Source organism: Lactuca virosa, chromosome 8 (assembly GCF_052849685.1).
Source record: "Lactuca virosa cultivar CGN04683 chromosome 8, Lactuca_virosa_CGN04683_v6, whole genome shotgun sequence".
In the NCBI taxonomy this organism is placed as follows: Eukaryota; Viridiplantae; Streptophyta; class Magnoliopsida; order Asterales; family Asteraceae; genus Lactuca; species Lactuca virosa.
In genome coordinates this window covers 153,100,918-153,173,006 of record NC_136433.1, presented here as the reverse complement: position 1 = coordinate 153,173,006, position 72,089 = coordinate 153,100,918, and the positions used below count along the sequence as shown (strand labels likewise).

Here is a 72,089-nt window from a genome sequence, read left to right as displayed (position 1 = left end):
TGGGCAAAAACCCTTGGATATTTGTGGGTTTTGAAGGATTCATGCTTGATTGTCATTTATCTTATGTTTATGATTCTAGTTCATAATTCATATGCTTGTTTAATACTTCGATCATAAGCTTAGTACTTGAATGAGAAATTGTTGGTTTATTTATTTCATTTAGCATTGAATCATTGAATTTGCTTAGAACAAGGGCTTTATGATGGTAGAAATCATCTCTAGCTTATGAATCATGACTCCTTTATGGATGTGTAAGCATTAACACCCTTCAGGAATTGAGGATTCCTTTATTCTTAAGGCCAATTAACGTTCTTGGGTTTAATTGCTTCAATTGAATCCTTGATTTTGATTAAGAAGGTGTGTTGTGCGCTTCCCCAACCTCCATACTACCTTTGAGGAATCATGGCGTATCATGCTTCATGATTACTATAAACAATTTGGGATGAATGATAAGCTTGTATATTGAATGCTAATGATAAACACACAAATGTCCATTGTGTTGAATTGACTTGGTTGACCAATTTTCTCCAATATTTGAGCATCTCACCATCTTGCTTAATTTCAAGTATTTTAGTCTTCAAGTCTTTTAGTTTTCAAACAATCACACCCCCCCCCTCTTTTGGTTTAGTCGTAGTTAGTTTTATTACACTAGTTCTATTGGATTGCATTGGTAATTGAATATAACCATTTCCTAGAGGATCGATACCCCTTTTTACCATTATATTATGTTTTATTTGTAAGCAATGGGTGTAATTTGTTTGGTGGACTTGACACCCACCAATTGAACAAGAGAAGAATTCTAAGGGATTCTAGGGGAGACCGAAAATTTGAAGGCTCCTTAGGTTTCTAGATTATTCCATATAGATAATATGGATAATAAGGAAACTAGATAAAGACAATATTTGAAATAATATTATTTTTTTTAAAATTAGGGTTATGTCGGGTTATCTTATCAGCTACAAATAAGGGCCTTAGTCTTACAATTTTCGGCCACTTAATATCTTAGAAGGATTGCCGAAAATCATCTCCCCTCTCCTCTCTCCTCGAGTGTTCTAATTGATAGAGTTTGTTGACAAACCATCGGATGCACAAGATTTCTGGTGCTTGCTTTCTAAAGCTTGCTTTCTAAAGCTTGTTCAAGAAGGATTTGATTGATTATTTACAACAATAATCAAAAGGTATGTAAACCCTAATCCATTTGTCAATTTCGATTATAATAGGGTTTTCATAGTTTTCTTTGATGTTCATATATTATAGCTATCAATAGAGAAAACTTATATCCAAATAGGTTGTATGTGAACTTAAGGGTTAAGTTTTTTCCGCCACATGATTTTTAAATATAACCTATAAAACTCATCAACTTGTTCCCGATCAAAATATGTTTCCACGCCATGGTAGACATGCCACCACGATGTAACAAGGTTCAGAAAAATGGGCGCGACCAGACCAGTCTCCACGGCGTGGAAAATGCATAGAGACAGTTTGATGGGTTAAGCCCTCAATCCGTTAAGCCTTTAATTCCAACTTTCCATAATGCTTCTTAAGACCTTCATGGTTTAGAAAAATGCAAACTTTATGGACATGCATGACCTATGCATGTTGTTTATCTCACTAGGTCAAAATAGAGATAAAATGGCCTAAAAATCATGCAAGATTCTCCAAAACTCAAACAACTTCTAGATCCAAAAGATATGGTGACCAAAAGACCAAGATGAGCTATAAAGTTGCAAGTTTTATCTCATCTAACCAACCCAAACCAAAAAGTGAGCCAAAACATGAAGTAAAACCTAGATCTAAGAAGAGATGGTCAAAAAGGTGGAAACTTGAGGGCTTACATTGAGTCCAGAAGATGCACACAAATAGAAAAAACAAGTTGCTTGGAGATCTATGCACAAAACTCATTCTTCTTCCTTCCAAGATCACAAAAACACCAAAAGTGATGGAGGCTAGGGTTTGGCAAGGGTAATTTTGGAAGTTGATGGAGGATGAGGGTGGAGGAAACCCTAGCTATCACATCCCTTAAATAGCGCACAAAACCCGAAGATTAAGGTTTCCCAAAAATGAGTAGCCATGTTGTGGCAATTAGATGACCACGTTGTAGCTACCACTTAATTGAGAAACGTGATCTGGCAAAATGTCGCATCGTGGGGCAAGCCATGGCCAAATATAAATCATACCTGGAATCCGATTATTACAAAAATATTTTCAGAAAATAGAATTGAGTTTTCATTTTCAATTTTCAATGAAAATTTTAGAAAAAACACGTTTAGTTGGAATCGGTGGAGTTTTCATTTTCCATCTTAGAAATGTAGAAAACTTTAAGAAACTATAAAATTCACTTTTCTAATTTATATACAGTTTTGAAAACAGAAAATTTTTATTTTCTTGGAAAAATTTTGAAAACTAAACCAACCGAATGTGTTTTCAAAATTTTCATTTTCATTTGATTTTTTTTTTTTTTGAAAAACTAAAGAATTTTCCACAACCAAACGCACTTTTAGGAGCTTTTAACTTTTAGTTTTTAACAAAAATCTCTATTCAAACAATAAGTTTTGTTTGGAAGTATGACCGTTTATCTTTTACTTTAAATAAAAAACTTTAAATCTAAAAGTTGTTTCAAAGAAAAAATTATTGAGCTTTTTTAATCGATTTCCAAAATTATCCTTAAAAATATTTTTATATATTTATATTTACAGTTGTCATTTTATGTTATTTTAAACATTGTAAAAGTTTCTGACTATTTTTACGAAACATTCATATAACAAATAGAATGTACAACTTTTACCTATCAAACGTAAGCTTCCAACTACCATATAGTTTTGTAAACACATTCATAACTTTACTGAATTCGACTCTTCCATTCAACTCTCATGCTCAAAAACTTTAGAAGGCCGAATCTTCCGTGAACTTGCCGCTACTATCTCCTCTTCATTTTTCGTCGACTACAATTCATGTCCTCATTTTATTACTTGATAATTTTCTTGTGGGGGTAGTTACAAAATAAAATTTGAGAAGGAGGACCACCTTACTTTATGATGATTAAAGATATCTTGCACTTCAAGAGAGGGATGCGAGCATTCCCATTCATTTTGCTTTCTTATATTCGTATTATAATATTTTAACTATTAATTATTGAAGATCAAATGACACTAGTTAAGTTTGAACTGAATTTGAACATACGTGATAATCACTACAGTCATGATAAAAACAGGGGTGTTGTATAATATATAAAAAGATTGCCTTTTCAGATTTATTATAATTATAACTATTAATTTTGTAAACCAGATTTTTATGAAATCCTTTTTTTTTTTTTTGCAAAATTGTTTTATAAGTGGTTGGAATATAATTTCAAAAAAAAAATCTAATTATTAAAATTAAAGAAATTAAATATTCTCCTTCATTTTATTCCTATTTATCTTTGTATTCATATAAAATGGTAACAAGTGTCATATTCTCATAAAATTAATAATATTTTAAAACAGTTATCATCATTTCATATGGATACAAAGAAAAATAGGAAAAAAAGTAAAAACATATTTGACTTCTTTTAAAGTTAGACCACTCTTTCAAACTATCAAACAAACGCTCAACCACTTAAGTATTATATGTTATGTCAAAACTAAGACTTAAGTTCAATGGCAAAACATTAAAATGGTGTTTTCAATCCAATCACACGTTAAAATGATGGTTTTTAAAAGCCATGTATTTTAGCCTTTATATTTGGTGTCTAAAATTATCACACACTGAAATAATGTTTTTTAGAGGTTGGTTCGAATCAAATAAATATTTTTTTTGCCTCTAAAATTGTATTTTATGATTCCATTGGAGTTGGTCTAAATAATTCGTTTCAGCTATAACCACTTTGGTAATTAAAATATACAAGTTAACTAACGTTTTCTTTTTTGCAATTTATTGATTTTATACGTGCATTTTCTATAACGTTCCAAATAATATTTTATATAGAGACGGTCGTTAGATTTCATTGCCGTTCCTAATAAATTATAATAACATAATATAATAATTTATCGTACTCATATTTTAGACGTATTATCTTCAAATTTAAACAGATTAATTAATATAGATTGTTAATCAATAACAATAGGTAGAAAATACGATTTAACTGAGACGTTGGTCTATTTAAATCAGAACTAATAATTTATATTAGATAACTTAATTAAAATAAATGGTGTAGTAGTGAATTATAAAAATAAAATTCAGTGTGCACATTTTCCATTTTTAATCATTTTAGACGTTGGTGTTCCTTTTTCTTTCATTTTATCAATTAAAGAAGTGTGTTGTACGTTGCAACTTGAAACCAATCTCGGAAAAAGGATAGAAAAAGATGTTGCAACCAATTTCGTTACCAAACATCCAACTTCATTCACCTGGTCAACGTCCACTTTCTGGTTTGAAACGTTCTTTCCGACCTCAACAACTAAGACTCGGTCCTATCACTTTTCTATTTTATAATTGTTGATTTTAATATTCTTTTTCACTTTTAAAATTTCAACATAAAATGTAAATGAGATAGGGTGTTGGATCATTTGTGCCTCTCAAGTGAAAGGGACTATGTATGTTTTGGAAAATAACCTATTAATATTGTAATCAAAACTATTTTGTAATATTTTTATGTGTTGATACAATCATATAATATAATGTACCGAAACATTTTATATAATGGCATTACAAGTGCTAAATTAACTATGGATATGACATTGTCTATATGTTAAAAGACTAAATCTATGTGGTTCTATAACTTATTCGTAATATGTAATTGATAAATTAAACACACAATTATAAGATATACCTATGAGTGAAATCTCAATTGCTTCGTCTCCTCTAACTTAAATTATCTCTCGGTATGAACACCATTATATTATATATTATGTGTGTTATCCGTCAATCAGATTGATCAATAAGACACAATCACAAGAAGTGAAAAAAAATCATCAAATCATCATCTTCCAAGTCAATGAGATATCATCTTTTCTAAGTATGTGTTTTTCATTTTGTTTAAGATTTATCTTATAAATTCAACATGTAGCATTAGAACATGGTTTATTTTGCTTCCCTAAATCGATCTTTTGTTTTATAAAAATCATAGTGCTACAAATCTGTAAAGTGGATAATGATCTCTGTTTGTGCTTTGATCATAGTGATATTCCATGTTTAATGTGTTTTTTTTTAACATAAACGAACAAGAAAAAAAAAACAACATTATGCAACTCTTTGTCTCTTTTTGTGTAAGTTGTTATAAGAATACACGAAATGCATTTTTAATAACCAAACACTTTTGTTTGCTGAAATTAGTACTTTCTCCAAACGTATGAGAATGAAAAACGCAAAAATTAAATAAATAAATAAATAAATCAATTGTTCACTGGCCATAACGTGATCTATGGTTCCTTTAAATTAGGTTTTGGGCTTTTGGCAACTTTAGTTGGTTTTCACTTTTAACTTATCCCTTAGGCCTTAAACGTTTCTTTTTTAAATGGGCCACATTTGGATCTCACTTTTACTTGTTTAAAAAGATTGAGCTTAAAATAATATTTATCATCAACAAATATAAATTGATGTATAATTTTACGGATAAAAAAATGTTGATAGTCTTTTTATCCTTTTAATTTGAGAAATTAAATATCCTCCTACTTTTTGTACCTACATATCATCTACCCAATAAAATGGTGACACGTGTAACGTTTAATGCTTATTTAATGATATTTTAAGATACTAATATGATACATGTCATCATTTAAGTGGATAAGAGGATTGATAGGAACAAAATATAGGAGGATATTTAATTTCTTTTTTGATTTTGATAGAAATACAAATCAAGTCATATTGACTGTCATCAACTATAATAATGGGACATATCTGTGATATAAGTTGTATTAGTGTCTTATGAAAAAGCTATTGGTCCAACAGAAGATATTTTATATATATTGTCAAAAATAATTTTCTAACATAATGTATTTGGTATAATATTTTTCTATATTAAAAAACAACTAGCATTTGTCAAGCAAAATCTTTATTTTATACGGCATCATTATATGTGATGCATAAGATTTTAATTATTTTCAAATGACCAATAATTTGTTGTTGTTACTAATTTTACGGGCAATAAGGTGCCAATCATAATTTTTCATCATATTTATTCATTTTATATATTAGTATTTTAATGATACTATTGAAATTTTAATTGGCCCGTATCTTATCTTTTTGTTTTATAAATTACTAGTTGTGAGACTCATGTAGTACATGAGTTAATTTAAAAAAAAAATTATATATAAAAGTCAAAATATTTGAAAACTTTGAATTTATAAGAAAATAAAAAAAATAATGAATTATTATTATTGAATTTTTTTATCTTTTAAATTTAAACAAATAATTTAAATAAATAAACAAAAGAAACTAATGAGCTTTTATTTTGGAATTTTAAAATTAAAAGGTAATTTCATTAATGCAATTGATATTTATTTATTACTACATTTATTGTAATTATTACATTAAAAGATTATATGGAATTTAATAAAATAGAAAAAAACTCAAAAATGATATGTGGAAAAAAAATTAATTCAAAATAACCACAAAATGACATTTGGCAAATTGAATAAGAATGTGACATGTGGCAAAAAAAACTTTCATTTATTATAGTAGATTTGTTAATTTAGCCAACGATATTATAAATTGTCGTTATATTATATTTACTTATTAAATATCATCGGTGGTGTTGAGTTGGGAGAGGGGGCAAAGTGGACAGCTGTATAAGACCTAATTTTCTTATTGTATATTATATATATATATATATATTTATTTAAAAATAAAAAAAACTCATAATAACGATAAGGACTCTTTTTTTTTATTCTTGGGCATTTGAGAATATTTAAATCCTCAAAACCAGTCATGCCAAATCTATCTATCTATTATATAATGCATATTAAGCATTTCTTGAAATTTAAGAGGTATAATTTTCACTCCTAAATATACAATCAAGTTATGCCGGATAAACTACTAATCCCTTGTAAAAAAACAACCCATAATTATGGCTTTTAGGAGATGATTATGGAAATCAACTTCATTTCCTTTTTCCGTTTTCTCCCATATGTTCCGTCTTTGTTCTAAAATAAAATTTAAATTTTCAAACGTCACCCAAACTATTAATCTAATCAACCTATTTAAGAATCAGTTACCCTATAATCTTGTACAAGCCCTAATGCAGATAAACCAAACGACATATAACCTTTTCTAAACGTATGCATGTGTTTCCCTCACCAATAAAACCCTAAAGTCTGCCACCCACTCTTCATCCTTCTTCATTTGAAGATTCGTCTTCCCACATCTTCTAATACAAAAACCCTAATGCTACTAGAGTGCCTCTCTCTCTCTCTCTCTCTCTCTCACACACACACACACACATGCTGTTACCACCGAAATCAAACCCTAATTCCACTAGAGCACCACACACACACACTCTCTCTCTCTCTCTCTCTATCTATCTATCTATATATCTATCTTCTTTCACAACCGTTGTTACCACCAAAATCAACCCCCCGATGTGACTTTTCCTCAATGTTGATGCCACCATCGTGCCGGTCATAAGCCACCAAGTGCCTCCACCATCTTCGCCACCTTCGAACACCGAAGTTAGCTACCACGACGTCTTTCTCTCTCTCTCTCTCTCTCTCTCTCTCTATATATATATATATATATATATATATATATATATATATATATATATATATATATATATATATATATATATATATATATCTTTCTATCTCTCCAATCACCAAGTGCCTCCACAATCACCAACATGCCGACAAACATGAATCGAAATGCTAATTGAAGCTAACTGAACACCACATTAAACAATTATGTGAGTTATTGTTCAAGGAATCAAAATGTTAATTGAATGATAACTCACACAATGAATTTTAGCATATTATGTATAAGTTTTGTATTTCTATCCAAAGATGGTATGCAATATTTATCTAACATATTATAATATTGAGGACACCATGATATTCAGTTATTGTTCTATTCAAACTGAAACTGATAATTGAATAAGTTGTCTTTAAGACCTACTATTTTGGTGTTAATAGTAGGTATATTCATATGTTTTAATCATTGTTATCATGTTAAATCACATGATTGTCTTCTTTTTATACATTTTATTAAAAGAATTGAATCTCATTAAAAGGAATGACAATGCTCATGTTACTGAGAAATAAAGTCTAGTTATAGGTCTAAAAGTCAAGTGAAAGTATAAGTAAGTCCGACAATAAACTCGTTGGAAATTTTGTTATAAGAAACAACATAATCAACGAATTTTCCTAACTAAAAATAATGGCTTGCGGAAAATTATAACACCAACACTTTATGATTTATAAGTCCCTTAATCTTGATGTCCCTATAAATACATGATGGATTGATTTTGACTCCATGGTACATGCACCTATTTCATTACATGGGTTCTATATAATCTAAAAGTTTAATTGAAATCAAAGAGCAATCAAAGTTAGGAGTTATAAAGACTTAAACATAGAAGGACATAGCCTACCTTCATTATTTTTTTAGGAAGAAACATTGTTTAATTCTTAATTCTAGTCTTTATGTATTGAGTATAACTTGTAAATTATCATATGTATTTGATTTGGCACTACTGCTATTTGATATGGAACTACCGAAATTTGATATTGTACTACGAGTATTTGATATGGTAGTACCAACATTTGATATGGTATATAATATCTAGGACCACCATACTAAATTTTTTAATGCATATATTGGTTTTCATAAACAACTTATAGATTAAATTGTTGTTGTACCAGTGTTCCATATGCAGTATATCGACCAAGATTTTAAGGATCACTTGGAGAGATCAGTATACATGCTTGATTGTTGCAACATCTTCTTTTAGACTGAATCTCAATGGAGCTTTTCCCTCTTCAGCTATCAGAGCCTCTTCTACTGCTAGATCAGTTCCCACCAAAAATAAATCGATTTGCGACATTGTATTGAACATGTGCCACTTTGACTTGATCATTATCCACCAAATATAGTTTCACATAAGTTCAAAGTTGCTAAATAATATTTTGTAAATGCTTCACATCACCCTCATCAGCTATCTTTACTATGTACTTCAATATAGGATGTTGGAAAGACAAATTGATATTAGTTTTGTCTTCCAAACCAATCATCCGTTTGACCAAATTTAATAATTTTAGGAAATTTATATCTGACATAATTTCAACATCAATGTTTTTAACAAACGATATAACATATATACAATCCCTATTTTTTTTACTGTTATGAACCAGCGATACAAGAAATAGTAAAATACTAATCTAAAATATTTGAAGTCATATTTTTTACAAAATCATAAACGGTAAGATGGTAAACTTGCTAACAAAATCAGACAAACAAAGTTGTAAAAGTTTGTATAGCACCCGGTTTTCAAATCGGATCGATTTAGGGATTCGAGAAGTCAAAGGCATGGTTTTTGGGAAAAACTGATGTGCACAGATTATACCTATCTAGCTTTAAATTTATAAACCTAACTACTTATCTACTAATTCAGCTATAGGCAGTGTACCTAGTCAGTATATAGTATAGTAAAGTAAGTTGGGTATCGAACACAATGAATGGATTCAGTATACTAAAATAATTACTAAATATTAATCTAAAATCAAACAATAATAAAAAAGGTTTTTATCTGATTTTGCAACTTCAGATTAACTTTAAACTAACAAACACTTAATTAAGAACGAATGTTATCAAGATATTAAAAACACTTTCGTTTAGTTTCAAATCCATTTTTCCCTATGGTTAGTTCTTATTTATGGATTAATAAAGTTGGTTAATACAATAGATATTATTAGCAGTCTTGATTAGATTTCCTAATAATTTTATCAATTCATGAACTACTATGCAATGATTATACACAAGCAAATACATAATTGACTATTAAGAATTAGATTTATGGACTATTGTGAGTAACCAAGATTCAGGCCTTTTATACCCTTTTTGCTAGATCTAAGGTTGTATGCATGTTTATCCATGGCTATAAGAGTTAGAGTGTTTGGACCGCATAAAGTTAGCAACTTTATGGCTCCTTAGGGTCCCTTGGTGATTATATGTTATGGATCTGAGGTTTAGATGATGTTTGAGTTCATGCTTGAGATTTGATCTCCATTTTCCTTTTGATTGCCTTAGTTTAAGCTCAAGTCTTGTATTGGACATACAAGACCTTAAAGCATCGATTTTATGATCCATGGGGTGTTAGGAAGCCTCCTGGAAAAGATGGATTAGTGGCTTAATGGATTAAGAAGTTTATGGATCAAAATGGCATTCACACTGATCTCACAACATGCGGATATGCCTGTCACATCGCGAGGATCGTGAGTCCCGATTATTTTGTCATGTAGTGGCCCACGACATGAGCCATAGATGGTCACGTCGTGAGGGACTGTTGACTTTCGTTGACCGTTGACTTTTTTTGACCATTTTGACTTTGGGTCAAACTTGAAGGATTTGGGTTGTTGATTAAGATTCTTCCAAGATTTGATGATAGAGGGTTCGTAGGAGCAATCAGTGCAAGAGGGAAGTGTGTCGCAGTGTTATGGGTTCTCCGTTTCAGGTGAGTTTTTCCTCACTATCTGTGGGTCGAAGGCACCAATGACAACCCACTAGTTTTGGTTATCATTCAATAGAGGGATGCCTTAGGGACTGTATGTAGTCATGTGGGATAGCCTTAGAACATTTGATCTAGGCTTTCGTACCTGCTCCTTGTTTGGTTGTGGCTCTAGAGTAGGATCATCTGTTTGGGTGGCTATCTCACCTCTGATTACTTATGGTTATGCATTCCTTGGATTGCTGGTATTTATCCTTGTGTATAGGATGTTGTTGGGCCATACTGATCTGCTAGATTTATGTATATATCATTGTATGATAGGATGCAACAATAGTAGTATGATGGTTAAAGTACAGTAGGTTGGTTATCGTCTAGTGGAGTGTCATAGGGGTTTTATGTAGTCATGTAGGATAGCCTGAGAACTTTTGATCTAGGCTTTCTTTCATGTTCCTTGTTTGGTTGTGGCTCTAGAGTAGGATCATCTGTTCGGGTGGCTATCTCACCTATGATTACTTATGGTTACGCATTCCTTGGAGGTTAGCTGGTAGCGAACAAGTGTGCTATGAGAGGACTAGTAGGCGGTAGTGAGTTGTATAATTCATAATTGCATGTATTCTGTGGTTACTTGATCCTTGATTATTTATATGTCGACATATGGTGGTGGGATAGGTTAAGGCGGTCCTGCTATGTGATGTAGGCCAAGATACTAGTGTGGATCGGTTGTAAGCCGTAGGCGCGGAGGCTCAAGAAGAGCGGTTGGGTTGAGGCGGCAGGCCGACAAACCCTGGGTATTCCAGTCCCATGACTGATTTGGCCAGGGTATTCCAATATGAGGATTGTGGGTCTGTTATGCATGCTAGTACATTTGTTGTGTGGGGGTATTTTGGGTGAAACTCACTAAGCTTTGTGCTTACCCAGTTGTTTATGTTTTCAGGTTCCATCGATGATCATGGAAAGGCGAAGGCAGGAATTTACACCCTCAGAGCAACATTGAGGATTCCGCCTTTCTTATATTACTCTGATTTTTCGACAAATGTATTTTGGAATAAACGGTTTTTCTTAATAATGGATTTATAATTAGGAGGTTTTAACTTATTTAAAATAGAAATTTTTGGTTGTGAAAATGGGACGTTGCAAGTTGGTATCATAGCCCTGGTTTGAGCGAATTGAAGGAACACTTGTGTGAATTCAGACTCAAACTATGATCCAAGAGTTAGGGACATGTGCTCGGTCTCTTGTCATGTTCTTGTTTGATTGTTGGCTTGGGATCAGTAACGTGGGCCTTGACTTAAATTTGGTTTTACAGGAAGATGTGGTGTGTATAATCAGCCAAAGCCCAAACAGGAGAGTGGTTCCCAAAATACCTATACTTGTTATTTGTGCTGAATTTGAATTGTTGATATGTGAATTGTTAGAAAATCATCATACTGGATAAGCTAAGTTCTTTTAGGTGCTACTGGATAGAAGTGCCCGATTTCTGTGATGCCTTATAATATAGGGAATTTCTTGTTATATGTTATTTGATTGTGTGATTGTTATGTGTATGTTGTATAGATGAAACGTTCGGGATTAAATAGCCTTATAATGATTGACTTAACAGTATTTCGTGTTCCTTGTTTGGTTGTGGACTTGGGGTAGAGTCAATTATTCGACAGTTTATCCTGTAGTATGCCCTTGTCATCAGATTCTACAACTTCCTCTAGATCATCATCCTTATCCTCCTCTGAAGGATCCTCCTCCTCCGAGACGTCATTTGGGGCTATTGGATCGCCCTCGGGGAAGTATGGGTCTCCTGCTAACTGCAATGGGACCTCATGAAGATCCTCTGGATCGACAAGGTCCATCCAAGTTGGATGGTTGTCGGGAAAATCAGACATCTAGACAAAAGGGTTGTAAAATTTTAAGTGTGTTAGTGATGAGTTTTTAAATGTATAAAGGTTTTAAAGTTGCATAAGGTTGACATAAGGATTCTAAGGTACTAGGTATCCACAACGAATCTTGAGAACATTCTTCAATCTCTAAAACTCTCAACCATTGTAGTCTGTCAAACTCCTTGCTCAAGGTTGGTCGTGCACCAACCCAACCATAAATAACATAGGCGCACGTTCCAGGTTTATTTGGGGTATGGCTTATGTACGATGCTAACCTTAGTCGAGGGGTTCGACCTAAAGGGTTGAGTTGGTAGTTTTAGTTGAAGGTATGTTAGAATTTTATTAAGTGTTCTCATCGTGGGTCAGAGTATATATATAAATCTTATACATTATTGTTGGTGAGGTTTGCATTATTATTAGTTTTTTTTGTACTCCAAGACTATCAAGTACGGAGTAGGGCTAAACAAGAAGCACCGTAGGGCGGGATCATTTTAGCATATAGTTGTTCTGAAATCCAGCAACCCAAGTGGCCCTTTAAACCAGTTACCTATCTCGTAAATTGTCAAGAAGTAGGGTAATTAATAATAATACTTTTATTAGTAGCCTATTGCTATAGTTGTATTCCTTTTTCGAGGGTACGAGTTCTTTATAGCCAATTTAGCTCTGATACCAATCTGTCACACCCCCCGCAGAGGTGGCAGAACATGCTGGGTTGTGCGACTTTGTTCATGGATCACGGGTAACTGAATATATAGCACAAGTACAATAATGAACAAAACAACATTTGTATTCAGTCTTGATGTTTGAATACAAGGTTCTTACAAATAATAGTATAGTACATGAATCGCCTTAAACATGTAGGCAGATATAACAAAAACTAGTAAACTAGATTTCCTGAAATCCATGACCATTCCTTTTTCTGCAATGCTTGATTACTGATTTCCTGAGAATACATGTAGTTTTAAGGGTCAACACAAGGTTGGTGAGAGTTACAGGTTTTCTGCCAACAGCAGTAATGATACTTTTAAAAACATTCAAAAAGTATTTTCTTTGTAAGTAAAACCATACTGAAAACTGTGTCTGTAAATAGTCTTTGAATAAACTTTGAAAACCAAAAGGTTGCTTTGCATAAGTAAATCCATACTTAAATTTGTTTTGAGAGAAACCAAGTCCATGGTATCTAGAGATAGGGAGAGAGAGAGAAATAGAAAGAGATTCTAGTTAATGTTTATAGTGAGTCCAACAACCGAGTTATGTGATTGAATGTACCCATATACAATGCTTCATTGTACATCATAGTAACCATTGTAGATAATCATCACCCGCTTCAATTGATCGGTCGATTTTGTAGCTAACAATCGTAGGTGGGGATGCCAACCCCTTATAGATCTATACATATGTATCTCGCTCCGAGGATTAGTTGTAACATCTGCAATTTGAGGATCAACTTTTGCTATAAATCTTCTTTTGGAATTGGACACAGCGTGTCGAGATAAGAAAAGGCGCGGGTCTCATTAAGAGCAACACGGCATGTTGCCTCCTGGAACACAGCGTGTTGGTCGCTGGATATGAAACCCTAATTTTCAGGTTTTACTCCCTATTTAAAAGAATATGGAGGCTAGGGTTTGTTCACCCTCAACCCCCATCAGCCCCCAAGCCCTAAAGAAAACCCTAAGCATCTTTCCTTCTTAATTGTGAGCTAGTATGGTGTTTTTGGAGCCAAAGAAGGAAGAGGTTAGAAGAAGGAAGCAAGATCCAGCAAGCAAGCCCCTCATCTTTCAGCTTGGCATTCTTTTGGACCCTTGTAAGTGTCCAAGATCCGACTTTTATCATTCCAGGTTGCTAGATCTCGAGTTTTTCCCCTTTAGCTTCTTGTTCTTGAATATTGGAGTGAATAGATCTCATAAACTTTGCAACTTAATGAATATCCAGGTCAAGGTGACCATGTAGAGTGTTGGATCTAACTTATGGTTGAGTTTTGATGCCATGAATAGAGATTTGTTCATTATCCTCATTATTGACCTAATTTGGGTTCAAGACATGCATTGGACATGCATGTCTATAAAGCACCGACCTTTGGGATGGTTTTAGTGCTAGAACCTCTTCTGGAAAGTATTGGGTATCCGCTTTAAAGATTAAGTGCTTATTGGTTAAGTTCTTACATCTTCAAGCCTTGTAGATGGGTTTTGGACCCTTTAGAGTAAGCCCAGAGGATAAAGTTGGAAACTTTATCCTTTTTAGTATCATTTTGGTCCAGATCTGAGCTTTGGAGCTCTGGGAATCGAAGGAAGCAGCTTAATGAATTAAGTTGTTGGAACTTTGGCAAACACGGCGTGTTGGCTGGGTTTTTTCCCGACTGTTTGGATGCAGGGGGAACACGACGTGTTTGCAAGACAACAAGGCGTGTTGGAGTCAACATGGACTTTTGAATTTGACCAAGTTTGAACTCGAGGGGTATTTTGGTATTTCGGGATTTTGATGGTTATTGGTCACTTGGATGGATAGGTATTGGTTGGAGCTGAGATTCGGAGTCGGGACCTCATCAGCTATGGATCAGATCGAGAGGTGAGTCTTCCTCACTGTACTTTCGGGTCGAAGGCACCAAGGACGGCCCATTGGTTTGATAACCTGATATTGTTGATATGATGAGTATGGAATAGAATTGCATGCTAGTTTCGATATGCTAGCTTAGTAGATCTGCAGGACTAACTGTGATACAACCTGTTTATCAGTATATGATATTATCTGTTATATGTCGACATATTGAGTTGGTTGGGTTGAGGTTGTACTGCTCTGTAATGTAGCCAACAAACCCTGGAACATACCAGATATGAGCTGAGGGCCGGGTAGGGCATGCCAGACTCATACTGAGGGCTCAATAGCATTCCAGATACGAGCTGAGGACCGGTTGGTATGTCAAACTCGTACTGAAGGCTAAACATTTATGCCAGTTTAATGACTGATTGGGCTAGGGAGCAAGCCATACATAATGTATGGGCCCTGGGGGCAAGCCAGACATATTCTGTGGGCTCAGGAGCAAGCCAGATATGAGTTGTGGGCCCGTTAGGCAAGCCAGACTCATACTGTGGGCTCAGGGGTAATCCAGTATTCTATCTGTGGACCCATCGCATGTTGTTATTATATATGTGTTGTTTGATTGTGTGTTGGTACTTTGGGGAAACTCACTAAGCTTCGTGCTTACAGTTTTGGTTTATAGTTTCAGGTACTTTAGTGGACCGTGGCAAGGTGAAGGCGTGACTGTACACATCCTCGTGTTTTGAAAATTATGATTTCTGGGAAACTCTGATAATGGAAATGTTTTGAAAACAATGTTATAAACGTTTCTGATTTTAAATAATGTTTTGGAAACAATGGTTTTTGTAAACACCTCTTTAGTAAATGGGTCGTTTAGAAAGGTCAAAATTTGTTGAAATTTTTGGGATGTTACAAGTTGGTATCAGATCCGTGGTTTCAGTGAATTGGAGGAACACTCGTGTGAATCCAGTCTCAAACTACGGAAAAAGGTTTTTAAAACAATTTTCAAATGGTTTTCAAAATAATCAAGGAGGATGTGATGTGTACGATCAGCCGGAGCCAGTAAGTTGACCCCAAATTACCACACAGTTATTTGAGATTTTGTTGGGTTATGTTAGAACTGGATGCTAGTGATAGGCTAGGGATCTTTAGGAATTGCATGATAGAATTGTCTGATTATATGATGCCTTATCTCTTACAGAATCCCTGATTGATGGTTGTATGACTCTTTCGCGCGTGAACTGGCTATTGCGTGAATATGCTAAGTCGCATGCTACATGGTTTAAATGATCTTAGGATATGGGGTTTGGTCCTGTTGCGCAACTCTTGTCTGAGTCCAACCGTTGTGGGATTGAACCTTTTAGCCTAAGAATGTTTAAACTGTGGGGCGTGTGATTGTATTCATGCAATAGTCATCTGGCACCAATGGGGAGTCGCATGGCAGTTAATGGTATAGGGAGTCATGTGGGGTCAGCCGGCCAGTTGCATTATTGGATGAGGAGTCAGTGGTTTCCTTAGAGTGGGTGCAGTTCATGGCGGGTCAGCGTGAGGGGATGGCGAAGATGCATCCAAGATGTTGGGCGATAGAGATCGAGGATTTCGTATGAGGATTCGTCTGATTTTATTGTGTCTTAGTGCCAGTCGCCTTCACTGAACGAATGATGATTGCTTTGTGCTTTGTGGAACTCTTAAGTGATGGGAGTTAGCTACTAAGTGAATATGTCAAGTCACATGTGACAGAGGTTGGATAAACTCAGAGTAACGGATTTGACCCTATTGCGCAGCTCTTGTCTGAGTCCAACCGTTGTAGGGGTGAGTCTTTTACTCGCAGGATTATCTGAGCTTTATTTCATGTGATTGTATTCATGAATTAGTGACTGGCGTTATGGAGAGTTCTTCAGTAGCTGATAGCAGTGTGAGGTAGAAAACCTAGGAAAGCCTAGGGAATTTTCGGTGGGTTTTATTGAGTTGTTAAGCGATCATGTGGACTGTCAGTTTTAGAGGGTGACTTAGAGGATTCAGGATGATTCTCGAGGAAAGTATGGGTAGGTGTGGAAGGTAGTATTGGGCCCGTAATACTAAAAGCACAGGATTTATACTTGAACCGGGGAGAGTTTTGGAGAATCAAGGAAGCCTGTGGAACAAGGATTCTTGGGTATGTTCGGATCGTTAGAATGTTGTCTTTCGGTATGGCATTGAGCACTCAGGAAAAAGGGTTCAGATTTTGGTTCCGACTCAGGGGGTAGGTACTGAGTCGATCTTCGAATAGATGCGGAGTTTATCGCGTCAAAAGTTCCCCGTGGTAACTTAGAATGGGCTTTTGTCAATCTTTTGGCTTTGGTTACTCATGCGAGGATGGGTTTGGTATATGTTTCGGGCCCCAGTGGCGATATCGGTTTGGGTGGAGTGGTTCAGACCTAGACGGGTATGTTGGTTTGGAGGTCTCGAGGGTTTTGTCCGAGGCCGTGCATCGAGTCGCGAGACTCAAGAAGGAAACGATTGATATGAGCCACTTGGGGATCGCAGCTGGAAGTTGAGTAGGGGATTGACGGTTTGGTATGTCGCTATCTTTAGCAGCGATTTTTTCCTTTCAGTCTTCCGGGTTCGGAGGAGTGGTGACCAGGCTTGTGAATTTCAGTGTTGGAATGTGGACCCTGCTAGAAGTCTATTGGTCACAGTGTTGGTGACGTATGTCAGCGTGGGAGTGCGCAGGAGGATTAAGGTGGTATGGAAGCCTTGTGATGCGATCACAGGTTCGTGTTCTTTGTATATAGACGCGTCAGGTATCAGATTGGCAGTTGGAAATATAGGCAAGGATTGTATGTTTTGAATCATAAGTCGGTACTGGTTTATGCTCCTGTAAAGGATCCTTAATGTTAAGTGGTCATTATTGGGAAGTTTCGGAGGTCTTCAGCCGAAATTTAGGATTCTCTTGGATTTGTTTGATCTTTATCTGTAAGATTATCCTGCATGTGTTATTCTTTTCAGGGTCAGGAATGGTTGTACTTGATTGAGTTGGTTGAGTAATGGGTTAGTTTCAACACCAGTAGGTGGTAGTTCGAACCCTAAGTGGGGAAGAACCGGGTATTCTGCTTGGAGAATCATCGATATGTTCGAATTATGGTATTGGAAAGTGAATTATAGGGATTTGTGAAGCGAGTGTGTGGGATCTCGGTTTCGGATTTGGTTAAGGCAAGGGAATATAGTAGTTGGCGATCAGATGTATGGGTCAGGAGGTTCCTGGGTTCTCTCCCAATAGAAAGTGGATTGGTCAGGGAGCTCATTGCAGCTAGTGGCTTCTTTTTGAGATGTCAACGAATAGATAAGGAACCGTTGGGATCACTCAGGTCGAGTATAGGTGGCGGAAGGAAATTGTCAGCTGGGTGTATGGATTTCTAATTGTAGTCTAGCTTGGGCAGAGATTGATCAAGGAATCAGTTTCAGTTGGTGTGTTCATCCCCACAAGGGTTTTGATGATTTAAGGTCATGGGTTCTCGATTATTGATCGCATCATTTTTCATATAGAAAAGGTTTTGAAGGTTTTAGTGCGGCGGTCGAAGTTCTATGGGTATGTCGGCTTATCGGTAATTTAGTATGTTTCATGTTCCTTTGGTCTCTGAGTATGCTTACCCTCAAGGATGGTGTGGAGTTTTAGTTCATAGCAGGCTTGGGTTTGGTGACATTCAGGGTCACTTTAGAAGTCTTCTCGAGTTGTTTGCGTGTTGGAAGAATCTGTTCAGTCTCAAGCAAGTATGGGATCTTGTTTTGATTGGTCATGAGATTGTCTTTTGTTAATGATTGAGGTTCGTCATTCGAAAGAACTCTGGTATTTCTGCCCTTTTTGGATGAGGTTATGGGTTCCCTAAGAATGTGCATGGTGGTAATTCTTTGTGTGTATGAGGGTTGGGCAAGATAGCCTTGGGATTTTGGATCAAATTATTCGCGTGATTCTTTTGGGTGATAGCTTTTGAATTAGATCAAGGGTGCAGCCGTTGTCCTGTTCTCGGGTCGTGGGCGACCATGATTGCGTTAGGCTCTACATTGGTAGCAGCTAGTCTGTGAAAGGAATTGGGTGTGGTATGGTTGTGGCTTGTTGTGCGGTTAGCGCTGAAATGGACGTTGTTTAGGTCCCTGCAAGGCGGCAGAAAGAGGTTGAGAATCCTTTGGCCGTGGTGTGAGTTGCGAGTACCGGGCAAAAGATGCAATGTCGACAAGATCAACATTATGGCAGGAGCATTCTAGACATGGGCTGAGGGTCGGGTAAGGCATTCCAGACTCATGTTGTAGGCTCGATGGCAATCCAGACCTATGTTGAGGACCTTGTAAGGGTATTCCAGACATAGGTTGCAGGCCCAATGTTCATGATTGTTGCTTTCTCCTGATTATGGTAATTTTGGTATCGGGTGTTTGCTAGTTGGGGCTACACCTAAATGGTTAAGGATTGGAGGTAAATGAGGAATTCCTGGAATTCTCATCTTTGCTCATAGGAACAATGGTTGGAATGACGCTTCAGGGAGTCACAGGTTAATTCAAGGCGTTTGATGGACCTTATGGGTTTGGGATCAGTGGAAAATTCACGAATGAGGTATTGGATTCTGGATTTTGAGCTAAGTTGTCCTTTATCAGTTAACGTCAGCAGGAGCATGAAATCGTTCGTCGTCAGTATGTGAGTCTTGCTTTGAACGGGTTCGATTAATGAAAGGTCAACGCATGGCAGGGTCGACTTTTATCAGGAATCTGCTGGGTAGTTGAGAGTATATGCATTCGGGTATCTGTAAAATTGTTCAGGCTGGATAGGTTGTTCGGTTTAGGGTTCTGAAGTTGAGTCTGTGTGGGAGCAATTTTGATTGGTTATGTCTGTCTTGGAGTTCGACATCGGTAAGCATGGGTGGTCATCTGATCAAGGTAGCTTCCCTAGTCATTTTTGGGTTTTAGGGTGTTCAGTCAGGATCGTTTAATCCGGTAAAGGAGATAGTGAGGAATGATTTCGAGGAAGAAATCTACTTTAAGTGGGGGAGAGTTGTAACATCCGAAATTTGAGGATCAACTTTTAGTATAAATCTTCTTTTGGAATTGGACACGGCGTGTTGGAGGCACCAACACGGCGTGTCGAGATAAGAAAAGGTGCAGGTCTCATTAAGAGCAACACGACGTGTTGCCTCCTGGAACACGGCGTGTTGGTCGCTGGATATGAAACCCTAATTTTCGGGTTTTGCTCCCTATTTAAAGGAATGTGGAGGCTAGGGTTTGTTCACCCTCAGCCCCCATCAGCCCCCAAGCCCTGAAGAAAACCCTAAGCATCTTTCCCTCTCAATTGTGAGCTAGTATGGAGTTTTTGGAGCCAAAGAAGGAAGAGGTTGGAAGAAGGAAGCAAGATCCAGCAAGCAAGCCCCACATCTTTCAGCTTGGCATTCTTCTGGACCCTTGTAAGTTTCCAAGATCCGATTTTTATCATTCCATGTTTCTAGATCTCGAGTTTTTCCCCTTTAGCTTCTTGTTCTTCAATATTGGAGTGGATAGTTCTCATAAGGTTTGCAACTTTATGAATCTCCAGGTCAAGGTGACCTTGTAGAGTGTTGGATATGGCTTATGGTTGAGTTTTGATGCCATGAATAGAGATTTGTTCATTATCCTCATTATTGACCTAATTTGGGTTCAAGACATGCATTGGACATGCATGTCTATAAAGCATCGACCTTTGGGATGGTTTTAGTGCTAGAACCTCTTCTGGAAAGTATTGGGTATTAGCCTTAAAGATTAAGTGCTTATTGGTTAAGTCCTTACATCTTCAAGCCTTGTAGATGGGTTTTGGACCCTTTGGAGTAGTCCTAGAGGATAAAGTTGGAAACTTTATCCTTCTTAGTATCATTTTGGTCCAGATCTGAGCTTTGGAGCTCTGGGAATCGAAGGAAGCAGCTTAATGGATTAAGCTGCTGGAACTCTGGCAAACACGACGTGTTTGCAAGCCAACACGGCGTGTTGGCTGGGGTTTTTCCTGACTGTTTGACTTTTGACTTTGACCAAGTTTGACCTTGAGGGGTATTTTGGTATTTTGGGATTTTAATGGTTATTGGTCACTTGGATGGATAGGTATTTGTTGGAGCTGAGATTTGGAGGCGGGACCTCATCAGCTATGGATCAGATTGAGAGGTGAGTCTTCCTCACTGTACTTTCGGGTCGAAGGCACCAAGGCTGGCCCATTGGTTTGATAACCTAATATTATTGATATGTTGAGTAATTGCATGCTAGTTTCGATATGCTCGCTTGGTAGATCTATAGGACTACCTGTGATACAGCCTGTTTATCTGTGTATGTTATTATTTGTTATATGTCGACATATTGAGTGGGTTGGGTTGAGGTTGTAAAACTTCGTGCTGTAGCCAACAAACCCTAGAACATACCAAATATGAGCTGAGGGTCGGGTAGGGCATGCCAGACTCATACTGAGGGCTCAGTAGCATTCCAGATACAAGTTGAGGACCGGTTGGTATGCCAAACTCGTACTGAGGGCTAAACATTGTATGTCAGTCTAATGACTGATTGGGCTAGGGAACAAGCCGAGTTGTAGGCCCCGAGGGGAAGCCAGACTTATTCTGTGGGCTCAGGAGCAAGCCAGATATGAGTTGTGGGCCCGTTAGGCAAGCCAAACTCATACTGTGGGCTCAGGGGTAATCCAGTCTTTTAGTTGTGGACCCATCGTATGTTGTTATTATATGTGTTATTTGATTGTGTGTTGGTACTATAGGGAAACTCACTAAGCTTCGTGCATACAATTTTGGTTTATGGTTTCAGGTACTTCAGTGAACCGTGGCAAGGTGAAGGCGTGACCGTACACATCCTCATGTTTTGGAACTTATGATTTCTGGGAAACTCTGATAATGGAGATGTTTTGAAAACAATGTTGTAAACGATTCTGATTTTAAATAATGTTTGGAAACAATGGTTTTTGTAAACACCTCTTTAGTAAATGGGTCGTTTTGAAAGGTCAAAATTTTTTGAAATTTTTGGGATGTTACATTAATGGTTATAGTTGTGTGGGTATGCTAAGTGTTTAAACTTAGCTAATGAATTGTGTCTCACTATAATGTCCTTAACTAAGGTATGTGAATAGTTCTCAGCCCTAACTTATATGTGGATAAGTCACTAGGCATAATGATTTGCATAATGTTTATAAAAGTCGAGTATGTTTGGTATATACGTAAAAGTGTAATGTACTCACTTTTATAAAGATGTACGTTTCAAAGTAGTGATCATAAGTGCATATATATGTTCTAAATTATAATATTTGTAACTTATATACAAATGCATTTAAACATATATATAAACATGCATGAAATGAGTTTGATCTTTGAAATACTATAAAGGTAATATTGTTTATGACATGCTTTTTATGACATACAATAATCACATAAAATCATAATTTTTGTAGTAGATAGTATGTGATCTTTTGACTAGTTGTAACATATTAACAACTATAACAAATGTGTATATCAAAATTGAAAACTATTTTATGTGTACATAACATGTATTTGTCAAAATAACATTTCATAAACTAGATATAGTTTTCACATAAAATGATAACTTTGAATGTAGTATGTTTTTGCATAAACCAAGTATATGAGTGTTTAGTGCACGTTTTTCGATCACTAAATGAACTAAAAAGCTTATTTTTGTCCCCGGATTTTAGAATTTACATCATTCTTTGAGATTAAAAAGATAAATTTATGTTAATGAGTGTAATAGACTTAATATTTCCTAGTTGGTATTTTTGTTCCCATTCAGTTGGGTTTTTGACCTGTCTTGCATGGGTTCCTCATCTCTTATTCTATAGGATGATGGGACTTGGGCTTCTTCTTATGAAGTCCAAAGTTCTTAAAGGAATTGACGACTTTCATCACCACTTGTCATCACAAGTGCAACTCAAGTTTCTTGAGTTCCCCTCCACCTATTCTACAGGTTGGTGGGAGATGGTTTTCTTGCACGAAATCCATAATATAGCACCACACGCTTCTCATCTGAATTGACGGCTTTCATTACCACTTGTCATCACAAGTGCAACTCAAGTTTCTTGAGTTCCCCTCCACCTATTCTACAGGTTAGTGGGAGATGGTTTTCTTGCACGAAATCCAATATATAGCACATCGTGCTTTGCATCAGAATTGGCGGTATTTATTTTACTTGTTATAGCAGTGCAACCTGTGTCTCATGGGTTCCCCACCGCCTAGTCTATGGGTCTTGGTGGGAGTTGGACTTCCTCTTATGAAGTTCAAAATTTTATAAGGAATTGACGGATTTTATCTTGTATATACAAGATTGCCTAAGATTCTTAGGTCCCCACCACTTATTCCACGAGTCTTGGTGGGAGTTGGACTCATATTATAATGTCCAAATGGTTTCGGTAAGAAATTGACGGATTCGAAAGTAGAAAAATTCATCACGAGCAAATAAAGGCGAATAAAAGATGTTTGACAGATTGACCATGTCTCAGTGTTTTCATCATATCTGGCTCCTTGGGACTCCGATTTAGGCAATTCAAGATGTTCCGGAAACTAGACACAATTATCTACAAGTTTCATGTTTTGAGTTTTCTCAAATTCGGTCGTTTTCCAGTTCATAATCGACGTGGAAGTTGGGGTTAGTTTTCTGAAAGAGTTCTAATTCGAAAATAAGGTGCATCGTTGAGGACTAAAGTTGTACAATGGAAGTTGGGGTTAGCCGTAAGACAGCGCCGATCAGAGATATTTGCATGCGGATGACAGTAGTGACTCCACTGTTGGAACAGATCCGGGAGGCCCAGCAGGAGGCTATGAAGGAGGAACATCGGAAGAGTGAGCGTATAGTAGGGCAGGTTTCCTCCTTCGACTATGATAGCCGAGGGTTATTGACTCTTCACCGTTGGGTGTGGGTCCCCTATCATGGAGGCGTGCGCCAGACATTGATGGAGGAGGCACACAAATCCAGGTTTTTTATCCATCCCGGAGCGACGAAGATGTATAGAGATCTTCGTCTTGACTATTGGTGGCCCTGCATGAAGCGGGATGTAGCATGGTATGTGGAGCGGTGCTTGACCTGCAGGAAGGTCAAGGCCGAGCACCAGAGGCCACACGGCAAGATGCAGCCGTTGGATATTCCCCTGTGGAAGTGGGAAGATATTACCATGGATTCCATCACCAAACTTACCAGGACAGCGCGGGGAGTGGATTCCATATGGGTCATCGTGGATCGGTTGACCAAGAGTGCCCATTTCATACCGATCCAGGAGAGTATCTCGGCCGAGAAGTTGGCCGACATCTACATTCGAGAGGTGGTGGCTCGACACGGAGTGCCAGTCTCCGTGATTTCTGACAGGGATGTACGGTTCACTTCCAGGTTCTGGAAGAAATTCCATGATGAGTTGGGTACTCGTCTGCACTTTAGCACTGCATTTCATCCGCAGACAGATGGTCAGAGCGAGCGGACCATCCAGAATCTGGAGGATATGCTACGGGCGTGTGTGTTAGATTTCGGTGGTAGTTGGGATGCTTACCTCCCATTGGCTGAGTTCTCGTACAACAACAGCTACCACGCGAGTATTCACCGTCCTCCCTTCGAGATGTTATACGGGAGGAAGTGCAGGACCCCGATATGTTAGGGTGAGGTTGGCCAGAGGGTCATGGGGAGCACCGAAGTGGTGCTCAAGACGACAGAGAGGATTCAGCAGGTTCGGAGCAGACTTCAGACTGCTCAGAGTCGGCAGAAAAGTTATGCCGACAAGCGCCGATCAGACTTGGAGTTTCAGGTCGGGGATATGGTTCTCCTGAAGGTGTCGCCATGGAACGGCGTCATCCGATTCAGGAAGCGGGGCAAGTTGGATCCCAGGTATATTGGACCCTTCCGGGTTATAGCCCGGATGGGCAAGGTGGCATATAGGTTGGACCTGCCAGCCGAACTCAGTCAGATTCATAGCACCTTTCACGTCTCCCAGTTACGGAAATGTTTGGTGGACGATTCGGCAGTGGTACCATTAGAGGATATTCAGGTCGATGACAGCCTGAATTACATCGAGCGGCCTGTAGCGATTCTCGACCGGAAGTCGAAGGATCTGAGGAACAAGAGGGTCGAGCTGGTAAAGGTGCAATGGCAGCATTACCCAGAGCTTTTCCAGAAACGAGCAGCAGACTTCGAGGACGAAGTCTAAAATAAGTGGGGGAGATTTGTAGCACCTGGTTCCTGGTATGTATTTTATTTAAGTATTTTGCATTTTTGGCCTGGGACTCGGCGAGTTGAAGGACCAACTCGTCGAGTAGAAACGGATTTGATTCGGGATTTAAATGACGGACTCGTCGAGTCGGCTTCAGACTCGACGAGTAGGCTCTGACTGGACAAAACCCTAATCTAAGGGTTTGCACCCTATTTAAACATCTCATTCAGCCACCCTTCGTCCCTATTGCTTCTAGAAAACCCCCATAGCAAACCCTAGCCGTTTGTATAAAGAGTTAAGGCTTTTGTGGTGCTTTTTGGTGATTTTGAATTCAAAGGAGAAGGAAAAGCCTAGAGGAATCAAGAGGAGACCAAGGGAGTTCAAGTTTGTGCACCATTTGCAGTTCACAAAAGGTATAAAGTCGATACCTTGCTTGTTCTTTTGGCTAGATCCCTTTTTGGAGAGATTTAGGGCTTTTATAAGCCATTCTTGGTAACCAACCATGTTTGCAAGCATGGTTGGGGGTTGAGGCTTCAGATCTAGGTCCATGGAGGAATTACAAGGCAGAAAGGGGCTGCTTTTGCACCCATGGAAGCCCCCATGCAACCCAAGAGTCTCTTTTAGAGCCTTTTATACTCAAAGTCCCATGCATGCACGTAAAGTTCGTAACTCTACGTGCTAGATCGAGTTTAGGGACCTAGATCTATCATTTGGTCAAGAGTTGTACACCAGAAATCGAAGAAATAAGACTTGGACTGTATCGACTCGGCGAGTCGTTCTTGGGACTCGGCGAGTCCGAGGTTAGACTCCCCTTTTCTGTTATGGGTCAAGGAGACCCAATGGAGTGCTGGAAAGGTTTTAGAGGGTCTGAAGGAGTGATCCCAACGTATTGGGATAAGCCATAGTCCTGGAGTTCATAGGACTCGGCGAGTACATGAACAGACTCGGTGAGTCCAAGGCAATCTCCCAACTCTTGAGGATGAACTCGACGAGTTGTTCATACAACTCGGCGAGTCGGATGAAGGTTCATCCGGGGTTGTTCTAGAAGGAGAACTCGTCGAGTCGTTGCCAAACTCGACGAGTAGAGACATGAAGAAGGACAGATGAAAGGATAGGGACTCGACGAGTTGGCGGCCCAACTCGGCGAGTCGGGTCAACTGGAAGTTGACTTTGACTTTGTCTTAGACTTGGTCAGGGGTAAAATGGTCATTTTACCCTGAGAATAGATATCAGACTCTGACTAAGTGTTTTATGGGGATTATAGCCGGATGATTTCCGGAGCAGCAGCAGACAGAGATTTTCCCCGCGCAGATTATCAGCAGCTTCGTTCAAGGTGAGTTACCTTCCAGTAGCGGTGGGTCTACGACCATAATGCCGGCCTAGCAGTAGGAGTTGTATGTTAGGTGATCGTCTTTGTGATATCATCTAGGTTTGCTACTACCTGATATGTTGTATGCTGTCATGACATGTTATATGTGATAGTAGTAGAGTTCGGTTGTTAGGACCGAAGGGTAGGTCAGGCACCCCAGATATGTCTGACAGTATGTGATGATATGTTTATATGTTGGCATGATATGTTATATGTGATAGTGGTAGTAGGAGGGGAATAGTCCCCAAGTTCGGTTGTTAGGACCGAAGGGTAGTTCGGACACCCCAGATATGTCTGATAGTATGTTTATGTTATGATATATGTGATAGTAGCAGTAGGGGGTGGAATAGTCCCCGAGGGTCGGTTGTTAGGACCGACGGGTAGGTCAGCACCCCAGAATGGCTTGACACGGGTAGGTCGGCACCCCAGAATGGTCGTACCGGGTAGGTCGGCACCCCAGAATGGCCGTACCGGGTAGGTCGGGCACCCCATAATTGCCCGGCAGTATGTATGCTATATGATTGTATGGTATGTGGTACGATTGGGGGAACTCACTAAGCTTCGTGCTTACAGTTTTCAGTTTTGTTTCAGGTACCTCTTCAGCGAAGGGGAAGGAGCCGGCGCGGTAGCTGCACATCATACACACACTGGATTCCGCATTATGAGATTTCTTGGGATTGTACTCTGACATTGTTACTACTTTTACGATATGATTTTCAGACATGAGATTATGGTTTTTACGAAATGATATGACTTCATGATATTTTCTTATGAATGTTTTCTAAGTCGTTATATAAAAATCAAAATTTTTAGACTCGAAAAATGGGATGTTACAGGGTGAGATGATAATTTCAATGTAGTTGATTTTGTTTAAACAAATTTTGTTGAAATTGAATAACATGTTCAAATGTGTGCTTATTTTTAAAATATGAATTGTGACGGTTAAATTTGATTTTGGCTAGCACTTGATCAACGTTAGTTAGATCTAATTTACTTGGTTTGAATTTTAATATTTACATGCAATATTGACTTCAAGAGAAACTTTATTTGTGATATCGTTTGAATATAAACGTGCGGTTTCGTTATCTCGCTTAAACTGAACATAGACGTGTGTTAGGACATTTTTAACAAAATCATGAGACTTAATGCTTTTTAAAATCACGAACTACATAGAGATATGAGTTAATGTTTTAAAATTGAATCATGGGACCGAGAGATAATTGATAACTTTTTTTGGTGTTAAATTATTCGTTTCTACATAATTTTTTTGACAAATTAGTTGCATTAGAAGAACCATTGAACCCGTATAAGTCTACTAAATCTCGTTTTTCTCATATTTGTTAAATCTCATAATTTACGTTTGCTTAGTCATTTTAGTTTTCATTATCACTTTGTCGATTCAGTTTCATTTTTTTAATTTAATAGTTTCCTTAGTTTTATCAAATCAATCACTTTTGCAAGCAATTACCTAGTTCACTCTACCTTAAGATAGGATAGTCCTTGTGGGTTCGATATTTGGTCTTACGACTTTATTACTTGCACGACCTCTTATACTTGCGAGTACGCGTTTTCGTCAACAAGTTTTTGGCGCCGTTGTCGGGGACTATTTTTACTTTTAGGTTAGAACGTTAGTTAGTTGTTAGACTCTTAAACATATTGAGGATATTTTACTCTGGCCGGTCGAAGATTCAGACCACCTGAATTTGCGCTTGATTGGGAGATTGAAAGAACTTTGAGAGGGTTGAGGAGACTTTGGATTCAAGAAGACATGGGAGATAACGGAAACGAAAACAATAATGGAAACATAGTTTTCGAAGGAACAAACCCGTCGATTGTCAACACAACAATTAATGCTGACAATTTCGAATTCAAACCCGTGATGTTTCAGATGATCAACAACAATGGTCTCTTTGGAGGCATGCCTAGTGATGACCCTTTGTCCCATCTGCGTTCCTTTAACCAGATGTGTGATAATTTCAAACAAAGAGGCATGACAGCTGATGCATTTAGGCTGAGATTATTTCCCTAAACACTACAAGGGAAAGCTCGAGACTGGTTTGAGTCGTTGCCTTCTGATTCCATCACCACTTGGGAGGAATTAAGAGAAAAATTCCTAAAAAGATTTTTCCCACCCACTCGAAATGCAAATCTAAGAAATGTCATCACATCATTTCGAAAAATGGATGGTGAATCGTTATAGGAAGTATGAGAGAGATGGAACAATTTGCTGAGAAAATGTCCAAAACATCGACTCCCTGATGATGTGAAACTTGAGACATTTTACCAAGGTTTGGATGCTCAAACACGCATGCTAGAGATACATCAGTTGGAGGAGCTTTGCTCACAAAGAGCTATGAGGAGAGCATGGAGATATTGGATAGAATAGCAACCAATAATTTCCAATGGTCCACAGATAGGGTACATGCAAGTGGTTCGAAAGGAAGTACATCAGCTGAAGTTCGTCTTGCAGCTCAAAATGATGCATTAGCAGCTGAGTTGGCTTCGATCAAAAGTATGATGAAGAATATGATGTCACGCAGTGGGATGAAAGAAAAGAAGGTTGACTTTTGTACGGTTTGTCAAAGAGTCCATGATTATAGTGATTGCCCACAGAATCCTGAATCTATGTTTTTCAAGGATAGACAAAATTTCCCAAGGCAAAACAACCCATATTCTGAAACATACAATCCAGGATGGAGAAGTCATCCTAATTTCTCATGGGGTGGACAGCAACAGCAAAAAATGCAGCCTCAGCAAGAGCAGTTTCAGCAAAGGCCTCAAAACCCATCGGGGTTTTATCAAATGTCAAATCAGCAAGTGAGACCACAAGGAGGTGCATTCCACCAGGCATCAAGAAGTAGTTAAAAACCAACAGCGCCTTCATCAAATCAAGAGATGTCACCTTTCGAGAAAGCCATGATGGAGTTTATGATCAAACAAGATCAAAAGACTGAGGCGCGTGAGAAGAATCAAGCAATTGCTATGAGAAATTTTGAAAATCAATTAGGGCAATTAGCACAAGCACTGAACTCCCGAGTGTTGGAAAATGTGTCTAAGCCCATAACCATAACTGTAAGTCCCTAAATTTGCTTGTGTATCAATCAGATCTGATATGTACTTGACCCGATAATAGCATGGTCCATTTGGGTTGCATTCATCAAAGCAATATGTTAGGAAGGATATTTGAGTAAGAGGTTATTTATGATTTATTAATAGATTATAAGTATAATATATTAATTGATGAATCATATTATTTAATTAGTATTGATCAAGAATTAATTTAGTGATCAAAAGAGATTAATTAAATTGATACATATGAGTTGGACTAATGATCCACGGTTTGATTTGTGATGGGCTTATGGGTTAATCCATGAAGTATTTATCCAAATCAAATGGGTGGATCATAAGCTTATGGGTATGGATTAGGGTTACAAATGACCCTTGATATTCTACATATATATATATATATATATATATATATATATATATATATATATATATATATATATATAAGCTAAAATCGGTTACACCTTGCATTCCAAGAAGGAGAATCCGATTTCTAGTCTCCATAACCTCTCCATATTCATCCTAATTGTTCTTGGTGTTTTGTGATTCCATTTGCGGCATCACACTTGGGGTGCTAAGATTTCTTGAGGCCAAGTTATTCAAGCTACTACACAAGGTAATATTCTAACTAGTTTTTATGATTCAAATATCACCTCGCATGCTAGTTTAGGCTTCATGCTTTGGAAAATGTTTATTGCATGTATAATTAGAGAAAACTTAGATCCAAAGCATTAGGGTTGTATGTGCACCATAGGAATGTTAGAGTACATAAAACCCAATAGTGGTATCAGAGCCATGGATGTTTTCTATTATATTGATGCAATTGTGTGATTTTCAAAGCTGAAAAACTGCATTTCGGGATTCTACCAGGGCCAAATCGACGAGTTGGATGAGTTTTGCCTTGAACTCGACGAGTCCTTAATGGGACTCGACGAGTTGATGCATCTGATGGCAAAATTTTCGAGTTTGTGCCCTGTTTTGGATTAGAAACATTACCACAAACTATTTTGGTTCATAATATTCGATTTTAATGATATGGTAGTGTCTATCTCCATCCAATAACATGATGTTTATCAAATTCTAAGATAATTACTTGTTTTTGTGATATACTAGTTATTTGTAAAATTTGAAGTTATCATGTACTATGAATCAAATTAGGTCAAATTGGTAAATGATCATCATATCATAATTGGATTAGTTGATTTGATCTATGTGTGTTCTTGAAAAAGTTCCATAACTTGTCCTCAAGTTATGGAATATGAAAAGTCTTTATTTATGAAACCATTAACTAATGTAAGTTATAGAATTCAAAGAGTCTTGAAAGGTTTCATAACTTGTACACAAGTTTGGAATTGGAAAGGTCTCATTCATGGAACATAAAAGTCTATAAGTTATGGAGTTCAAAAGTTTTCAAGAATTACAAAACTTGCCCTCAAGTTTTAAAAGTTCATAAGTCTCAATTAAGAAACATTGAATTCATAGAAACCCTAGTAATTTGAAAAAGTTTTCAAAAATGTAACTCATGGGTTCATAACTTAAAATTAATTAAATAGTTTTTATTTGATTTAGCATCTTGATGTATTTTGAATAGTTCAATTAACTCTTATGGATTTTATTAATAGTTAATTAAATTTTTAATTAAAAGAGTATTATTAAATCCATAATCATATGGTTTAAGTTTAATTAAATTAAGAGTATAATTTATTAATAGATTAAACCATCAAGTATTTTAAAAGTTTAAAATACACCCTTATACTATATAAAACTAAAAGTCTAATATATTATATATGTATAAGATAAAGGTCAGTCTTACCGTTAGTAGGCCTCATTCACGAAGCCGGTCTATAAGGGGGGGTATAAGGTTACTGCCTATAAAATGGTGGTTTAATGGGTGTCCACTCTCACCCACCGCTTCCTTGGCTGGTGGAGGGTCGTTTGCCGAACGGGTAGGATAGGACACTAACTCTCATTAATAAGTATAATAAAAATTATTAAAGTAACTAAACACTTATAAATTCCCAATCTTAGTTACTTTAGGAAAAATGTGAAAATGGTGTTATTCCATGAAATTGCACTTTGCACCTTGTTAAGTCATTAGTGGAGCGTGTGTGGTTAATCGGCACACTAATTTGGGACTAGAAAAGTGTGGCAAAGGGTAGCTTGATGTTAATCATGGATCAATGGAGTGTGTGTGGTTAACCGGCACATTGATTAGGTGATTTGTAACATTAAGTGTACCAAGCTAATTTGCATGGTTATTCACACCTTGTTTGTGATCCTCGGCATCCCAGTCACAAACTTGAAGGGCATAATCGAGATTAAACATTCCATTGAAAAGTTCAATGAATCTCAAAAGATCTAGGAATTTCAATTCATTTAAAACCTAAAATTCATTTTCGTTTTTTCATGGTGGAAATTGGTAAATCGTCATTTACCTACCTTCAAATATTTTACAATTGGATTATGGCATCCCTCTTCCGAATTGTAAAATATTGTGTTGGGTCCTAGCCTTAATATTTCATGTTGGGTTTTATATTAAGGACTTAAATCAACTAACTTGAATTTCTCCCTTGTAGATGTCTAGTTTTGACAACTATGGTCTTCCCGAATCTTATGGAAAAAGCTTTCCATATAAAGATGATATTCCACAAGACGATCAAGGTGAAAGATTAATCCCTTCTTCGTATTGTAGTGGAACTTCACTTCCTCCACCTCCTCTAATAATTCTCCCTAACCCACAAGTTCAAAGACTTGAAAAGTTCAAGGTCACTCAAGCCCTATTGGCTAGCAAACACCAAGATGGAAGGTCTGTGTGTGCACATGTCGTGGAGTTGAAGTCACACATTGACAGGATGGGACTGTTAGGAGTCGTTGTGTCGAAGTAGTTGGCTGTTGACTGGGTTCTTCAATCACTTCCTGAGTCCTATGGTGAGTTCATTAAAGATTACTATATGACATACCGCGACATGTCCGTTATCGATCTTACATATTTGCTAATTGCTGCTGAATCAGCAAAGATTTGGCGCACTGGTAATGCAAATTTTATAGGGAGATCTACTTCCCAAACTTCCATGGATATTGACAATGGAAACATTGGAAGTCCAGAAAATATTTCTTTTTCCAAGGGAAAGGGAAAGGCTAAGTATGAGATTGTCCCGTGTACCATTCCAAAAGAGTCTGTTTGTTTCTATTGCCAAGAGAAGGGGCATTGGTTGTGAAGCTGCCCTGACTACCTGAGAGATCTAAGAGATGGTAAAGTCAAAATGTATGACTCTGCTTCAGATAAGTTCACTATCTAACTCTATTAAGTTCCTACTTATAGATTCTTAATACATGATGTGATAAGATTTCATTTTGATGTTTTGTTGGATCAAAGAAGAGAAAGGAAGCTTGAAAGAAGAGTAAGCTGATTCTGATCGCGAAGAGATGGATTTCGATTGCATAGTTCGATGTTCAGAATTTTGAGTTGTTGCTTAGGAGTTATGATAGAAAATTTTCATTTGTAATTGCATTGTAAGGAAAAGTTTTGAGTTGTTTCTTAGGAGTTATATAGCGACATAGTTTTCATTTGTAATTGCATTGTAAGGAAAAGTTTTTCCGCAGATTTTAATAAATAAAGAAAATTTTTGTTTTATCTTATTCATATTTCCTTGCAATGACATTTGTGAAAAATGATGTTTGTATGTTTCTATTTTTAGCAATATGGATTTGATTTTTTCGTTTGTGGTAGTGTCTAAATTTACCAAATAAGGAAAGATTCTCATCACCCAAATTTCAATTGGATAGAAACTTGGAATCATGCAACTTGTATTGCATGGCGAATGAGAACCTTTAACTTTGGAAAATTAAGACTAATTCCTTGTTCACATATATATTTGAGTCAAGTGAAGGAATAGGGGATCGGGTACACTTTATTGAGCACTGGTCAGGTCTACCACAAAGAACAATAAGACTATTCATTATGATTTACTAAAAGGTTGGTAAATATGGTTATGCTTACAAGATTAAGTGTGATTCTGAATCATTGAAAAAGTTTCAATGTATAACAGAACGAATAAGAAGAATCAATTAGGCAGGAAGATAAAAGTTTCTCCAATCTGAAAGGAAAGGAGAATACTTTAGTATCGTGTTTTATGATCATCCTTATGATTATGGAACCATGTCACAATTGATCCTCTAAGGATACCTTAGTGCGTTTGTATGACAAAGAAGAGGAATCGTGAATTGTTGAAATTGTTAAATCAAATGGTGAATCATACTTCGTTCCAATATCAACTCTTAGAGTTATACTCCAAGATTGTACATTGAGTGACATGATCTTAAGAAGGTTTATAACACACTCATCAAATGTGAATAGAAAATATGTTTTCTTACTCGTGCACATTTGAAATTGGTAAGTTGTGATGTCTTGGATAAGACAGAGACCAACTAAGACCAATTGTGTGAAGTGTTTGTCTTGATAAGAAACCGCACTAACTCTTGAATATTTGTTTGTCAAGTAATGTTTCTTGACAAAGAGAGTCTTATATGTCAAGAGGTCAGTGGGAGTCTTAAGGATCTTGAAAGTTTCAAGAACTAATCAAGAGTAAACCTATTATTAATCATTAGCACATGACTTGAGGTTTGTAACCTATCGTGTTGACATATTCTTATTTTTGTGCCCATTCCAGATAAAGTTGACTATGCATGTGAGTTCTATGAGTTCTCAATTGTTTGCATAACAACTTGGAAGCAATGGTAGGCCCTTGAGCTGCCAGGTGGCAAGAAATTAAGATTGAACAAGTTCAGTCCATATGAGTTTGGATTTGTCATTAAACTTGTCTTGTAATTATGGTTATGACAGATTCACATGGATAGGAACACATACACCATAAAATTTAAGTGTCATAAGGTTTCTCTCCAATTCATGAAAATGATTGTGAGGAAACGCTTTCACTAAGTAGATTTTAAGGAGATAGCATTTGTGATATTTGCATTCTCAAATTCGATTATGATTACGGCATCCCTCTTCATAGTTCGAATTGTGAGAAATGGAAAAAGGTCTAAACATTTGAGACTTATTGCTGTAAGTTCTAAAATTGTTTATGTTGGGTTTTGAGCACTATAACACTCCTATGGTGCACATGCAACCCTAAATGCGTTGGATCTATGTTTTCTCTAATTATACATGCATATTTTCAATTTTCCAAAGCGTATATCCTAACTAGCATACAAATTGTCAAATGAACAATACAACTAGTTAGATTACTTACCTTTTAAAAGGACTTGTAGTTCTTGACCTTTGAAAGCTTGAGCACCCCAAGTGTGATGCCTCTAATGGTTCACAAACACCAATATGCAAGAGGAGGCTTGAGAGAATAAGTTACTTGCACAAAATCAATATCACTCTCCAAGAATGTTGTGACAACTGATTTTGGTCATGAGGGTGTGCTTTTATAGTGTAGCAAATGCTAGGGTTACACTTTGTAAACCCTAATGATTTTTCATATTACTTAGGCTCCATGGGTTAAACCTTGATGGACTATCCATGGATTATCTTATTGGTTTAGTCCATCCTAAATAACCATGGATCAATAGCCCACACTATAAGAATCATTGATTTACATAATCAATCCCCACATATTTAATTAGTCGCTTTTGATCACAAAATTAATTCCAAATTAATTCTTGATCAATACTAATTAAATAATATGATTTCATATTAATATATTATACTTATAATATATTAATAAATCATAAATAACCTTATTCTCAAAAGTCCATCCTATCAAATTGCACTGGTGAAGGTAACCCAAAAGGACCATGCTACAATCGGATCAAGTACATCCCACTTATAGTTATGGACTTAAACACCAAATCCAACAGTTTAGACACACATGTGAGCTATCTAAGGAAATGTGTATGAGTTTGAGAAGCCTAGATAAAGTCTTATCGAAGCGTCTTGTGTCAGAAATCTGAACTTTGGTAAGAAAGTCAATATGTATTGATTTCTAGAAGTCCAGTTAATTTCTGGGTACATGTCAAAGCTAGTGGGAGCATAAGTGTTATGCTAATAAGAATGTAATTGTTATGCTAGTGGGAGCACAATTATTACATTACGTGTTGCAAGTTAGCAATGTTAATTATAGAAAACAGACCTTTCAATTCGCAAAGTTACAGACTTTGAAAAATTTGTTTTGCTATATTTAAGGAGAGGAACTTATACTTTATTTCAAATATAAAAGATTAGATTGAGATTTTAATCGAATTTAGTCATGGACATATGTGAATGTTAGGTTGAAATGATTCAACATAAGGAAATTCTATATGTGGAGATATTATAGCGAAATACTGGTAAAGTATCATGTCTTTATGTGAGACATTATGAATCGTATTCCATATGCTTCAGATATAGGATCGATTACATAAGCTATAATATTAATTTGTTCTAATTTTCCATATGCCTAGGGCATTAAGAGGGAAAAGGGACTAGAACGAGATATGACTAAAATGGTTAAGCAATTGTCGAGGACAATCTGAGGTTTACCAAAGAGTGGTTGCTCATGGACAGTTGAAAGTAAAGTGTAAATTCTGGAAGGACCATATTGACATACTCTGAGAAGAGGTAACTCTTGTTAAAAAGTGATAGTCAAAATGGGAATATGGAAATGTTACCATAAGTGGAAGTTAATAATAAAATCTATGTAAGATTAGAAAACTTAATGCAAGAAGGATGTTCAAAGGAATGTACTTTGAATATGAGACTTCGTTTCCATGGAATTTCTCTCCATTGGAATACTTTGTAATGTCTGTTGCCATGTCTCTATGACTTTTATGCATAGTCATTACAAGAGGATCATTGCATATAAGTTTAGAATCTAACAGATTTTAGCAAATGGCAAGAATTTGGTATTCTTACATTTGCGATAAGAATTTGGAATTATGAAATGAGTTCCATTGGAAATGTATTCTATTGATCTATTTCACAAAGTAAGGACCATAGATAAACATAGTGTGCATGCTTGGAGCATGGGATAGTTATTGTTTTAATTCAAGTATTAAGTTGATTAATCGAAACATTATACAATGAATAATGTGTAATCAATATGGTGATTAAATAAAAGGTGTTTTATTTATATTCATAAGTTCTGAGACCATATTGGATTCGATTATTCTTGTGTTTCACTTTGCATGTTTTGACTTCCAGAATAATAAGATTATTCAAACTATCTACAGACGATCATACTATTGGAAGTAGGTTATGAAAGAAGACTGACATGAATGGGTTTTTGTATGATTGTCTAAGGTGTTAAACATAACAAGAGATTGCTACAAACATTCATGAGTGCTCTTGAAATAAGATTTGAGTATTGGACTAAACCCACGCTCACATATCATTTCATGGAATTTATCACGGGTGATTGTGAGACGATAATATCGTATAATCTTCAAACCAAGATATATGAGTTGGCGATTATTTGTTGATTGTACATTAATAGTGCGAAAACGCATCAGTAACTCGATGTTATAAAACGTGTTATTATGTATGATTCAATGAATAGTTAGCACAAGCATATAAGTCAAAGTTTATATGTTCCTTTTATCCTAAGAGGATTAAAAGCGATATCTTGGGCCCCTCAATGATTTTGTTTTGACTTATGTGTCGGGCCCGGTCAGAACTCTATTGATGTGTTCAATTAAGTTCTATGTCAAACAAATCAGAAATTGGGAAACAAAATGTTGGGCAATGAGTATGACTTTAATTCCATGTCTTTGTCCACACTATATCTTGTAGAACAGAGGATTATATGATCCCTTATCTAATGGACGCGTTAGAGTTCGACAATGACTTTTTGAGAGCTACGATTGCTAATCGGATTTTAAGTTACATTGGCAATTACAATTATTAGACTTATCCAAGTGGGAGACTGTTGGAAAAGGTGTCTAAGCCCATAACTATAATTGATATGTACTTGACCCGATAGTAGCATGGTCCATTTGGGTTGCATTCATCAAAGCAATATGTTAGGAAGGATATTTGAGTAAGAGGTTATTTATGATTTATTAATATATTATAAGTATAATATATTAATTGAGGAATCATATTATTTAATCAGTATTGATCAAGAATTAATTTAAGGATTAATTTAGTGATCAAAATAGATTAATTAAATTGATACATATGAGTTGGGCTAATGATCCACGGTTTGATTTGTGATGGGCTTATGGGTTAATCCATGAAGTATTTATCCAAATCAAATCGGTAGATCATAAGCTTATGGGTATGGATTAGGGTTACAAATGACCCTTGATATTCTACACACACACACACACACACACACACACACATATATATATATATATATATATATATATATATATATATATATATATTCATATATTTATAAGCTAAAATCGGTTACACCTTGCATTCGAAGAAGTAGAATCCGATTTCTAGTCTCCATAACCTCTCCATATTCATCCTAATTGTTCGTGGTGTTTTGTGATTCCATTTGAGGCATCACACTTGGGGTGCTAAGCTTTCTTGAGGCCAAGTTATTCAAGCTACTACACAAGGTAATATTCTAACTAGTTTTTATGATTCAAAATATCACCTCGCATGCTAGTTTAGGCTTCATGATTTGGAAAATGTTTATTGCATGTATAATTAGAGAAAACTTAGATCCAAAGCATTAGGGTTGTATGTGCACCATAGGAATGTTAGAGTACATAAAACCCAACACCGAGAACCTGGAACGTTGCCAAGTAACACTCAAAATCCAGGTAATGGAAATGATAAGAGGCAATGCAATGCCATCACACTTAGATCGGGAAAGGAGTTAACTCCAAAGACTCATGACTTACCAGCTACGAAAGATGAGCAACAGTCGGTAAGTGTTGAGACTGATAAGAAGAAGCAGGATGTAAAGGATGATGAAAAAGAGTATGTCGATATTGAGGATATAACCGATGAGGAGTACGGGCAGAAGAAAGTGAACAAGGAAGGTCCAACAAGTTCAAGTCTAAGTGCTGGAAATCAAAAGGCCTAAGAAAAAGATGCTCGAACTGGTGCGACAGTAGCACCAACAACTTTGCCCTTCCCACCTAGGAAAAATAAGTCTAAAGTCGATGATGGGCAATTTAAGAAGTTTCTAGAGATCCTTTCTCAGCTTCATGTCAACATCCCTTTTGTTGAAGCCCTAAAACAAATGCCCACATATGCAAAGTTTATGAAGGATGTTCTTACAAAGAAAAGAGTTTTTGGAGAATTTGAGACTGTTGCAATGACAAAAAGTTGCACATCAACAATCCAAAACAAATTGCATGTGAAAAGGATGATCCAGGTAGTTTCGTTCTATATTGTAGAATTGGAAAGTTAGACAAGATAGACTTATGTGATTTGGGAGCAAGCATAAATTTGATGCCTTCGTCTATTTTCTGAAGATTGGGAATTGGAGAAGCTAGGCCAACCACTATCTCACTCCAGCTGGCAGATCGATCGGTGGTATATCCAGAAGGTAAAATTGAGGATATTTTTATCAAAATTGACAATTTCTTTGTTCATGCTGATTTTATCATTTTGGATTATGAAGCCGATGACGATTGTGGAATAATTTTGGGAAGGCCATTTTAGCTACCGCTGGTGCTTTGATTGATGTGAAAAAAAGGAGAAGTCACATTGAGAGTGAATGATGAGAAAAGGATGTTCAACATGTTTAAGGCTATGAAGCAACCTTTTAATATGGAAGAGTGCTCATTTATAGGAGTCATAGATAACTTGGTACATGCAGAAGTGACTCAATTGAGTAAAGTAACTCATGATATTGAGGAAATTGAAGAATGGAAAATAAAGGAAGATGTGAGATGGGTCAAGGAGGAGTTGGACCTGAAGGATAGGGTAACTGCACCAACATTACCCTCTATTGAAAAAGCACCGGATTTGGAGCTGAAGCAGCTTCCAACACACTTGAAATATGCATATTTGAGAGCTGATGATACATTGCCTGTAATTATCTCATCTCAATTATCTAGTGTGCAAGAAAAAGAATTGATTGATGTTCTCAAGGAAAATGAGAAAGTGATTGGATGGACGTTGGCCGATATAAAAGGAATCAGTCCAGCGATGTGTATACATAAGATAAATTTGGAGGAGGGAGCGAAAACATCTGTTGAGCACCAAAGGAGACTGAATCCATTGATGAAGGATGTTGTGAAAAAGGAAATCATCAAATGGTTAGATGTTGGGATTATCTATCCGATTACCGATAGTGAGTGGATTAGTCTAGTGCATTGCGTTCCCAAGAAAGGTGGAGCAACAGTAGTCCAAAATGAGAATGGGGAAATGATCACAAAGAGGACAATGGCAGGCTGGAGGATCTGATAGATTACAGAAAGTTGAATACCACCATTAGAAAGGATCATTTCCCATTAACGTTCATTGACCAGATGTTGGATCGTCTTGCTGGTAAGTCATTTTACTACTTTTTGGATGGTTACTCTGGATATAATCAGATTTCTATTGCACCAGAAGATCAACACAAAACTACTTTCACGTGTCCATTTGGTACCTTTGCTTTTAGACGCATTTCTTTTGGTTTATGTAATGCCCCAGCTACATTTCAAAGGTGCATGATGTCTATTTTTCAGATATGGTTGAAAACTTTGTCGAAGTATTTATGGATGATTTTTCAGTCCATGGTGATACATTTGAGAGTTGCCTGAAAAATCTGAATGCAGTATTGCAAAAGTGTGTCCAACATAATCTTGTGCTAAATTTGGAAAAATGTCATTTTATGGTAAAAGAGGGTATTGGGTTGGGACACAAGATTTCAGAAAAAGGAATAGAGCTTAATCGGGCAAAGATTGAGATTATTGAAAGACTTGAAGCACCTGTTAATATCAAGGGCATTCGCAGCTTTCTAGGGCACGTTGGGTTCTATAGGCGTTTTATAAAATACTTCTCAAAAATTGCAAAGCCACTTACCCAACTTTTGGAGCAAGATCGAGAGTTTATCTTTGATGATACATGCAAAAGAGCATTTAAGGAGTTGAAAAGAAGACTTACTAGTGCACCTGTCATTGTTGCACGTAATTGGGATGAGCCATTTGAGATCATGTGTGATGCAAGTGATACAGCCATTGGTGCAGTACTTGGGCAGCGAAGAGGATAATTTTTCCACACGATTTACTATGCTAGCACCACCCTGAATGGCGCCCAATTGAACTACAAAACCACTGAAAAAGAGTTTTTAGCTGTGGTATTCTCACTTGAAAAGTTCAGATCATATCTTATTGGTGCAAAAGTGATTGTATATACGGATCATGCAGCAATCAGATACTTAATGGCAAAAAAGGATGCTAAGGCAAGACTGATCAGGTGGATTTTGTTGTTGCAAGAGTTTGATCTAGAGGTGCAAGATAAGAAAGGAGTTGAGAATGTGGTTGTTGATCACCTCTCAAGGTTAGAAAAATGAAAGTAAAAAATATGATCAGCTAGTGATTCAAGATAGCTTTCTAGATGAGAGGATCTTGAGAGTGAGTGGAGAACACCCATGGTATGCTAATATTGTGAATTACTTGGTAGGTGGTGTATTTCCTGATGGGTTTAGTTGGCATCAAAAGAAGAAGCTAATGTCTGATTCTAAATTCTATTTTTGGGATGAGCCGTATTTGTTTAGACAAAATGTTGATAAGATGTGGAGGAGGCGTATCCTAGAAATGGAACAGAAGCAAAATCTAGAAAAATGTCACAACTCAGAATATGGAGGTCACTTTCAAGGTGAAAAGACTGTAATACGTATCCTTCATTCAGGATTTTATTGGCCAAGTCTATTTAAAGATGCATATGAGTTTGTGAAAATATGTGACAGATGCCAGAGGACTGGAAACATTGGAAGAAGACAAGAGATGCCACTAAGTAAGATAGTGGAAGTGGAGTTGTTTGACGTTTGGGGGATTGATTTCATGGGACCCTTTATGCCATCTGATGGAAAGATGTATATTTTAGTTGTAGTAGATTACGTTTCTAAATGGGTTGAAGTTGTAGCATGTGTGAGAAATGACGCGAGAACCGTAATCAATTTTCTAAAGAAGCAGATATTCTCTAGATTTGGTACTCCTAGGGCAATCATTAGTGATGAAGGTAATCATTTCTGCAATAGAATGTTGGGGGCTGTCTTAGCTAAGTACCAGATAAAGCATCGAGTTGCCACTGCTTACCATCCTCAGACGAATGGTCTTGCTGAAGCCAAGACCATTCTTGAAAGAGTTGTAAATGGGTCAAGAAAAGACTGGACAGCAAAGTTAGATGACACTTTATGGGCTTATAGGACTGCTTACAAAACAAGTTTGGGGACGTCCCCATATCAGCTAGTGTTTGGAAAAAGCATGCCACTTGCCACTAGAGTTAGAGCAAAAAGCTTATTGGGCTTTGAAATACTTGAATTTAGACATGAAGGCAGCTGGAAAGAAAAGAATGGAGTAGTTGGTGGAACTTGAAGAGTTTAGGATGCAAGCGTATGAGAATGCCAAAATTCAAAAGGAAAAAGTTAAGAAATGGCATGACAAGAAGATCTTGAAAAGGGAATTTGCTGAAGGACAATTGGTTTTACTTTTCAATTCAAGATTAAAGTTATTCCCAGGAAAGCTGAAGTCAAGATAGTCTAGCCCTTTTAGGATTGACAGGGTTTGTCCAGGAAGTGCATTGGAGCTAATAAATGAGAAGGATGGAGAAAGATTCCTTTTGAATGGGCAACGAGTGAAACATTATTTTGGAGAAGAAAAAGAGGAAGTGGATGTGCTTCACCTGAAGCCAGTTGGAGAATGATCTGTTCATTTTTTTCTTGTTTTCGTTTTAGTTTTTATTTTTATTTTTATTTTAGTTTTTATTTTTTTATTTGTTTTGGTTTTGGTTGTATTTATTTCTGTTTTTGAAAATTTCATTTATTTTTGTTTATGCATTGTTTCTTATTTCATTTTATTATTTGTTTTGTTCTAATAAATTTGTCGAGTGTACATCCCTTGTTTCCTATCCAGGTAGTTGGTGATGAAGTGAGAGTCATGGAAAGGAAAAAGTTCGAGCTATACTTAGAGATCAGCCGTCACGATATATGTTCTTGGTTTATCATATCATGTGAGATGACATGCCATCAGGGAGTATTTTTTTATTCTATATTTACTGCTCGGGACGAGCAATGTTTAAAGTTTGGGGAAGTGTTTAGTGCTCGTTTTTCGATCACTAAATGAACTAAAAAGCTTATTTTTGTCCCCGGATTTTACAATTTACATAATTTTTTGAGATTAAAAAGATAAATTTATGTTAATGAGTGTAATAGACTTAATATTTCCCAGTTGGTATTTTTGTTCCCATTCAGTTGGGTTTTTGACCTGTCTTGCATGGGTTCCTCATCTCTTATTCTATAGGACGATGGGAGTTGGACTTCTTCTTATGAAGTCCAAAGTTCTAAAAGGAATTGACGACTTTCCCAGTTGGACTCATATTATAATGTCCAAATGGTTTCGTTAAGGAATTGACGGATTCGAAAGTAGAAAAATTCATCACGAGCAAATAAAGGCGAATAAAAGATGTTTGGCAGATTGACCATGTCTCAGTGTTTTCATAATAGATGGCTCATCGGGACTCCGATTTAAGCGATTCAAGATGTTCCGGAAACTAGACACAATTATCTACAAGTTTCGTGTTTTGAGTTTTCTCAAATTCGGTCGTTTTCCAGTTCATAATCGATGTGGAAGTTGGGGTTAGTTTGCTGAAAGAGTTCTAATTCGAAAATAAGGTGCACTGTTGAGGACTAAAGTTGTACAATGGTTAACGTTGAAAGATCAAGGGATAAAGTTGTACCATGCTGAAAGTTAAAAGCTTGGGGCCTAGGCTGCACCATTCTTGAAAGTTGGAGGCTATTTTGTGTAATTATGTTTTATATATTATGGTTTACGTGATTAAGAGGGGGACACGGACGGAAAAAAAAACCTACACAAAGAAAAAAAAAAAAAAAAAACCCACAGCCGCCACTCCTTGAAGAACTTCATTCACCACTGCCGCTTCGATTTTTTTCTTAGCAATTAAATCCACCCTTCAGGATGAACCAGCTACACAAGGAGGATGAATGACAACGAGTTTTGGCTATGCATGGAATACACAATAATCTGGTTATTTCTTTTTATTAAACTTTTTTAGTTTATTATTTTCTTTTGCTGCATGTAGTTGATTTTTGTTTCTGCCTTTTAAAAGTAATTGTTTTCGTTTAGACGTTGAATTAAAATATGATACTTAATTTTTATTTGTTTACTGTTCTTAATTTTAGTTTAATGGAGTAGTAATTTTGTGGGTTTGGTTGATGGAGTGAGATGGTAATTTTAATGTAGTTGATTTTGTTTAAACAAATTTTGTTGAAATTGAATAACATATTCAAATGTGAGCTTATTTTTAAAATATGAATTTTGACGGTTAAATTTGATTTTGGCTAGCACTTGATCAACGTTAGTTAGATTTAATTTACTTGGTTTGAATTTTAATATTTACATGCAATATTGACATCGAGAGAAACTTTATTTGTGATATCGTTTGAATATAAATGTGTGGATTCGTTATCTCGCTTAAACTGAACATAGACGTGTGTTAGGATATTTTTAACAAAACCATGGGACTTAATGCTTTTTAAAATCACGAACTACATAGAGATATGAGTTAATGTTTTTAAATCGAATCATGAGACCGAGAGGTAATTGATAACTTTTGTTGGTGTTAAATTATTCGTTTCTACATAATTTTTTTAACAAATTAGTTGCATTAGAAGAACCATTGAACTCGTATAAATCAACTAAATCTCGTTTTTCTCATATTTGTTAAATCTCATAATTTACGTTTGCTTAGTCATTTTAGTTTTCATTATCACTTTGTCGATTCAGTTTCATTTTTTTTAATGTTTCCTTAGTTCTATCAAATCAATCATTTTTGCAAGCAATTACCTAGTTCACTCTACCTTAGGATAGGATAGTCCTTGTGGGTTCGACATTTGGTCTTACGACTGTATTTCTTGAACGACCTCGTATACTTGCGAGTATGCGTTTTTGTCAACAATGAGCACATGTATTCCCCCCGAGATATGTAAAAACATTAAAAAGGGGCCGTAAACACTCACCTAAATGTGAAATTTTCGGTTTTGATATAAGAAAGTGATTTGTTCGGGAAACACCGCGAGATAGCACCACTTAGTAACCGATTTTGAACTTGGTTTGGACTTGATTTAAACTCATAAAAAAAACACCAAAAACTTGAAACTAGAACTTAGAGTACCACATGAATTAGCACACAAAAAAATGGACAACAAGGTGGTGGCTGAAGGCTGCCTAGCAGTGGCGGCAGGGGGCAGGGGGTGGTGGAGCTGCTCCGATAGCTTTGTTGCCTCCTGTTTTGCATTTCTGCCGACGAGAACGAAGAGAGGGGGTAGGCAGCAGGTGTTCAAAGGGATGAAGGAGGACATGAAGTGGTTGGGAGGTGGCTATTCAGTGCAAAACAGTGGGAGAAGAGGTGGCTGGTGGTGGTTTACGGTGGTGGAGTGGTGGTTCTCGGTGGGGGGTTTCTAGCCAATAAAAGAGAGTAATGGAAATGGAAGAGTAAGGAAGATGTAAGGGATGTGAATTGGTGCACAAATGAAGAGCCCAAGATCTCCTTTTATAGCTCAAGTAAGCGTCTCATGTAAGCATGCATGTCATACTTTGATAGGAAGTCAAACACTCAAAGGGCCATTCTTTGTACTTCGGATGAAGTGTATACACAAGGTGGTTAGGTGAGGGAAAGGGAAGAGGGGTATGGGATGTGGGTAAGGGGGTAGAGGTTCATTGGGTAATTTTGGTCACCTCTTGCAAGGATAGTGGGCCATGGTGATGTCACATATAGCAAAAAGTCATTATAGTTTTACGTGCCAAAATATGGAAGTCTAATATTTTTTTCGAAGGTGTCGTATGATAGATTAGAGTTCAAGGATTCCAAAAATCCGAACGGATTAATTTTTCGAGTTGTATAACTCCGGGAAATCGCATTTAAAGATTCGCATCTAATTGACCCGAAACGTCCGATTTTCGAATTTTGCAAATATTTTTACTAAAAATATTTCGAGCATGGAAATAAATATTAGACCATAGTATGAGTCCAAAAACGCTCTCACAATTTCCATCTAAGGTGTGCAAGTGTCTCAACGGATAGAAACAGTTTTAAGAAAATTAGTGTTATATTGGTCTGGTTTCTTATAACGGTCGTATCTTTTGCATACGAACTCTGTTTTGGACGTTCTTTATATTTTCGGAAATAAGTGAACATGTAATAGGAGACTAGAGTGTTTGCTTCACTCGCGACTGCTTAATACGAAATTTATGTTTTTCAGACGTATTAATTAGGGTTGCAGTTTGAGTTGTTTGATTCGTTTGAGATTTTCCACAATTGGAAGTAAGATACCATCTAGTATCTTATAATAGTTGTAATGACACTGTATATTATTCAAAACATGCATTAAAGCTCAATATGTCAGATTACAAATAGATTTGCGGTGAACTGAATGTCTATAATTTTAGACCTAAATTTTGGGATGTCACACGGACGTACGATGGGGCTTGTAGGGTGGGTGGTTCTGGCTGTTACAAGTGCAACAAGACTGGTCACTAGGGATGAAAGTGGGTCCAAACCCAGACTGGATGGACCCGGACCCGGAAAACCTGAAATCGGTTAACAGGATTTTGTAGAACCGGAAACCGGACCGGTATATAGGAACCGGTTCCGGTTTGGTTCCGGGTACGGTACCGGGTAAAGTGGGTCTAGAACCGGAAAACCCGGAAACATCAAAGTGGGTAGGTTGGAACCGGATAAAGTGGGTTTAGAATCGAAAAACCCGGAAAAACCCGGAAAAACCGGAATTTTTTTTGTTAATTACTTACTACTTCGTGGGTTGAACTTTGAAAATTTTCATAATGATATCCCGACTTTGGGGGACTGTAACTCATTGAATATGAAACCAAAATTGAAAAAATTATACTCTAAAATCATGTACAAACTCTAATCTACACTCTGGAAAAAATCGCATGTTAATCCGACTTTAAACGAATGAGATATGCATGTGTTAACATTTTCACAAAATACAAAGTACAAAAACAAATAGCTGAAAAGTTGAAAATTTTCAGTTTTGATATCCCGACTTTGGGGGACTGTAAATCATTAAATATTAAACCAAAAATGACAAAATTATAGTCTAAACTCATGTACAAACTCTAAACTATAAGTTGGAAAAAACCACATGTCAATCCGACTTCAAACAAATTAGATAATCATGTTTTAAAACTTTCACAGAATACAAAAAAACTGAAAAACTAAAAACTTTCAGCTTTGATATCTCGACTTTGGGGAACTGTAACTCAATGAATATAAAACTAAAAATAGCAAATTTATAGTCTAAAATCATGTACAAACTCTAAAATATACGTTGGAAAAAACTGCATGTCAATTGGAGTTGAAACAAATGAGATATGCATCTTTTAAACGTTTCACAAAAACCGGTTCCGACCATAAAAGTGGTTCCGGTTCCTAACATCGGTTCCGGTTTTTAGACCTGGTTTACCCAGACCCAATGGACCCAAACCCGGATTACCCGGAACCCGGATAAAGCCAATTTTTAAACTCGGAACCGGAACCGGTTCTATATATTCCGTTTCTAACGGTTCCAATTCCGGTCCGATTCCGGTTCCGGTCCGGTTTTTCAGTTCTAAATCTCATCCCTACTGGTCACTACAGCAGGGATTGCACTATTACTACCACCACCCAGTGATCGGGTTTGATTTCCTTCCATTGCAATTAGAGAGGCTACAAGAAGTCCTATTTGACGCTCCTGGGGATCTTGATTATCCATTTGAGGTAGAGATCGCCGACGATCGTCCAGTGCGAGTATCGATGGTTCATCGGGGTTGTGTTATGGAGTTATTTAGCAAGCGGTATACGATTGATTTGGTTCCTATTCCTTTGTGTGAGAGCAAGGTTATCGTAAGGATGGATTGGTTGAGCCCTGATGGGGCGATGATTGATTGCAGGCACCATATAGTTCGGTTTTGAACCCCTAGTGGGGGAGAACTAGTTATTCATGGTGAGGGTGCCCAACGTGGACTAACTCTCTGTTCAGTTGCAAGAACTAGGAGATATTTGCAGCAGGGTTGTTTTGGTTTTGTGGCTTATGTATTGGATACCAGAGAGAAGGGGAAGAAGACCGTTGATGATGTACCTATCGTTCAACTTTACCTAGATGTGTTCCCATAGGATTTTCCTGGAGTACCTCCGGAGAGGCAGGTTGAGTGTCGTATTGATCTGGTTCCAGGTGCGGCTCCGATAGCCAAGGCACCTTATCGGTTGGCACCGCCGGAAATGCCGGAGTTGTCTACATAGCTACATGAGTTGCTGGACAAGGGGTTCATTAGGCCGAGTAGTTCACCCTGGGGAGCGTCGATATTGTTTCTGAAGAAGAAAGATGGCTCTCATAGGATGTGCATCGACTACCGGGATCTGAATAAATTAACGGTGAAGAACCGTCATCCGCTTCATAGTATTGATGATATGTTCGACCAGTTACAAGGTGTGTCTTCGTTCTCCAAGATTGATCTGCATTTAGTCAGTCATCAAATGAGGATTCGAGATGAGGATGTTCAGAAGACGGCATTCAAAACTCGTTATGGGCATTACGAGTTCGTGGTGATGCCTTTTGGTCTCACCAATGCATCAGCAGCGTTCATGGATCTCATGAACAGGGTTTGCAGACCGATGTTGGATCGGTCAATCATTGTGTTTATTGATGATATCTTGGTCTATTCTAAGACCAAGGAGCATCATGAGGATCATATACGATAGGTTTTGGAGACTCTGAAGAGGGACAGGATTTATGCCAAATTCTCCAAGTGTGAGTTCTGGTTGCGCGAGGTGCAGTTTTTGGGGCACCTTGTCGATCAGAAGGGAATATAGGTTGATCCGGCCAAGATCGAGGTCGTGATGTAGTGGGAGGTTCTGAGGTCTCCATCTGAGATTCGTGGTTTCCTTGGTTTAGCCAAGTATTATCGGAGGTTTATTGAGAATTTCTCCAGGATCGCAGTTTCGCTGACCATGTTGATGAAGAAGTCAGTTACTTTCCATTGGGGGCCTGAGCATGAGGCGACGTTTGATACTTTAAGGTAGAATTTATGTGAGGCTCTGATTTTGACCTTACCAGAGGGTGAGGATGATTTCCTAGGATATTGTGATGTGTCGATTACAGGATTGGGTGTGGTGTTGATTCAGTGGGGTCATGTAATTGCTTATGCTTCGAGGCAGCTGAAGCCTCATGAGGCAAACTATCTCACTCATGATTTGGAGCTGGCGTGGTGGTTTTTTCCCTCAAGATTTGGCGTTATTACTTGAATGGGGTTCATTGTATCATCTACATGGACCACAAGAGTTTGAGGTATTTTATGGATCAACCAAATCTAAATATGAGGCAGCGCAGGTGGCTCGATGTGGTGAAGGAATATGATTGTGAGATCCTTTATCACCTTGGGAAGGCCAACGTGGTGGCCGATGCTCTTAGCTGCAAGGCGGATGGTACTCCTATCAGGGATGTATGTTTGAGGATGACAGTGATTACCCCATTCTTGGAGCAGATCCACGAGGCTCAGGTTGAGACTATGAAAAGGAGCACCATAAGAGTGAGCGCATAGAGGGTCAGGTGTCCTCTTTTGATTATGATATTCGGGGGTTATTTACCTTACATATGAGAGTTTGGGTACCGTATTTGGTAGGCACTCATCAAATTCTAAAGGAAGAGGCGCACAAGTCGAGATTTTATATTCACCCGGGGGTGAAGAAAATGTATAGAGACCTCCGACCCGATTATTGGTGGCCCTGTATGAAGCGGTGGAAGTGTTTGGTTGATAACACTGTAGTAGTGCCATTGGAGGATATTCAGGTGGACGAGTGCCTTAACTACATAGAGAGACCAGATGCGATCCTCGATAAGAAGACGAAGACTCTGCAAAAACAAGGAGGTGGGTTTAGTGAAGGTGCGATGACAGCATCGGAAAGGCTCAGATTGGACTTGGAAGCCCGAGGAGGCTTCGAGGACAAATTCTGATTCAACTAGGGGAAATTTGTAACATCCGTTTCCAGGTGTTTTCATTTCCAACTTAAAATAACAAAGTTTTGCAAAGTCAGTCCATACGCAGGGCGTACTTGGTGCGTACGTCGGGTGTAGGTCACTTAAGTTGGACGCGGACCTCGTCGAGTACGCAGGACATGTTGGATTAGGTGTCTAAGCCCATAACTATGATTGGTATGTACTTGACCCGAGAGTAGCATGGTCCATTTCGGGTTGCCTTCACCAGAACAATTTGACAGGATGGATATTTAAGAAAGAGGTTATTTGTGATTTATTAATATATTATAAGTATAATATATTAATTGAGAAATCATTTTATTTAATTAGTATTGATCAAGAATTAATTTGGAATTAATTTAGTGATCAAAAGAGACTAATTAAATTAATGGGGACTGGTTATGTAAATCCGTGAGACATATCGTTTGGGCTAATAATCCATGATTAATTTGTAATGGGCTAAGCTTATGTGAAAGTCCATAAATTATTAGTCCAAATAAGTTATGGATCATAAGCCTAAGTGTAATAATTAGGGTTACATATAACTCTTGAAATTCTACACTATATATGTAACCCACTAAAGCCAAAAATCGGACTAAGGGTGGATTATTCTAAGAGATGGACGATTTTTTGTGCTCCATAACCTCTCTCATTATTCTCCATTTGTTCATTGTGTTTGTGACTTGTTTGAGGTATCACACTTGAGGTGTTAAGCTCTTGAAAGGCCAACAGCTACAAGCTACAAATAAGATGTATTCTTCTAACTAGTTTTATGATTCATGTACCATATTTGTATGCTAGATAGGTTTCATGCTTTGGATAATTTTTTTTGCATTTATAACTAGAGAAAACTTAGATCCAAAGCATTAGGGTTGTATGTGCACCATAGGAGTGTTATAGTACATAAAACCCAACAGTGGTATCAGAGCCATGGGTGTTTTCTGTTATATTGATGCATTGGTTAATTGTTCAAAGCAAGAAAAATCATTTTTTTGGAATCTGCATGACCACCACGACGTGGTCAAAGTTACCACGACGTGGTGACTGTTCAGTGGACGATTTTTTCAGTTTTTTGGCCAAGTTTTGGATTAGAATCATTACCACAAACTGTTTTGACTATTAAAAATTTTTCTTGTGATAAGGTAATGATTTCCATCATCCAAAATTAAAAAAGACAATTATCAAATTTTAAGATAATGTTTTTATTATATGATAATTTGAATATTTGTATTGTTTGATTAGAATTGTCTTTCAATAAGAGTTAAATTAGGTCAAATTGGTAAATGATAAGTTATATGATAATTATATTAGTATATATTTTGATCTAAGTGTTTCATGAAGAGATTCATAACTTGTCCTCAAGTTATGAAATATGAAAAGTCTCATTCATGAAACTTTCAACTCTTTAAGTTATGGAATTGCAAAGGTTTTGAAGAGTTTCATAACTTGTCCTCAAGTTATGGAACTTGAAAAGTCTCATTCATTAACTCCATAAGTTATGGAATCCAAAAATTTTGAAGAGTTTCTAAACTTTCCCTCAAGTTTTGGAATTTGAAAAGTTTAATTAAAAAGTTATAATTTGAAATATTGAATTCTAAAACATCTAGTAATTGAAAGGTTTCAAAAAGGTGCAACTTTTGGGTTCATAACTTAAAAAATTAATTAAATAGTTTTTTATTTGAATTTTTTATAACCTTGATGTTTTGAATAGTTCAGTTACACCTTATGGACTTTATTAAATTGATTAAAGTGTTTAATTAAAAGAGAATTAATAATTCCATAATGATATGATTTTAGTTTAATTAAATTAAGAGTATAATTTATTAATAGATTAAACCACCAAGTATTTTAAATGTGTAAAATACACCCTTATACTATATACAATTAAAAGTTTAATATATTATATATGTATAAGTTAAAAGTCAGTTTTACCGTTAGTAGGCCTCATTCACGAAGTTAGTCTATAAGGGGTGTTTAAGGAAATTGCCTATAAAATGGCGATTGAATGGGTATCCACACTTACCCACCGCACTCTTGACTAGTGGAGGGTCGTTAGCCGAACGGGTTTGACAGGACATTCAAATCCTCATTAAAAGTATAATGAAATATAAAGTAACTAAACCTTTTATAAATTCCCAATCTTAGTTACTTAGGAAAAATGTGAATTTGATGCTAACCCATGAAATTGCACATTGCACCTTATTAGTCGTTAGTGGAGCGTGTATGGTTAACCGGCACACTAATATGGGACTAATGAAGGATGGAAATGGGTGGCTCGTAGTTTGTCATAGATCAATGGATCGTGTGTGGTTAACCGGCACATTGATTAGGTGATAAATGACTTCGAGAGTACCAAGCTAATTTTCATGGTTATTCACACCTTGTTTGTGATCCTCGGCATCCCAGTCACAAACTTGAAGGGCATAATCGAGATTAAACATGTCATTGACAAGTTCAATGAATCTCAAAAGAATCTAGGAATTTCAATTCATTTAAAACCTAATATTCAATTTCGTTTTTCATGGTGGAAATTGGTAAATCGTCATTTATCTACCTTCAAATATTTTACAATTGGATTACGACATCCCTCTTCCGAATTGTAGAATATTGTGTTGGGTCCTAGCCTTAATATTTCATTTTGGGTGTTATACTAAGGACTAAATCAACTAACTTGAACTTCTCCCTTGTAGATGTCTAGTTCTGACAACTATGGTCATCCCGAATCTTTTAGAAAAAGCTTTCCATATAAAGATGATATTTCACAATATCATACTTCACTTTCTCCACCTCCTCCAATTATTCTCCCTAACCCACGTCTTCATCGACTTGAAAAGTTCAAAGTCACTCAAGCCCTATTGGCTAGTAAACACCAAGATGGAAGGTATGTGTGTGCACATGTATTGGACATCAAGTCACACATTGACAGGCTGGGAATGTTGGGTGTCGTCTTCCCAAGGAAGCTGGCTGTTGACTGGGTTCTTCAGTCACTTCCCGAGTCGTATAGTCAGTTTGTTAAAGACTACTATATGACAGATCACGACGTGACCTTTATCGATCTTACCTATTTGCTAATTGCTGCTGAATCGGCAATGATTTGGCGCACTGGTCAAGCAAATTTGATTGGAAGATCTACTTCCCAAGTTCCCATGGACGTAGGCAATGACATAGATAGTCCAGAAAAAATCCTTCTCATATGGGAAGGGAATTGGCTATGGTCAAAAGATTTGACCATAAGAGAAAAGCCAGTTCTAAGATAGTTCCATGTGCAAAACGCCAAAGTGTCCACTTGTTTCTATTGCCATTTGAAGGGACATTGGAAGCGAAGCTGCCCTGACTACCTGAAAGATCTAAGAGAGGGTAAAATCAAATTGTATGATTCTACTTCAGGTAAGTCCACTATCTAACTCTATTAAGTTCCTATTCATAGGTTCTCAACACATGATGTGATAAGATTGCATTTTGATGTTTTGTAGGATCGAATAAGAGAAAGGAAGCTTAAAGAAAGAGCATGCTTAGTCTGATCGCAAAGATATGGGTTTCGATCGCATGGTTCGATGATCGGATTTTGAGCTGCTGCTTAGGAGTTATGATAAATTGCTTAGAAATATATAGTAACATAGTTTTCATATGTACTTGCATTGTAAGGAAAAGTTTTTCCGCACTTTATAAATAAAGAAAAATTTTGATTTTATCTTATTTTATATTTCCTTGCAATGACATTTGTGAAAATTGGTGCTTATCTATTTTTAGCAATATTGGAAAATGGATTTGATTCTTTCGTTTGTGGTAGTGTCAAAATTTACCAAATAAGGAAATGATCTCATCACCAAAGTTTCAATTGGCCAGAAACTTGGAATCATGCAACTTGTATTGTTTTGATGGATGCGAACTTTCGTCTTTGGAAAATTTAGACTAATTCCTTGTTCACATGAATATGTGAGTCAAGTGAAGGACTAGGGGATCAAGTATACATTGTTGTGCACTGATCAGTGAAAGATCTAGTATGCTCAAGAGTCATATTAAAATGATATTGCTAAATAACATATGATCCTAAGGGTCACACTAACAACAACTTGATACAATTGATTATTTATTAGAAATTGCTTTTAATAAATATTCATAAACTATTATAATAATTGGGAAAATATTTATTTCAAGGAAATAATTATTTTTTAATACAAGTAACACATTATTTCATAATGTATGAATATATATGTCATGTACATCTTTTTAGACCTAATAAGCCTTTTGTCTTTTGGCAAAAGACAAAGTTTATATCTTATAAACTTTGAGTTTATAAAATATAAACTCTTGACTTGTCTTTTCCTTCTTGGAAACATGAGATGAAGAGAAAAGACCTTTGCATTGGTATAATGCAAAAGAATCAAATCTAGGGTGATATGTTTATGACATAGGGGACAAGATCGTCTAAAGTGATTAATGGTTAATGACTCTTGGACCATAATTCCATTATAAATAAGAGGTGAATGCTTTCATATTCTTCACTCTTTTCTTGTTTGGCCGAGAGCTCTCTTATCCCTTCTCCATATTCTCTCAAGTCTTGTTTCTTGAAGATATTTGTTGCTTGCATCCTCCCTTTAAGTCATAATCTTGTTTTGACTTAAAGCTTAAGAGTTGTAACTAGCATTACATCAAGTTGGAACATTGTTGGTGTCTCAAGGGTTCATCCTCACTCCATCAACTTCCAAGCCTTCCCTAGAGGACTCAAAGTGATTCAAAGGTTGTTACCACTTCTTCATTCTATGGTTGTGCTTTAAATCTTTCCTTTACTTGCAAGATGATCCTTGGTGGGTGATAAAATGTTTATGTTATTTATAAAACTCAAGTCTTCCGTTTGCCATTATTTGTAGTTTGTGAAACTAAGTTTTAAAATAAAACTCAACAATTGGTATCAGAGCCACCTTGCACGTTTGGTTAGATTTTTTGATTTATGGAATCCTTAGTTTTTGGAGAATATGGATAACTTGTTTTTGTATAAAAACAAGTTCATACATATTTTCTTTGACAACTTTATAATTGTTATTTTATGTGAGAAAACTTACATGTATTTTTGTCACTTAAAGTTGTCTTAGAAAAACAAAGGTTGTTTTATGTTTATATGTATTTTAGAGAGCATAAACAAACCTTGGACCATTTGTGTTGTTGTTTGTGTGATTTGGTTGAAAAATGGTTTGCAATATTCTTTTATTCATAAAGTATGTAATAAAAGTAGTTAGTTTTCATTCATGTTATTTTTATGTAATAGATTAGTTTTAGACTAGATTTATTTTATGAAATGTAACAAGATGAAGATGGAGGCCATTTCTTGAAGAACCATGGAGACCCACGATTTTTTAAAGATTTTATAAATGTTCATAACTTTTATAAAAGTTTTATAAAATTGCAACAAATGTGGTTGTCATTGCAAGTGGGAGCTTGAAGATCACATGAAGAACAAGTTGTAATATTTGGTCCCTTTGTCCCTTAGGAAGGACTTAACACTTTTGTGTTGGCTCACAAAAGTGTTATATAGTTTAAGGCCTATTTATGTCAAACGCATGCTTGTGTTGTTTATTTTTCAAGTAAATATTTTGTGTGGTTGATAATTTACTTTTTCACAAACCCAAACTATTTTTTGGGAAAAAATAAACATCACATGGAGTTTTGATTTCAAAATATAAAATATGAACATTGGATGTAGCATATTCTAGCCTTAAAATAAAAACCGGTTTTATAAAATTGCTAATTACGGCAACTTTTGAAATGTTGAATTATAAGTGTAAAAATCATGTTTTTATGACTTATTCAAACTCCAAAGTGTTATTTAATAAAAGGAAGTTTTATTAAACAATATTAAAAGATTCTACATGGCTCAAACACAAACTTAATACTAGTTATTAATTTTAAAATTGAACCAAGCCGAAATATAATAACCGGGTTTTTATAAGAACCTTAAAAGTGATTTTTTTGAAAAATTGATACCATGACATATTGGATGCATGCAATTGTCATGATATCACATGTTTTAAATAGAATAATAAAACATTCAAATCCCTTTTTCAAAATGCAAGTCTATGTCATCCAATTTTAGAAACATTTGCACATCACTTGTATAATGTTAGTGGGATAAAGGATACCTAACCATTAGCATCATCTTTTGATGGCCAAAGTATATTTTTGATTTTTATAACCAAGTTATAGGTCAATTGTACAAGTTTTTCTAATTAGATGACTTGATTGGAAACCTCTTGTGATAAAGGTCACCTAAGCAAGAGTGTTCCAATGCATAGATGAGACCAAACATGTCAAATTAACAAATGGATTGTTAAGGGTCTCATAAACCTAGGAATTACAAATGGTGTAATTAATACAAGTTATTTACCTTGTTAAAATTGGGTAAATGGGATAAAGGATACCTAACCATTTATTTGATTTGTAACTGGGATCCTAGACTTTAAATAATAATGTTTTTGGAAACAAAAGGGTATTATTATTTACATAATTAAATACTAAATGAAAACTTTGTTAAACTTTTGTAGATGGCTCCACCAATTACTGTAACATATCACCCAATGAACATTTGGTCAATTCTTGACAAAGAAAAGCTCAACCACTCCAACTTTTTTTGATTGGCACAGAAATTTAAGAATCATTTTGAAACAAGAAAAGAAAGACTATGTCCTTGAAAACCAAACTCCCGATGAACCACCTGCTCTCCCAAAGGCTGCATATGATGCATGGCTAAAGCATATAGATGATTCACTTGATGTTTCATGTCTTATGCTTGCCTCTATGGTTCCCGATCTTCAGCGGGATCTGGAACACTACACTGCCTTTGACATGATTGAACATCTCAAGGAGATGTTGGTAAACAAGCTAGAACCGAAAGGTTTGACACTATGAGAGCACTTCATGCCATGAAAATGGAGGAGAGTGGGAATGTGAGCACATATGTTCTCAAGATGAAAAGTTACATGGATCAATTGGAGAGATTGGGCACTCCATATCCACAAGATTTGGCTACATATATCATTCTGGACTCTTTGCCAAAGTCTTACAATGCTTTCATCATGAACTACAACATGAATGGGTGGGAGAAACCTATCTCTGAGTTGCACGGGATGCTAAAAACTACAGAGAAGAATATCCCAAGTAAAACTCCCCAAGTGCTCATGATTAGGGAAGGAAAGGTCAAGAAAAACAAAGGCAAGAACTTCAAGGGAAAGCCACAAGCTGGCAAGGGCAAAGGGAAGAAAGCTCCTCAAAACCCACCACCCAAGAAGAAGGAAAAGGTAACCAAAGATGACACATGCTTTGAGTGTGGAGTTGTCGGGCATTGGAAAAGGAATTGTCCTAAGTACCTTGTAGAGTTGAAGAACAAGAAGGTCGGGGAAGGCCCTTCAGGTATATCCATTTTCATGATTGAGATGGGATTATTTACTTTTTCATCAAACACTTGGGTATTAGATACTGGTTTTGGAACTCATATTTGTAATTCGTTACAGGGGTTCAGAAATAGTAGGGAACTGAAAGCAGATGAGATGGTATTGCATGTGGGCAATGGAGCACGGGTTGCAGTCCAAGCAATAGGACATTTTGATTTATGTTTACCATCTGGTCTGTATTTGACATTAGACAATGTGTGTTTAATTACTTCTATTACTAGAAATATCATTTCAGTTTCACATTTGAGAAAATATGGTTATGATTTCAAATTTGTTGATGATAACATTCACTCCTTCTTGAAAGGAATCTTCTATTTTAAGGCTAGACCAATAAATGGAATTTATGAATTAAACCTAGATAATACCTCAAACAATAATTCCCTTTATCATGTTAACACCAAAAGGCCCAAACCAGATTTGAACCAAACATATCTATGGCATTGTCGCCTTGGTCATATAAACAAGAAGCGCATATCTCAACTCCAAAAGAGTGGACTTTTGGGGGCAAATGACATTGAGTCATTTGACATATGTGAATCTTGTTTATGTGGCAAGATGACAAAATCCCCTTTCTTTGGAACAAGTGAAAGGGCAAGTGTTTTATTAGGCATCATACACATCGATGTATGTGGACCTTTTAAAACAATGTCTAGATATGGTGAGATATATTATATCACCTTCACTGACGACTATAGTCGTTTTGGTTATGTGTATTTGATGAAACATAAACATGAAGCATTTGAAAAGTTTAAATTGTTTCAAAGTGAAGTTGAAAATCAAATCGACAAAACAATCAAAATCCTTCGTTCGGATAGAGGAGGCGAGTACTTGAGCCAAGAGTTCCAAGACCATCTAAGGAGTCGTGGGATTATCTCACAACTCACTCCACCTAGAACACCACAGCTTAATGGTGTTTCTGAGAGGAAAAATCGAACCTTACTTGATATGGTTCGATCTATGATGAGTCGAAGTACTCTTCCTTTATCATTTTGGAGTTATGCTTTACTCACCGCAGCCCGTATCTTGAATATGGCACCAACTAAGAAGGTAGAGAAAACACCTTATGAGATGTGGTATGGAAGACCTCCATCCTTATCTTATATGAAAGTTTGGGGATGCGAAACTTATGTTAGACAAGAGACTTCCAGCAAACTTGAGCCTAGATCTACCAAATGCATCTTTGTAGGGTATCCTAAAGATTGTTTAGGATATTACTTCTACATCCCTAGTGAGAATAAAATCTTTATTTCACGAAAAGTTGAATTCTTAGAAAGCAAGTTTCTAATGGATGAGGCAAGTGGGAGGCGTGTGGAACTTGAAGAAGATTAAGAACCTCAACCCGATGCATCTTTAGTTGGCACTAGTACTGAACAAGAGGTCGTTGAAGATGAAGAGATCAATGTCCTTCAACCTACTGAAACACAAGGCGTTCACAGATCTGGTAGAATTCGTCATGGACCTGAGAGATATGGATTTCTCATTGACGAGTGCTTCGTAATGATGAATGTTGATGAGCCGGTCAGCTACCAGTATGCAATGAAAGATCCCGAATCTACCAAATGGCTTGAAGCCATGAACGATGAGATGCAATCCACGAGAGAAAATCAAGTCTGGGACTTGGTTGATCTTCCTCCCAATAGCAAGATTGTTGGAAGTAAGTGGGTCTTCAAGAAGAAGATTGACATGGATGGCAACTTACACACATTCAAAGCAAGATTGGTTGCTAAAGGATTCACTCAAACTCATGGGGTTGATTATGATGAAAATTTTTCACCAGTCGCTATGATTAAATCAATTAGGATACTATTTGCCATAGTTGCATATTATGACTATGAGATATGGAAAATGGATGTCAAAACCAATTTTCTGAATGGACACTTGGAAGAAGATGTCTATATGGATCAGCCCGAAGGTTTTGTCGACCAAAAGCATCCTAATAAAGTGTGTAAACTCAAGAGATGCATTTATGGATTAAAAAAGCATCTCGTAACTGGAATCATCGTTTTGATGATGAAATCATAAAGTATGGTTTTATTAGAAATGAAGATGAATCTTGTGTTTACATGAGAACTAGTGTGAGCTCGGTAAGATTCTTGGTCCTATATGTGGATGACATATTGATCATGGGAAATCACATTCCAACTTTACAAGGTATAAAGACTTGGCTTGGAAAGTGTTTTTCAATGAAGGACCTAGGTGAGGCACAATACATTGTTGGAATCAAAATCTATAGAGATAGATCAAAACGATTAATAGGTCTAAGCCAAGGTACATATATTGACAAAGTATTGAAGCGGTTCAATATGGAAAAATCTAAGAGAGGATTTGTACCCATGACACATGACACTGTACTAAGTTCATCACAATGTCCTAGCACAAGGAATTAGTCTTAATTTCCCAAAGATAAAAATTCTCATTCATCATACAATACAAGTTGCATGATTCCAAGTTTCTATCCAACTAAAACTTGGGTGATGAAAATCTTTCCTTATTTGGTAAATTATGACACTACCACAAACGAAAGAATCAAATCCATTTTCCAACATTGCTATCAATGGAATCATATAAACAACAATTTTCACAAATCCCATTGTAAGGATACTTAAAATAAATAAAATCAAAAATTTTCCTTTTATTTTAAAATAGCGGAAAAAACTTATCCTTACAATGCAAATACATATGAAAACTGTGTTGTTATCTATTCCTAAGAAATCTATCATAACTCTTAAGCAGCAGCTCAAAATTCTGATCTTCGAATCATGCGATCGAAATCCATCTTTGCGATCAGATTCATCATACTCTTCTTCTAAGCTTCCTCTCCTTTTTCAATTCTACAAAACATCAAAATGCGACCTAGTCACATCATGTAACAAGAATCTCCAATTAGGAATTTAATAGAGTTAGATAGTGGACTTTACCTGAAGCATAGTCAAAATTTTGACTTTTACCATCCTAGTGAACTTTCAGGTAAATAAGGCAGCTTCGCAACCAATGCCCCTTCTTTTGGCAATAGAAACATATGGACTCTTTAGGAATGGTACAAGAGACTATCTCAGACTTAGCCTTTCTCTTTACCATTGGGTCAGATGACTTGACCATGGCCGATCCCTTTCCATTGGGAAGATAAAGCTTTTCTGGATTTCTAATGTTACCATTCCGTGGAAGTTTGGGAAGTAGATCTTCCAATCAAATTTGCTTTACCAGTGCTCCAAATCATTTCTGATTCAGCAGCAACAAGCAAATAGGTAAGATCGATAAGGGTCATGTCGTGGTTTGTCACATAGTAGTCCTTTAAAGAACCCGCTATATGACTTAGGAAGTGATTGAAGAACCCAGTCAACAGCCAACTTCCTTGAGACTTCGACACCCAACTCTCCCAACTTGTCAATATGTGACTTCATCTACAAGATGTGAGCACATATAGACATTGCTTACCAATAGGGATTGACTGACCTTGCACTTTTCAAAAACTTGTGGGTTAGGGAGAATAATTGGAGGGGGTGGAGGAAGTGAAGTATGATTTCCAGTCCCATTAATGCACAATCAAGGGATTAATCTTTCACCTTAATCGCCATTTGGGATATCATCTTCATCAGGAAAGCTTTATCCAAAAGGATAAGGAAGACCATAGTTGTCATAACTAGACATCTACAATGTGAGAAATTCAAGTTAGTTGATTTAACACCCAAATGAAATATTAAGGCTAGGACCCAACACAATATTTTACAATTTGGAAGAGGGATGCCGTAATCCAAACTGCAAAATATTTGAAGGTAGGTAAATGACGATTTACCAATTCCACCACGAAAAACGGAAAAGAATTTTAGGTTTTAAGTGAATTGAAACTCCTAGATCCTTTGAGATTCATTGAACAATTCAATGGCATGTTTAAATCTCGAGTGTGCCCTTCAAGTTTGTGACTGGGATGTCGAGGATCACAAACAAGGTGTGAATAACCATGCAAATTAGCTTGGTACACCCAATGTTACAACCACCTAATCAATGTGCCGGTTAACCACACACGCTCCATTGATCTATGATTAACATCAAGCTACCCTTTGCCACGCACTGTCAGGCCAGATTAGTGTGCCGGTTAACCACACACGCTCCACTAACGACTCAACAAGGTGCAAAGTGCAATTTCATGGGTTAGCACCATATTCACATTTTCCTAAGTAACTAAGATTTGGGAATTTATAAGTGTTTAGTTACTTTATATTTATCATTATACTTTTAATGAAGGGAGAATATAGAATTAGAGTCATATCCTACCCGTTCGGCTAACGACCCTCCACCAGTGAAGGAAGCGGTGGGTGAGAGTGGACACCCATTAAACTGTCATTTTATAGGTAGTAACCTTATACCCCCCTTATAGACCGGCTTCGTGAATGAGGCCTACTAACGGTAAGACTGCCTTTGTTGTTATACATATATATATATATATATATATATATATATATATATATATATATATATATATATATATATATATATTAAACCTATAATATTATAATAGTATAAGGGTAGAATTTTAAACTTTAAAATTCTAGGGTTTGGAATTAAATGTTTCAAAAGTTAGACTTTTACATTTACAAATTCCAAAACTTGAGGGCAAGTTTTGAACTATTCAAAAAACTTTTGGAATCCATAACTTATGAGTTTAGTATAGGTTTAAATGAAAGGACTCTTGGAAATCCATAACTTGAGGACAAGTTATGGAGTTCATAAAACCATTTATGAAAAGAACTCTTCATTTTTCCTTAACCTATGAGTTTAATGACTCTTTTAAAGAAAAACTTTTCATTTTCCATAATTTGAGGACAAGTTATGGAATTCATCAAAGGCCATTTAAGATCATCAATTAAACTAACAAGCATGTCAAATAATTTCTATGATCTAACAAAAACTCATAAGAATGCATAATTCATATCAACAATTTTCAAGAATCATATGAACTTAATATAAAACTTGAAACTTTGACAATTATCTTTAAATTGGACAAGCAAGAACATTACCCTCTTGGAAAACAAATTTCTAGGTTCAAAAAGCAGTTTAGGGTAGTGATCCTAGGGGTGGCAGTTTATGACACGACACGACAAAATACACGACACGAAACGAAATTGGGATGAAACTGAAATTTGAATTCGTGTTCGTGGTAACTGTAAAAAACACGATGTCATGTCGTGTCATGTTCGTGTTCGTGTTCAAAATTTGACACGAAATTGACACGATTTAGCAGTTCTTTATCGTGTTTTTTGTATTTGTCGTGTTTATCGTGTTATATTTGATAAAGTATTCATTAAATAAACTAATTTTCAGTATATGTTATATTTTTCGTGTCGTGTCGTGTTTGTCGTTTTTTAATTCGTTCGTTTTCGTGTTAATTAAAAAAAACACGACATCGTGTCGTGTCGTGTTCGTGTTACATAAAACTTTGTCGTGTTGTGTCGTGTCAGACAGAAACACGAAATGATAGCACGATTTGCCACCCCTAAGTGATCCTCATCCAATTGCAAGCAAAAACCCGAAATTATGCACACAGGTGCATCACCACGTCGTGGTGAGCAGTCAGATGCAAAAATGGCAGAATTTCAACTGTGGAAAAACATGTAGCATCAAGTATAATTGAAAACAAGCCTAGGCTCTGATACCACTGAAGGGTTTTGAGCATTCTAACACTCCTAAGGTGTACATGCAACCCTAATACCTTGGATCTATGTTTTTTCTATTATACATGCAAACTTGAACTTTCCAAGGTATTACCCTAACTAGCATACAAAACTTGATACTTGGGTAATAAAACAAGTTAGATGACATACCTTTTCTTGTAGTTTGTTGGAAACCTTGAACCTTTAGCCTTTAAGAGCTTAGCACCAATAGTATGAATGCCTCAAATGGAATCACAACACACCTAGAACAAAGGATAACTTCAGAAGAGATTCCTTGCACACACAAATCAGCTAGCCCTCTAGTATTCCACTTAAGTGCCGATTTCATGAGCTAGAGGGGTTCTTATATAGTGTGGCAAACTAGGGTTACACCATGTAAACCCTAACGACTTTCCATATCCCTCATACTCCATAGGTTAAAACCTCCATGGAGTATCCATTGGTTACCACATGGGTTTAGCCCAACATGAAGAACTATGGATCATAAACCCATTTTATAAGAATGAATGATTTACCAAATCAACCCCTTATATTTAATTAGTCTCTTTTTGATCCCAGAATTAATTTCAAATTAATTCTTGGTCAATACTAATTAAACAATATGATTTCATATTAATATATTTGAACTTATAATATATTAATAAACCATAAATAACTTCTTCTCAAAAGTCCATTCTATCAAATTGTCCTGATGATATGCAACCCAAATGGACCATGCTACTCTCGAGTCAAGTACATACCAATAATAGTTATAGACTTAGACACTAATCCAACAATTTTCTATGACAATGAGGGTGCTATTGCTTTGGCAAAAGAACCCCGAGCACACAAGAAGACCAGGCATATTAGCCGCAGATTCAACTTCATCCGGTATAAAGTTGAAGAAGGTGAAATTAGTATTCGCAAATTTCAAATTGATCAAAATTTGGCAGACCCTTTCACGAAGCCTCTTCCTCAAGCAAAGTTTGAAGGACATGCTCGAGGAATAGGACTTCACTATTCTAGTGATTGGATTTGATCTATGTATTAGTATTGAATATTGGAACATTATATAACATCATCTATTGTAATGACTATGATATATATGGCATATGATCTTTTCATTAAATATTTGTTGTGTTCTTTATTAACATGTTTAATCCTTGAATGAATTTATTCACTCTAAAAACTCCATAGTTAGTTGTTATTGTGGGAGCAATAATGAAATAAGACTAATATGAAATAAGTGTTGGGTTTTGAGCATTCTAACACTCCTATGGTGTACATGCAACCCTATAAACCTTGGATCTATGTTTTCTCTATTATACATGCAAATATTAACTATTCCAAGGTTTCATCCTAACTAGCATATTATGAAGCACCTATACTACAAAGTTCTAGGTAGATGACATACCTTTTGATGTAGTTTGATGTCTTCAAGCTTTAAGATCTTAGCCCCAATAGTGTGGAAGCCTCAAATGGAATCACAAATCACCAAAACACCTTGGAAGAACTTGAGAGAATATGTATGCACACTAAAATCGGCCCACTCTTATTTTCACACACTTGTGCCAATTTTGTGAGCCAAGGACCCCTTTATATATTATGGAGGATTAGGGTTACATCCATGTAAACCCTAATACCCATGACCTTTCATTTACATAGGATCCATGGGTTAAAAGCTCCATGGACCATCCATGAAAGCTTAGCCCAACCTAAATGAACTTGGCCCATTCCATATATATAAGAGTCCATATTTAATTAGTTCTTTTTGATCACTTAATTAATTCTAAATTAATTCTTGATCAATACTAATTAAATAATATGATTCCATATTAATATATTAGAACTTATAATATATTAATATAAATCATAAATATACTATTCTCAAAAGACTATCCATATAAATTGTGTCGGTGAAGTGCAACCCAAATGGACCATGTCGGGTCGGGTCAAGTACATACCAAATATAGTTATGGACTTAGACATTAATCCAACAGTCTCCCACTTGGATAAGTCTAAAACTATTATTGAGTATGACTTCAAAACCTAACTGGCAATCGTAGCTCTTAAAGCCGCTGTCGAACTCTGACCTTGTCAATGACTTGTCCATTAGATAAGGGATCATATATTCCTCCATTCTAGATATCATATGGACTGAGACATGGATTATAATCATTCTCTCTGTCCATTTGTTGTTTCCCGATTTTCGATTTATGATGACTGACTGATTGAACAAATCAAATCAGTCCTGGCTTGGCCAAGCACTCACATGTATCATCTTTAAATCATCGAGGGGGCCACAGATATCGCTTTTATCCCGAAGGTAAAAGGAATGGATAAACTTCGACTCATATGGCTTGTTCTACTACTTGTTAAATCATACACAAAGGCACGTTTTATAACATCGAGTTACCAATGCGTTTTCGTGCAATCAATGTATAACCAACTCATAGTAACAACTCATATCTCTTGGTTTTAAGAATATAAGATATTATCGTCTCATGACCACTCGTGATAAAATCCATGAAGTGATTCAAATGAGCGTGGGTTGAATCCAATACTCAGAACTTATGAGCACTCATGAGTGTTGTAGCACCACTTTGTCCACCAACTTGGACCTCTACAAACCAACTCATGACAGTCTTGATTCATATCTACTTCCAACATATGACCGACTGTGGATGGTTTGAATAACTTAATCATTCAGGAAGAGCGACTTAGTTATTCTGGAAGTCAAAACATGCAAAGTGAAACACAAGAATAAATGAATCAAATATGGTATCAAACCCTATGAATATAAATAAACACTTTTATTTACCACCATACTGATTACTCATTATTCATTGTTTCGGTTTTATCAACTTTATACTTGAATTAAAAACACTAGTTGTCCCATGCTCCAAGCATGTACACTATGTTTTTCTTAAACAATAGTTTTGCCATACACCAAGTATGCACTCTATGTTTGTCTATGATCCTTACTTTGTGAAATAAACCAATTGAACATAATTTCAATGATTCTAATTTTACACTCCCAAATCCTTATCGAAAAATGTGAGAATTTCAAATTCCTATCATTTATCGAAATCTGTTTAGATTTTAAACTTATATTCACTGACCCTCCTGTAATGAATATGTACAAAGTCACAAAGACTTGTCAACAGTCATTATAAGGTATTCCAATGGAGATCAACTCCATGGAAACTAAGTCTCATATTCTAAGTACATTGCTTTGGACATGCTTCTTGCATTACATTTTCTAATCTTACACAGATAACTTCCACCTATGGAGACAACTCCATATTCTCATTTTGACTATCACTTCTGAATAAGAGATGCCTCTTTTCAGAATATGTCAATATGGTCCTTCCAAAATTAGCATTATACTTCCAACTGTCCCTGAGCAACCAATCTTTGGTAAACCTCAGATTGTCCTCGACAATTGCTTAATCATTTTAGTCATATCCAATTCTAGACCTTTTCCCTTCTTAATGCCTCTGGGCATTTGGAAAAATTTAGAAATGACAAATATTATAACACATGCAATCGATCCTGTACCCAAAGCAAATGATACACGATTCATGATGTCTCACATAAAGACATGATTCTAGACCAGTCTTTTGCTACAATATTTTTATTTGCCATGTTTTCAAAATTTGACTATGAAGAGGGATGCCGTAATCATAATCGAATTTTGAGAACGCAATATATAGAATTTCCTTAAGTTGAACCAATCCAACATGAAATTCATATATATATTCTTGACTAAGGATGATTAAGGTCTCAATCTAAGCCTTTAGAACTGAAATGAAGTATATCCTCTCCCTTAATTATAGCAAAACAACTTTTTCAATCCCTGCAGCCTCACGAATTGAAACTTTTGTTTTCTATAATTAACATTGCTAACTTGCAACACTAACAATAATTATCATGCTCCCACTAACATGATGATTATTAGCATAACACTTATGCTCCCACTAGCTTTGACATGTACTCAGAAATCAGCTGGACTTCTAGAAATCAATACTTTATTGACTTTCTTACCAAAGTTCAGATTTCTGATACGAGATGCTTTGATAAAACTTTATCAAAATCATACACCTTTCCTTAGATAGCAAGCATGTGTGTCTAAACAATTTCAGAACTATGAAAAGGGATGCCGTAATCATAGTCTCAATTGTTTAGACCTTTTGCCATCTGCTTCAAATCTACTTGGTGGAAGTGTTTCCTCACCATCATTTTCATGAATCGGAGAGAAACCTTATGACCCTTAGATTTTATGGTGTATGTGTTCTTATCCATGTGAATCGTCAAAACCATAGTCACAAGACAAGGATAATGACAAATCCAAACTCATATGGACTGAACTTATGCAATCTTAACTTCTTGCCACCTGGCAGTACAGCGCCTGCCATTGCTTCCAAGTTGTTATGCAACCAATTGAGAACTTTCAGAACTCCTATGCAAAGCCAACTTTAACTGGAATGGGCACAGAATATGTCAACACGATAGGTTATAAACCTCAAGTCGTGTGCTAGTGAAGAACCTCAGGTTTTATTCTTGATTAGTTCTTGAAATTCTTTTTAGGATCTTTAAGACTCCCACTATCCTCTTGACATATAAGACTATCTTGCCAAATATTCAAGAGATAGTGCGGATTCTTTATCAAGACAAACACTTCACACAATTGGCCTTAGTTGGTCTTTGTTTTATCCAAAACATCACAACTTACCAATTTCAAATATACAAGAGTAGGAAACTTTTACTCTTACATTTGACAAGTGTTTTAAACCTTTCTTTAAGATATGTCACTCAAGTTACAATCTTGGAGTATGACTCTAAGAATTGTTTTGGAACGAAGTATGACTCATCTTCCTAATCTAACCATTTCAACAATTCATGACTCCTCTTCTTAGTCATAAGAATGCACTAAGATGACCTTTAGAGGACTAATTGTGATATGATTTCTAAATCATTAAGATTATCATAAACATGATACTAAAGTACTCTCCCATCTTTTCAGATTTGAGAAACTTTTATCTTTCTGCCTAATTTGATTCTTCCCATTCGTTCTGCCATACATTGAGACTTTTCCAATGTTTCAGAATTATACTTAAACTTGTAAGTATAACCATATTTACTAAACTTTAGTAAATCAAATAGTCTTAACGAGCTTTGTGGTGGACATGACCAGTGCACAAGAATGTGTACTCGATCCCTTTAGTCCTTCACTTGACTCACACATCAATGTGTACAAGTAATTAGTCTTGATTTTCCAATGCTTGAAAGTTCTCATTCATCATACTATTCAACTTGTATGATTCCAAGTTTCGGTCCAATTGAAACTTGGGTGATGAGGAACTTTCCTGATTTGGTAAATTTAAAGACTACCACAAATGAAAGAATCAAATCCATTTTCCAATATTGCTGTCAGTGGAATCATATAAGCAACAATTTTCCACAAATGCCATTGTAAGGATACTTCAAATAAATAAAATTAAACAATTTTCTTTTATTTTAAAACTTTGCGGAAAAACTTATCCTTACAATCCACATGGAAAATTGTTGTTATCTATTCCTTAGCAATATATCATAACTTCTTAAGCAACTGCTCAAAATTCTGATGCGATCGAAATCCACCTTCGCGATCAGAATCAGCATATACTTCCTTTAAGATTTCTCTCTATTCTTTGATTTTTAAAACATCAACATGTGACCCAGTCACATCATGTAATGAGGATCTCAGAATAGAACTTAATAGAGTTATATAATGGGCTCTACCTGATGTAGAGTCAAACTTATTGACTTTAACATCCTTAGGTAAAAATTTGGCAGCTTTGCAATCAACGCCCCTTCCTTTGGCAAAATAAACATATGGACCCTTTGGTAATGGGACTATCTCAGACTTAGCCTTTCTCTTTACCATTTGGTCAACCGGGTTGACTATGGTCAATCCCTTTCCATTGGGAAGAGAATGCTTTTTCTGGATTTCCAGTGTCACCATTGTCACTGTCCATAAAGTTTTTGGGAAGTTGATCTTCTAATCAAATTTGCTTTACTATCGTTCCAAATCATTGCTGATTCAGCAGCACCAAGCAAATATATATGATCATTAAGGTTCATGTCATAGTCTGTTTCATAGTAGTCCCAAAGGAACTCACTATGTGACTTAGAAAGTGATTGAACATCCAACTTTCTCAAGACTTTGACACCCAACACTCCCGGCTTGTCAATATGTGACTTCATCTCTAAGATGTGATCACACATAGACCTTGCTTACCATTAGAGCTTGAGTGACCTTGAACTTGTGGGTTAGGGAGAATAATTGGAGGAGGTGGAGGAAGAGAAGTATGACTTCCATGAGCCAAACTCGGGAAGTCATATTCATTAGGAAAGCTTGGTTTGGGAAGATCATTGTTGTCTAAACCAGACATCAACAATGGGAGAAATTCACGTAAATTTGATTTAAGTCCTTAATATAACACCCAATATGATATATTAAGGCTAGGACCCAACAAACTATTTTATAACTTGGAAGAGGGATGCCGTAATCCAAGCTATAAAATATTTGAAGGTAGGTGAATGACGATTCACCAATTTCCACCAAGATAAACGAAATGTATTATTAGGTTTTAATCGGTTTTGAAACTCCTAGATTCTTTTGAGATTCATTGAACTTTTCAATGGCATGTTTCAATCTCGAGTGTGCCTTTCAGGTTTTGTGACTGGGATGTCGAGGATCACAAAACAAGGTGTGAAGTAACCATGCAAATATACTTGGTACCCTTAATATTTACCCCTCAATCGATGTGCCGGTTAACCACACACGCTCCAACGATACTATGACAAACATTAAGTTACCCTTTGCCTACCTTGTTAAGTCCAGGTTAGTGTGCCGGTTAACCACACACGCTCAACTAACAGCTTAAACAAAGTGAAAAGTGTAATTTCATGGATTAGCACCTTATTCACATTTTCCTAAGTAACTAAGATTGGGAATTTATAAAAAGTTTAGTTACTTAGTATTTATCATTAATACTTTTAATGAAGGGAGAATTATAGTCCTTGTCCTACCTGTTCGGCTAACGACCCTCCACCAGTCAAGGAAGCGGTGGGTGAGAGTGGACACCCATTAAACTGTCATTTTATAGGCAGTAACCATATACCCCCCTTATAGACCGGCTTCGTGAATGAGGTCTACTAATGGTAAGACAACTTGCTCTTATACATATAATATATTAAACTTTTAATATTATAATAGTATAAGGGTGTATTTTAGACATTTAAAATACTTGGTGGTTTAATCTATTAATTAAACTATACTCTTAATTTAATTAAATTTAAACCATGTCATTATGGAATTATTAATTCTTTTTTAATTAAACACTTTAATTATCTATTAATAAAGTCCATAAGAGTTAATTGAATTATTCAATAAAACATCATAATTCCAATTATTAAATTCAAAATTAAAATCATTTAATTAATTGTTTAAGTTATGAACCCAAGAGTTTTAGAATTCAATTCTTTTTTTTTATCATAAAAAAACTTTTTCCAAATTCCAAAACTTGAGGGAAAGTTTTGTAACTCTTGAAAACTTTTGGATTCCATAACTTATGGAGTTAAATACTTGTTTTATGATGAAACTTTTCATGTTCCATAACCTAAGAACAAGTTATGGAATTCTTTAAAACATTAAGACCAAGTTTTGTAACTCCATAAAAAAACTTTGAATCAATTTTTTTAAAAACCTTTTCATATCCATAACTTATGGAGGTTTCAAAAAACTCTTTAGATCAAACTTTTAAAACTAATAAAATAATCATATCATTTTATCTTTTACTAAATTTGACCTAATTCAACTCATATAGCAAATGATTCAAATTTTACAAATAACTAGTTTTTCACAAAAACAAGTAATTATCTTAAAATTTGACAAACGTCATTTTTTTTTCTTCTTTTTTTTTCTTTTTTTTTCCAACTTTGAAAATAAAACATTTGCATCAATATAACAGAAAACAACCCATGGCTCTGATACCACTGTTGGGTTTTGAGCATTCTAACACTCCTATGGTGTACATGCAACCCTATAAACCTTGGATCTATGTTTTCTCTATTATACATGCAAATATTAACTATTCCAAGGTTTCATCATAACTAGCATATTATGAAGCACCTCTACTACAAAGTTCTAGTTAGATGACATACCTTTTGATGTAGCTTGATGTCTTCAAGCTTTAAGAGCTTAGCCCCAATAGTGTGGAAGCCTCAAATGGAATCACAAATCACCAAAACACCTTGGAAGAACTTGAGAGAATATGTATGCACACTAAAATCGGCCCACTCTTATTTTCACACACTTGTGCCAATTTTGTGAGCCAATGACCCCTTTATATATTATGGAGGATTAGGGTTACATCCATGTAAACCCTAATACCCATGACCTTTCATTTACATAGGATCCATGGGTTAAAAGCTCCATGGACCATCCATGAAAGCTTAGCCCAACCTAAATGAACTTGGCCCATTCCATATATATAAGAGTCCATATTTAATTAGTTCTTTTTGATCACTTAATTAATTCTAAATTAATTCTTGATCAATACTAATTAAATAATATGATTCCATATTAATATATTAGAACTTATAATATATTAATATAAATCATAAATATACTATTCTCAAAAGACTATCCATATAAATTGTGCCGGTGAAGTGCAACCCAAATGGACCATGCCGGGTCGGGTCAAGTACATACCAAATATAGTTATGGACTTTGACATTAATCCAACAATAGGATGGTTGACAAAGCGTTGTAACCAGTTTCATGGATACTTACTAGAGAGTAAGTATTGGAGTGACCCGTTCAAGATCACTTCATGGATCGCTGTCATGAATGATACTTGATAAAAGGTAATATCTGTATATCCTTAACACCTGAGATACATATTTGGGACTTGAGTGTGGGGAACGTTATGCTTTGATGTAGTCAAAAGTTGTTCTTTTGTTAGGCGGTTATAAAAGCTATTATCAGGCGTGATGTAAACCATGCAAGAGGCGTATGTAGTCAAGATGGGATTTGCTCCTCTTATTCGTTGAGACTTAGACATCTAAGGCCTGATGTAAAGTTGAAAACTTATATGAGATTGACTGCGATCTATATCTCATGATTCAACATGATGTTTGTAG

At 36.2% G+C, this 72,089-nt stretch overlaps 1 protein-coding gene and 1 non-coding gene across 2 annotated transcripts; one reads left to right on the top strand and one right to left on the bottom strand.

The window, feature by feature from the left end:
* Positions 1 to 28,734: 28,734 nt before the first annotated feature.
* LOC145135084 (small nucleolar RNA R71) lies at positions 28,735 to 28,841 on the bottom strand. Its single transcript, XR_013719564.1, has one exon. It is a non-coding gene; the product is annotated as a small nucleolar RNA R71 (small nucleolar RNA).
* A 27,862-nt stretch (positions 28,842 to 56,703) lies between these two features.
* On the top strand, positions 56,704 to 59,271 carry LOC145130973 (uncharacterized). The gene is made up of 2 exons (XM_079065720.1): positions 56,704 to 57,832; positions 58,604 to 59,271. The coding sequence occupies exons 1-2, from the start codon at positions 56,704 to 56,706 to the stop codon at positions 59,269 to 59,271; spliced, it is 1,797 nt and encodes a 598-aa protein (XP_078921846.1).
* The last annotated feature ends 12,818 nt before the right edge of the window (positions 59,272 to 72,089 follow it).

Bases quoted from the DNA above. Each gene is read 5' to 3' on its own strand.
- LOC145130973 (XM_079065720.1), top strand. From the start codon at position 56,704: ATGAGAGCACTTCATGCCATGAAAATGGAGGAGAGTGGGAATGTGAGC. The intron at 57,833-58,603 runs GTGAAAGGGCAA...ATGCATCTTTAG, and splicing joins ATCCCCTTTCTTTGGAACAA to TTGGCACTAGTACTGAACAA.